Source organism: Onychomys torridus, chromosome 6 (assembly GCF_903995425.1).
Source record: "Onychomys torridus chromosome 6, mOncTor1.1, whole genome shotgun sequence".
In the NCBI taxonomy this organism is placed as follows: Eukaryota; Metazoa; Chordata; class Mammalia; order Rodentia; family Cricetidae; genus Onychomys; species Onychomys torridus.
Window position 1 is genome coordinate 68,904,102 of NC_050448.1, and position 72,089 is coordinate 68,976,190.

The 72,089-nt window shown below is 42.0% G+C and overlaps 3 protein-coding genes and 1 long non-coding RNA gene across 4 annotated transcripts; 3 read left to right on the plus strand and 1 right to left on the minus strand.

Annotated features, from left to right (window-relative positions):
• Window positions 1-9,114: 9,114 nt before the first annotated feature.
• Window positions 9,115-13,291, plus strand: Rptn (repetin). Its single transcript, XM_036189634.1, has 3 exons — window positions 9,115-9,252; window positions 10,058-10,934; window positions 10,998-13,291. Exons 1-3 carry the CDS (start codon window positions 9,115-9,117, stop codon window positions 13,289-13,291), a joined length of 3,309 nt encoding a protein of 1,102 aa, XP_036045527.1.
• An 18,498-nt stretch (window positions 13,292-31,789) lies between these two features.
• LOC118585965 lies at window positions 31,790-43,148 on the minus strand. Its single transcript, XR_004945257.1, has 3 exons — window positions 42,833-43,148; window positions 34,270-34,456; window positions 31,790-31,845 (listed from the first exon to the last, which is right to left on the minus strand). It is a non-coding gene; the product is annotated as an uncharacterized LOC118585965 (long non-coding RNA).
• Window positions 43,149-45,213: 2,065 nt separating this feature from the next.
• Tchh (trichohyalin) lies at window positions 45,214-51,651 on the plus strand. Its single transcript, XM_036191350.1, has 2 exons — window positions 45,214-45,351; window positions 46,077-51,651. Exons 1-2 carry the CDS (start codon window positions 45,214-45,216, stop codon window positions 50,544-50,546), a joined length of 4,608 nt encoding a protein of 1,535 aa, XP_036047243.1. The 3' UTR covers window positions 50,547-51,651.
• Window positions 51,652-67,953: 16,302 nt separating this feature from the next.
• Tchhl1 (trichohyalin like 1) lies at window positions 67,954-70,272 on the plus strand. Its single transcript, XM_036189712.1, has 2 exons — window positions 67,954-68,094; window positions 68,578-70,272. The coding sequence occupies exons 1-2, from the start codon at window positions 67,954-67,956 to the stop codon at window positions 70,270-70,272; spliced, it is 1,836 nt and encodes a 611-aa protein (XP_036045605.1).
• Window positions 70,273-72,089: the final 1,817 nt, after the last annotated feature.

Below are 72,089 nucleotides of genomic sequence, written 5' to 3' on the forward strand. Positions count from 1 at the left end.
AGCAAAATCAGAGAATCATTGTTAATTCAAGCCCAGCCTGGCCAATAAAGGAAGTTCTAAGCCAGTTTGTTTAACAGCAAGAACCTATCTGTAGAATCCACAAAAACTAAAACAGGAGAATTGCCATGAGTTTAAGGCTGCCCTTGTGACATATTGTATTTCCTCAGAGCCTGGGCTACAGAGTCAACAACAAGATAAATACATAATAAATAAATAAATAAATAAATAAATAAATAAATAAATAAACAAACAAACAAACAAACAAAAAACAAAACACCTCAGAACCTTTTTGATTAGAAAGATCCAAATGTTGCCATCTTAAAGACATCTGTTTGGGTCTGTAGCATTACTAGCCATATTTTAGGAAATAAAAATCCTCTGGGCCAAACTCAGCAATAGCTTCAGATACTTACTAGCACATTTCAATTGGGTGTATGATAGAGCATAAGGAATTGGGGAGGAGAGAGATGCTCTTAGAACAGAGTCCAGTGCTATAAGAGGCACAGAGATAAGCTGGGGTAAAGATCTCAGCTCCAGAAACACTGTATCCCAGAACTCCCAGGCTTCCTGCTTTGGGCTCAGAGTATACTCTCGGACAAGGCTAAAATATTGCTGAGGCCAACGTTGCCTTAAAAATCCCCTGACTCCTACAGATGTTATTTAGGGAAATGGCCTATAATTAGGAATGTAGTTCACTGAAAAGAAAGACTTAAAATGGCAATTTATTTATGTAATGATAATAAATGACCTTTGAATATCAAGAAATCTCAAAAGAGTCTATTAATTAGTCCTCTCTGGAGGGTGTTCATTTGCCCCATCTGTAGCTTTATGTTCTTGCTAAACGCCAAAGGGGTAGCAGGAATGAAGTGCCTACCTAACATTGCACCAGGAGCCTTCCCTTGTAATCCAAATAGTCATGTTTGGGATTCTGTGGGCTTTATCTGACTAAAGAGGCACCCAACATTTCATCAGAAGAAAGAGGTCTGAGAGTTGTGTGATAATCATCTCTGATGATTTGGCCAAAATACAGCCACGGATCTTCCTGAAAAATCCATTAACTCAAACTCATACCTGTCAGGTCCAACAGGCATATCTTTATTCAAGGTAAATGAACACCAAAGGCTTGCAGTAGGGTCAAGAGTCATACAGAGGGATGATGGGTGGCTTATCCGGTTAAGATCCTTGCACCTGACAGTGCAAATCTGATGACCTGAGTTCATCTGGAGAGCTCACATAAAGGAAGGAGAGGAGAGACTCCACACAGTTGTCTCTGATCTCCACATACATGTAAACACACCGTGGTACACTTGTGTGGGTGAGTGTGCATACACACAAATAATAATAATAATAATAATAATAATAATAATAACTCTTCTGAATTCTCCTTTTTAATTTTCTTAAAAGGAAAAACACTTAATGGGAAAGTAGAAATTTTACCTCATTTTACACCAGTCTTCAGGACTGTCAACAGTAAAAGCAAAAAGGTGCATTTTCTATGTAGATTTCTTTTTTAAAATTCATTTTACATACCAACCACAGTTTCCCCTCCCCTCTTCCCACTCCTCCCCCACTTCCCCCAATCCACCCCTATCCACTCCTCAGAACCACCCCCATCCATTCCTCAGAAGGGTAAGACCTCCCATGGGGAATCAACAATGCCTAGCAAGTTCAGTTGAGGCAGGATAAAGCCTGCTCCCCTCCCCCCATCAAGGCTGAGCAAAGCATCCCACCATATGGAATGGGCTTCAAAAAGCCAGCTCATGCACCAGGGATAGATCCTGGTCTCACTGCCTAGGGTCCCACAAACAGACCAGGCAACAACACTGTTGTTGCCCAAATTTGGTCCCAGTACAGGCTCCCCAGCTGTTGGTCTAGTGTCTATGTGCTCCCACAAATTCATCTGTCTCTGTGGGTTTCCCCATCATGATCTTGACTCCCTTTGCTTATGTAATCCCTCTTCCCTCTTGTTGACAGGACTCCTGTAGCTAGGCCTGGTGCTTGGATATGGATATCTGCATCTGCTCCCATCAGTTACTGACTGAAGGTTCTATGACTATAAACAAGGTATTCACCAATCTGATTACAAAGGAAGGCCAGTTCAGGCACTGTCTTCACTATTGCTAGGGGTCTTAGCTAGGATCAAATGACTCTGAGATATCATCTTACAAGAATCAGAATGGCTAAAATAAAGAACACTGACCACAGTCTATGTTGGAGAGGATGTAGAATAAAAAGAACACTCCTCCACTACTGGTGTGAGTGCAAACTTGTACAGCCACTTTGGAAATCAGTATGGTGACGTCTCAAAAAATTGGGAATCAATCTACCTCAATACCCAGCAATACCACTCTTGGGCATATACCCATAGAATGCTCAATCATATCACAAGGACACATGCTCAACTATGTTCATAGCAGCATTATTTGTAATAGCCAGAACCTGGAAACAACCTAGATGCCCCTCAAGAGAAGAATGGATGAAGAAAATGTGGTACATTTACACAATGAAGTATTACTCAGCTGTAAAAACAAACAAACAAACAAAAAAACAATGACATCAGGAAATTTGCAGGCAAAGGGATGGAACTAGAAAATACCATCCTAAGAGAGGTAACCCAGACTCAGAAAGACAAACATGATATACACTCACTCATAAGTGGATACTAGATGTAAAGCAAAGGACAACCAGAGTACAACCCAGAGCTCCAGAGAAGCTAGGAAATGAGGACCCTAAGAGGGACACATGGATTGCCCTACGAAAGGGAAAGAAATGAGATCTTCTGGGTCAACAGGGAGTGTGTGGGGTGGTAAACAGGAGGGGATGAGGGGTGAGAACATGAGGGAATGGGATGGTTGAGCTGGGGGAGGGATGGAGTGGAAAAGCAATGAAAGAGATGTCTTGATAGAGGGAGACCTTGTGGTATGAGGGAGAAACCTGATGCTAGGGAAATTCCCAGGAATTCTGTGTAGATTTCTACACCTAATCATCATCGGTCTTGTCTCTCTAAAGAGAATGCATGTGCTTTCAGTGTCCAAACTATTTCTAAGCACTGGAGGAACAATGGAAATCAAATAATAGGTGTTGGATTGGCTAAGGAAATTCTCTTTTCAATGCTAGATGCCTTCACATTAGTGAGTTATTTTGTTCTTTTTCGCTTTAGTCTGTGAGGGAAACTATTTCTCTCCTAGAGGAATGGGAAGCAAAACAGGTCTGTGAGCAAGGGCTTTGGAATGAGGAGGACATGGGTTTCGACCTTAGCTAAGAGAGCTGTGAGCAGCACAGCCCTGGACACATTATCCTTCTTTCACCCTTAGTTCCCTTGTTTAGAAAATGAAGATACTATTCCCTCCTCTGTGCCTTCTTTTGCAGTTTAGCAGAATAGCATATATAAAAAACCTATCTGAGGAGAGTAGAGAGACTTCAGTAGCTGGGGGCTTCAAACCTCCTACCTTCGAGCATCAAAATCCACTGAGAAACAATGAGCAAAATGGCATAAGTTTTCATAGAATTCATAGGTGCTAATAAGATGGCAGGGGAGCTTTCATCAGATTGTGAAAAAAACAAAGTTAACATTATATTAAAGTCCCTGGTGGACCTGCGATTAGAATCACCTAATCTTAGAATGCTTGCTTCCAAATGAAAGCTTCCCACTTCTATGAATTTCCATCTGCCCAATATTGCCCAGGACATCCCAGGATTCCATCAGTACAGGGCAAGCACAAGCAATATATATTATTCTCTTTTTCATTTGCTGTTTGAGATAAGAATCTTACTGTGAAGCCTAGGCTGACATCAAATTTGTGATATTTCTGCCACAGCTTCCTTAGTGCTAACATTATAGGCATGTAAATATAACTATTTCCAACTCCCCAAACTTACTATTCTTCCTACATAACCTACCACCTAGTGGGGTAAATGTTTTTTGGGTTTTTTTTTAATGATTTATTTATTTTTATTTTATGTGTATGAATGTTTTTGCCTGTATGTATGTCTGTGTACCACATGCACATCTGGTGCACACAGGGGTCCACAGAGGACATCAGATCCCCCGGGACTGTAGTTACAGACAGTTGTGAGCTACCATATGGGTGCTGGGAATTGAACTCAGCCCTCTTCAGGAACATCAAGTGCTCCTAACTGCTGAGCCATCTCTCCAGCACCAAACCAAAGGCCTGTAAGAATGAAAACCAGGGAGGCTGAGGAGATGGTTCTGTTGACCAAATGCTTACCACACAAGCATGAGGGTCTGACTTTGGATCCTTAGCATCCATGCAAAAATCCAGCACAGCAGCATGTGCTGAGAACCCCAGTGCTGGGGAGGCAGAGACAGGGGCAAACCCTGGGGTTTGCTGGTCAGCAAGTCCAGCAAAAATGATGAGTGCTTTGGATGCATTGGGTGTGGTGGCACACACCTTTAATCCTAACACTCAGGAGTTCTTCGTGAGTTCTCAGCCAGCCTGATCTACATGCTGAGTTCCAGGACAGTCAGAGCTATGTAAAGTGAGCTCTGGTTCAGCGAGAGACCTTGTCTTAAAAAGTAAGGTGAGGAGCAGCTGGAGAAGATAGTTGACTTTGAGCTCTGGCCTATAAGCATACCTGTTCATACACAGGCCCCCACACAGAGACACAGCTACCCACACATAAATAAAGAACAGAGATTATGTTTTAACTCTGGACCTACAAAATGGCCTTCTGTATGCTCACAAATATCCACTGAATAACTGACTAGGTGATTCTGACTGTGCTGGAGTGCTTAGGTGTTAAGTAAATTCATGGACTGAAGATCCTACTTACAAGAGCATGATAATCCTGTGACAAATGGACAATGCAGAGAGAGCAGTTGAAGCTGCAGGAAATCAAGACTTCAAAGGACAGAGACCCTGGGAATGCCAGCAGAATTTCTTCATCTTAGGTTCTACCAGCCTCATTCAGAAGTTACATTTCTTCATTATAGTGTGGTCCTTTTAGTCACCTAGATTAAATCCTTGGGACAATTCCTGATATCCTCACTTTCTTTTCCACTTCTTGAATCTGTCAAAAAAAAAAAAAAAAAAAAGGAAGGAAGAAAGAAAGAAAGAAAGAAAGAAAGAAAGAAAGAAAGAAAGAAAAAGGAAACATGTTTTCTTTCCCTATTTCATCCATCCTTCTTCCTACAGTTTAATTTGCCCTTAGCTTGCTTCTGACCAAAGCCACACCACTGATTCCTACCTGGCTTCCCTGTCCTGACATTCCTCCTTCAGGTCCATCCATTCACCACAAACTACAGTGATCCATGTGTCCCAGGCTGCCCAGAGTGCTTCCACTTTGAGCACTCATGTCTAATTGTGGGGAATTCCTCAGTTCTAGATTAATTGAGACAACTAGTCACATACTGCAATGAACTTAAAATCTTCCCCAAAACAATGCTGACAGCAAAACCAACAAACCCTCAATTAACATTTATCATTAAAATAAACCCTTAAATTGGGTGCTAGTTAGCTTTCATAGAATGCATAAAAATGCATATTAGTCAGGTGTGGAAACACACCTGTAATCCTAGAAGCCAAGTGGCTGAGACAGGGTGATTGCCATGAGTTTGAGGCTAGCCTGGTCTGCATAGTGAGATCATTCCTCATAAAAGAGAAATAGAAATAAAGAAATGAAGGAGAGGGAAGGGAAAGGAGAGGAGAGGAGAGGGGAGGAGAGGAGAGGAGAGCAGAGGAGAGGAGAGGAGAGGAGAGGAGAGGAGAGGAGAGGAGAGGAGAGGAGAGGAGAGGGGAGGGGAGGGGAGGAGAGCAGAGGAGAGGAGAGGAGAGGGGAGGAGAGGAGAGGAGAGGGGAGGAGAGGAGAGGAGAGGAGAGGAGAGGAGAGGAGAGGAGAGGAGAGGAAAGTGTTCTGTGCTAGGAAGGTAAATGTACATCAGGCCTTGTGAAAGTCCTTCACCAGGAAAACTAGAAACTTCAGTTTCCTCATCTATAAGTTAAGAAGCTAAAGCTAAACTTCCCTTTCAGCTCCCAAATTCTCTACCTCTACTCTTATCACTCTCTACTTTCCCAGACATAGGCACCCATGCTAATTCCAGCCACGTCAGAGTTCTCAACTATGCAACTTTGGTCTCTGCTTTCTCTCCTTCTCTTCCTAAGTGTTCCAAAGAACAAGAAAAATCTTGCTTACAAAACTGGAGCTGAAGGAATGCCAGGGCCAGAAAAATTCCACCTAGATTTTCTAATTATTGAACACTTAGCATGTCCTACACTGGTCTTTCAAGTCTTTTTGATGTGAAGCTTCTTTAGTCCAATTAGACTAAAATCTTTCTGACTTTTTATGACTCCCTTGAAAAATCCTAAAGACAGTAAATAATAGCAAGTGTCATCACAAGCAATTGACTGGGAGACTAATTAATTATATAATCAATTGATGTAACTAATTATATAATCATATACTCAATTATTTAATATGATTATGTATTCCACATGCAATTATTTATAACTGGCACTTGTGAGACAAAGCAGAAAGGCAGGTGGATCTCGAACTCTTTGTTCCTTACACAAGATTCGTTCTCCAATGTGTCCACAATTCAACAATTCACTTAATCCTGGAAGATTTATTAAGGATCTCTATGACAAGACACTGTGCTATGTGTCACAGGTGTTATTGAGATGGAAAATAAGTGGAGGCTCAGGTCACAAACAATATCTCTATCTCACAGACATCATAAGCTTCCAGCTTGTCCCCTAACTCTAACTTTTTAGTAAGACTTAAAGACTCAAGTATCATGCTGGGCAGTGGTGGCGCATACCTTTAATCCCACCCAGAATTTAAGAGGTAGAGGCAGGTGGATCTCTGAGTTCCAGTCCAGCCTGGTCTACAGAGTGAGTTCCAGGACAGCGATGGCTACACAGAGAAACCGGGTCTCAAAAAAAAAAAAAAGCAAAACAACAATAAAACTCTCTCCAATGTCAGCTCTAGCTTCACCACCTGCCACCCACTATGTCCCTAAAACTGATCGTACAACTACTTCTCCTACTCACCTGCAGAAAAGAATGGTCAGTAGGATATATGAATATCTACTTTTACAAGCAAAATATAAGTTTAAAACGTATGTTTTCTGGGTTGGGGATTTAGCTCAATGGTAGAGTGCTTGCCTAGTAAGGCCTGGGTTCCATCCTCAGCTGAAAAAAAATTATGTTTTCCAAGAAGTATATACTGACCAAATGTATAGACTCCCTAATTTCTACTTGAGTGGGATTTATTTATTTATTTATTAAAATTTTTTCCATTTTACATATGAACCCCAGTTCCCCCTCCCTTCCCTTCTCCCGCCTCCTCACATCCCTCCCACTCTACCCCCATCCACTCCTCAGAGTGGGTAAGGCCTCCTACGGTAGTCAACAAAGTCTGGCATACCAAGTTGAAGGACAGCCTAGCCCCTCCCCATTGTATCAAGGCTGAGCAAAGTATCCCACCACAGGGAATGGGCTCCAAAAAGCCAGTTCATGCATGTGGGATAAGTCCTGGTCTCACTGCCAGGGACCCAAGTGGGATTTTTTAATAGAACATATAAACATCTTTCTTTGGTAAGATTGAACTGTTATCTACCCCCATCAGCCTTGGTATGGAACCATTTCTAAGGATCGATTTGGACGGAACCTCTGTCTTTTCAACCCATGCAGCATGTAGCATCCACACTCCCTTAATTAAGTGGGGCTGAGGCTTGAAAAGTGTCATCTACTACAATGACAAACAGGTTCATGAGCAAATGGGGGAAGTAAATAAACCAAACGGTTTGCAGAGGGAGAGGTCAAGCTGGGTTGAACTGGGCTGAGCTGGGTTGAGCCCAGAATGATTCAGGCCCCACCACAGAAAGGGTGTCTCCTGGGATGACTTAGTAGGATAATTAAAAACCTTATAAATAGGATGGGTTTTCAGGTCTCTAACATCCTCCCTGGCTCCTGAATCTTCAGCTCACTCTTCCTCAAGCAGGTAAGACATGCACACTAGAGCAACAGCAGTATCTCCAAGTATGGCAGTATAGTCATCTTATAGTAAAAAGCTATGAGGTGGAGGGCAGAGACTGTTTCTTGTCAGTGAAACTCTTGGGCACCTTTCTGCTTCCTTTTCAGAGCTCTGTCTTAGAATATGATGAGTGCTAGAGCAGCCTACCTCTAAATATGTGGGCCCTACATATCCCAAAATGAAGATTCTAAATGACTGGTTGGTAACTGACTGTTCTAGAATGAATTGTTTACCTTTTGTACAAGTTAGGCAAGGCCTGGACCCTGGGGACTCAACAATACTCAATTTCACTATCATAAATGGTCACAAAAGACTCAGCTTGTCCAATGCAATCTATTATTTGTCGCTCACATGTACAGACATCACTGTATTCCTATGTTTTGCAGTTGGGATAGCATTTTCAGAAGCCTATGAGCATAGTTTTTTTTTGTACCGCAAGAAGGAGTATTGGCATACAGATTGCAGAAGACCCCAGCTCCCCAACACAGCCAATGTTGACCTGACTATGCATTGCCTGTCATATGTGCAGTGTGTCCACTTCCTATTTTTCTCTGTAACTTTTTTTCCTTTTACTGATTCTGTTTAATAAGCAGGTAAAAGAGTTTTCAAGAACTTAACCTCTCAGAAAGATTTCTTGGACCACTGAAAGAGATATTTTACCTTCTTCCTTGCTGAAAGAAGACTCCTTAGAATATAGATACTTCTTCAATGCATGCATTTACTGATCTCTGCAGTCACTGCTGGAAAACTACACACTTCTGTGCTTCTCTCTGGCCCATCTCCAATCTCAGTCAAGCAACTTCCACCCAAAGTAGAGAGGAAGGTCTGTGAAATATCTACTACACAGGTCTAATTTTTTAAGAATTTGCCTTTTTCTAGCAAAGAAAAACTGTTTTGAATCACTGCCATGATAATATTTGATATTTGGAGCCTGAGTATTGGTCACATGACTAGCCTAAAATTGTGGTTAAGAAGGGACTCTGTGGTTTCTTAAACCTTTTTCCCAAACCCAAGCAACCACTGTCTGGAAATGCCAACTCCAGGTCTTCATCCCACCCATAAACAAAATCTTCTTTCTTTCTTTTCTTCTTTTTAAAAGATTCACCTGTATTTGCCAGAATGCCTCAGCTTCTGAACAGCATACTCAATGTGAGTAAGGTATTCCAGAAATATGCTGAACACCATGGGGAATGCACTTCACTGAGCAAGATGGAGTTGAAGCAGTTGCTTCTCACTGAGTTTGGAGACATCCTTCGGGTAAGACACCCAGGCTCTTGATCCTGTGGCATGGAATGCATGATTCAAGATATCTTGTTAATATTTTGTTTTATTTGGTCATTTTCCACCTGTAATGTACTGGTAAGCTCCTTCTAGTTCAGACAGTTCCTCAATAGTTCTTACACACACACACACACACACACACACACACACACACACACACACCTCCTTCTTTGTACATAAACAAAACACAGAACAACTTCAAAGTAATGGGGAATAGCTTTTTCAAATTCTGTCATTCATATTTTCTATATGTAATCCTGTGCACACACCTTCTCAGGTATTTATTCATTAACTTACTAAAAATTCATTGAGTGCCTGTTCCATACTGGCATGATGCAAGTCATAGAGGATACAAACATGAAGGAAACTAACTTCCTTTCCTTTGATAATGTCACAGTGTAGTGAGAAAGAGGTATATAAACATGTAGGCTATACCATGTAAAAAGACATAATAACTTTCTCAAATGATTCAAATCCATTGTTAATACAGTTGCCTGTTCCCTGTGCTCTTACCCATTGGTTCATCAAAAGATGAGGTTCAGCAAACAAGCTGATCAAAAACTAGAACCAGAGCCAAGCCACTTCACATTAATGGTTTCTCAAAAAAGAAAGAAAGGAAGGAAGGAAGGAAGGAAGGAAGGAAGGAAGGAAGGAAGGAAGAATAAAAAGAAAGAAAGAGAGAAATCCTGTTTGGGAGCTGATTGGGGCATTAAAACTGATAAACAATCCAGCATCCATAGAAGGACATTTGGGTTTTTTTCCTTTTTTTTTTTTCTCACAGAGACCAAATGACCCAGAGACTGTGGAAACCATTCTGGAACACTTGGACCGAGACAGAAATGGATATGTTGATTTTCATGAATACCTCTTGTTGGTGTTCCAATTGGCCCAAGCCTGCCATCATAAGCTAGACAGTAAATTGTATGGAAGCAGAACCTCCTCCCAGAAAGAACAGGGTCATAAAGGAACACAGAGCCATAAGTTTTCAGAAAACACAGGCAGACAACATAGGCAGAATTCTCACAACAGTCAGTCTGAGGGACAAAGTCAGGATGTCCAACATGATCAGTCTCAGAAACAAGATAAGAACTCTCACTGCGGTCACTCTGAAAGACATGATACAGGCTCTCACCATGGTCAGTCAGAGAGACAAGATAGGGATTCCCACCATGGTCAGTCAGAGAGATTCCATGGGGACTCCCAGTATGATCATTCTGAGAGACAAGACACAGATTATAGCTCTGATCAGTCTGAGACAGATGATCAATACTCTAGCTCTGGTCAAAGATTGAGTTATAACTCTAGCAATGACCAGGCCAAAAGTCAAGGATATGTCTTTGCCTTAAATCAGTCTAAGAACCCAGCTCAGGTTTCTCATTATGGCCAGTCTAAGACATTTGGACGACAAAGCAGCCGTGGCCAGTCTGGAAGGCTCCAACAAGATTCTTATTCTAGTCAAACCAGTCAGCAAGAATCTGGTTCTTATGAACAATATGAGAGGCAGCCTCAGAAATCAGGCAACAGTCAGACAGACAGACAGGCCCAGAATTCTCACAATAGCCAACCAGATAAACAAAGGCATAGTTTCCAACATGGTCAGACAGATGGACAAAGACACAGTTTCCATTATGGACAGATGGATAAGCAAGGCCAGAAAGGTTTCCATCATGGTCAGATAGACGGACAAGGCCAGAGTTCTCAGGACCAGACAAAGAGCAAAGGCCAGAATTTTCATTATGGTCAGAAAGGTAGACAAGGTCACAATTCTCACCAGGGTCAGACAGGCAGACAAGGTCAGGGTTCTCTCCAGGGTCAATCAGACAGTGAAGACCAGAGTTCACAGTGGCATCAGACAGACAGAGAAGGCCACAGTTTTCATTTTGATCAGACAGGCAGACAAGGCCAGAGTTCTCACCAGGGTCAGAAAGGCAGACAAGAACAGAGTTCTCACCAGGGTCAATCAGACAGTGAAGACCAGAGTTCAAGATGGCATCAGACAGACAGAGAGGGCCACAGTTTTCATTTTGATCAGACAGGTAGACAAATCCAGAGTTCTCACCAGGGTCAGAAAGGTGGACAAGGCCAGAGTTCTTACCAGGGTCAGAAAGGTGGAAAAGGACAGACTTCTCACCAAGGTCAGAAAGGTGGACAAGGACAGACTTCTCACCAGGGTCAGAAAGGTGGACAAGGCCAGAGTTCTTACCAGGGTCAGAAAGGTGGACAAGGACAGACTTCTCACCAAGGTCAGAAAGGTGGACAAGGACAGACTTCTCACCAGAGTCAGAAAGGTGGACAAGGACACATTTCTCACCAGAGTCAGAAAGGTGGACAAGGACAGACTTCTCATCAGAGTCAGAAAGGTGGACAAGGACAGACTTCTCATCAGAGTCAGAAAGGTGGACAAGGACAGACTTCTCATCAGAGTCAGAAAGGTGGACAAGGACAGACTTCTCATCAGAGTCAGAAAGGTGGACAAGGACAGAAATTCTACCAGGGTCAATCAGACAATGAAGACCAGAGTTCACAGTGGCATCGGACAGACAGAGAAGGCCACAGTTTTCATTTTGATCAGACAGGCAGACAAGGCCAGAGTTCTCTCCAGGGTCAATCAGACAATGAAGACCAGAGTTCAAGATGGCATCAGACAGACAGAGAGGGCCACAGTTTTCATTTTGATCAGACAGGTAGACAAATCCAGAGTTCTCACCAGGGTCAGAAAGGTGGACAAGGCCAGAGTTCTTACCAGGGTCAGAAAGGTGGACAAAGCCAGAGTTCTTACCAGGGTCAGAAAGGTGGACAAGGACAGACTTCTCACCAAGGTCAGAAAGGTGGACAAGGACAGACTTCTCACCAGGGTCAGAAAGGTGGACAAGGACAGACTTCTCATCAGAGTCAGAAAGGTGGACAAGGACAGAAATCCTACCAGGGTCAATCAGACAATGAAGACCAGAGTTCACAGTGGCATCGGACAGACAGAGAAGGCCACAGTTTTCATTTTGATCAGACAGGCAGACAAGGCCAGAGTTCTCTCCAGGGTCAATCAGACAATGAAGACCAGAGTTCGAACTGGCATCGGACAGACAGACAAGGCCAGAGTTTTCATTTTGATCAGACAGGCAGACAAGGCCAGAGTTCTCACCAGGGTCAAATAGACAGACAAAACCAGAGTTCTCACTGTGGTCAGTCAGAGATTGGGAAAACTGAACTTCAAGGGCAAAACAGGTACTTCCAAGGAACTGATGAAACAGGGAGAGACTCATATGTTGAGCAATCTGGAAGATCAGGAAAACTAAGTCAACAGACTTCAAGAGAGGAAGTGAATCAAACCCAGAGACAGAGATTCCAGGATAGAAGGGAGCAGCAAACTCACCACCAGGCATGGAAACCTGCAGAAGATAATCAACACAAACTCTTAGCTCAGATACAGCAAGAAGAGCCATACACCCATAATGAGTATGACTGGCAATCCCAGAGTAGTGAGGAGGGCCACTGGGTAGAGGAAGAGCATCATCAAAGCTGGGATAGACACAGTCTTGAGGATCAGGAAAGTCTATATGAGATGCAGAACAGGCAAACCCATGAAGATGAAAAAAGCCATCAGACAAGGGATAGGCAAACCCATGCAGATGAGCAGAAACAGCAAAGACAACACAGGCAAACTCACGAAGAAAGTCACGATCATCAACATGGTAGACAAACCCATGAAGATGAGCAAAGCCATCAGAGACAAGACAAACATCAAAATTACCATCAACAGTGGGATGAACAAGCTCATGAAGAAAACGAAAGGTTTCCAGGATCCCAAGACCAATCCAGGAGTTTCCCCAACAAAGAAAAATTCCACATGCATGAAGATGACCAGTGGCAAGGACCCCAGGAAAGACATTTCCATCCAACCCATGGTGGTGAGAGGTCCCAAAGAAGAGAACAACACAGAAACCACCCTACCGAAACAGCTATTTCCCCCAATCCATTCTATGACTACGTACGAGAGCAAGCAGCTTATCAATACTAGGCTGCCTGAGCAGCAGAGGTAACAGTTTGAATCTAATGAAGAAACCTACCTGTCAATTCATCCTTGCTTCTGTTTAAAAGGTTGAGTTGTACGTCATCCTTCTCTTTTCCATCTATCTATGAGAATGCTTCTGAAGACTAGTCTAGCACCCACTTTTTGAAAGTTCAATTCCTTGAGTAGCAATTCTAGGGTTATTTGGTTGGGTAGAGTAAATTGGGTGAACTAACCAATCTTCATTTTGATCACTTTGTAGATTTAAATCATTCCTAGTTTGATTTCAGTTTATGTGATGCTTGGTTGAATCATTGAATGGCAGAAAATTCTCCCTAATGTTTAGAAACAGGAAAAGGTACAATGGAGACCTATACTACATTTGAAGAAAGGGATTTTGGACTTTGATGAGCTTTGGCTGCTGGAGAATGGGAGACAATTCTGAAAACCTTTCCAACAAAGACCATGTGTAAAACATTATATTAATTATATTAAAATACTCAATAAATGATTGGTGAGCAATGATGTTGATGGCTTTTTCCTTTCTTCAATATGGAAATATGACCTTCACATATGAACATTTTCTAAAAATAAATCTTCATTTCTTAGGGTTAGAGAGATAGTCCAGCATCTAAGAGCACTTGCTATTCTTGTAAAGTTTTAGGGTTTGGTTCCTACACCCATGTGTTGGCTCATAACCATCAATAACTCCATCTAATTGATAGCTTGGGCTACCAGAGATCTTCAAACAGATGAGATATAGTTTCTCTCTATGCGATGGATTAGTGGGGGTCTGGTAAGCTCTCATGACCCATCAACAGAGGAATAAGAGCCTAGACATCAGAGATGTCAGTGTCAGAGAAGCTCCCTGTGATCTGTAGCTCTCCTAGAGAAGAGGCTTCTCCCTGTGCTTCATCAAAGTCTAGACTATGAAGCTTGTGGTTCCTGATATTTCACCCACAGTTTCCCTAGCCCAGTCTATCTCTTTCTTTCTGATTTAGACCCTTCCAGATGCCTCTAAATATTTTTTCTGTCTTATTCACCACCACCACCACCAATGGAACAGTCGCATTTACTGGGCACCCTTGTATACAAAAATAACACTGAGAACAACTATTAAAAAGATATAAGGGCTGGAGACATGGTTCAGAAGCTAAAAGCACTGGCTGTTCTGGCAGAGGACCCTTTGGTTCTCAGCACCCACCTCAGGTAGCTCATAACTCTTTGTAATTCCAGCTCCACAGGATCTGATACCTTCTTCTGGCCTCATTGGGAACCCACAAACACACATGGCATACATTTACACAGACATATGCATAAATAAAAATAAAATATATTTCTCACAATGCTCACCAGATGAAATCAATGAATTAAAAGCTTTCAGACTGAACATGTAAGACATTGGGAAAGCTTTTTGGCAATGATCTGGACTATGACTCCACCAAGAGGACAAGCAAAAATAACTAAGTGGGACTACAGCAAACACAAAATCTTCTATGCAGCAAAGGAAGCAATCAACGAAATGAAAAGGCAGCCAGTAGAACTGGAGAAAGTTTTGTGAAACATATATCCAACAAGAGATTAAAATCCAAAACATATAATGAATTCAGGCAACAGAGATAAAACAATTCATTAAAAAATAGGCAAGAGGGTTAGGGATTTAGCTCAGTGGTAGAGTGCTTGCCTACAAGCGCAAGGCCCTGGGTTCGATCCTCAGCTCAAAAAAAAAAAAAGGCAAGAAACTGGATTAGACATTTTTTCAAAAGAATACACACCTACGGCCAACAGGTACATAGAAAGGTTCTCAGCATCAGGGACCACCAGGGAAATGAAAATTAAAACCACAGTGAGATGAGGCCTCACACCTGACAGAATGGCTACTCTAAGAAAGACAAGAGTGTGGAAGAGGTTTGGAGAGTCTGTGCTCTATGAGCAGAACTGTAAGGTAGAGCATACAGAGCCTCTGTGAAAACCAGGATAGCTTTTCCTCAAAAATTAGGCATAGACATATGATTCAGCAATCTTAGTAATGGTTATATCTTTTTTAAAGTACAAAATCAGTATTTTGAAGAAATGTCTGTACTCTCATATTCATCAAGCACTGTTCACACTAGCTAGAATACAGATTCAACCCAAGTGCTCAGCCATGGATGTAGAAAGGGTGAAATATATGTAAGTGTAAATGTTTGCCTATGTGTATGAAATATGCTATATATAGATATACATTATGTATAAAGATAATACCACTTAGCCACAATAAAAAAGGGAATCCTGCCATTCATGATAGCATGGATAAAACTTGAGGCTATGAAATTAAGTGAAGTGAGAGAAATACTAAGACTGTAATAATATCACTTCTCTTTTTTTATTTATTTTTTATTTATTATATTTGTGTTTTAATTTTACACATCAGCCATGGGTTCCCCTGTCCTCCCCCCTCCCACCCCCACCTTTCCCCCAGCCCCTCCCCATTTTTTTTAAAAGATCTATTTATTTATTATGTATACAGAAGGGGGCACCAGATCCCATTACAGATGGTTGTGAGCCACCATGTGGGTGCTGGGAATTGAACTCAGGACTTCTGGAAGGGCAGTCGGTGCTCTTAACCTCTGAGCCATCTCTCCAGCCCTAATATCACTTTTCAGTAGAATCTTTAAAAAGTGAACTCATAAGAGCAGAGACTAGAGAAAGTGTGGCTGCTCAGCACCGAGGGACCAGGAAAGGATCTGCAGTCAGAGGACACAGACTTCCAGCTGTAAAGATGAACAGTAAGTTCTGAGGGCTCCTATTAATACTGTATGGGGACTGTAGTGAACTTTACTATTATACACTAGGAACTTGTAAAGATGGGACATTTTAAATGTTTTAAATAACACAAAAATAAACATACAAGGTCATATACATATTAAATAACTTTGTAAAGATAATTATTTCATAATACATGTGTATATCATGCCATCACAGTGTATAACTTGGATCTTTATGATTTTATCTGTTCTACTTCAACATAGCTGGAAAAAATAAACTACATAAATAGCACCAGGAGGAGAAGGGGAGATGAAGGGAGAAATAACACATTAGGCATTGAACCTGGAGTCTGAAACCTTGGAAATCCAGTCCTGACACAGTTATTAACAACACAGCAAACTTGGAAGCAGTCATGGCCCTAGACTGTACTCCAGTTTCCTCAGTTTTTTTTTTTTTTTTAATTTTTTGGGGGGGTGTTTTTGGTTTTTTTTGTTTGTTTGTTTGTTGTTGTTGTTGTTGTTGTTGTTGTTTTGAGACAGGGTTTCTCTGTGTAGCTTTGCGCCTTTCCTGGAACTCACTTGTTAGCCCAGGTTGGCCTCGAACTCACAGAGATCTGCCTGCCTCTGCCTCCTGAGTGCTGGGATTAAAGGCGTGCGCTGCCGCCACAGCCGCCACTGGTTTTCTCAGAAGGTTGTTTGTATTTTGGCACAATACAATTTATAATAGTTCCATACTGAAGCATGATGGCTTTGTAACTAAATATCTAATCAATCAACTAACATGGTTATGATACAACAAATATAGTAGAGGCCTTTAAAAAAAAATCTGTGCTGCAGGATTGAGAAAACGTTCTGTGGGGTTCTAGCGCCACCTGTTGGTCACAGGATTCCTTGTGTCCAAACGTGATAGCTAGACAATGTTGTAGCCATGTTGTAGCCAATTTCTCCTGTGACAGCTGCTTATGGAAAAAAGGGCACAGCTGCTGCCTGATTGGATGTCCATGGCAACTGTTTCATGTTGGTTTTGCATTTGGAGGATTTTGTTCTGTTGTTAGAGGAGAGTTTTGCTTTGTGTCTCTGTCCCAAACCAATGCTGTTGGGCTTTGCTTGCCCCAGAACAAAGAAAGCACATATTCTTCTGGTTCATTCAAAAACTTAAATCACATCAACAGTTGTTAAATACTGTTAATCCACAACTGTTCAAAGGATGCTGTGGAGGGAAGAACAGCGTTTAGAGGCAAAGAGAAATAGGTTTCAGGTGTAGCCCAACAACTTAACTTTCTGGGTGACTCGAGCCTCGATTTCCTTACATTAAAATTCTTACCCCTCTGAGGAGTGAATGGGGGTGGGATGGTGGGAGGTGAAGGGGGCAGGAGAAAGGGAGGGAGGGGAACAGGGGTTGGTATGTAAAATGAAAAAGAAAATTTAAATTTAAAAAAAGAAATAAAATTTTGGCAATGTACAATACCTGTTTTGGGTGTCTCTAAGAGTTCATGAAATCTCTGCTATGGTGCCTTGCATGACCTAAGCACTAAAGAATTTTTAAGCTACAACTCATGGCCTAAAAGAGCACATAGCTCGGGGGCAGGGGCAGTGCTTACCCTTGAGAGGATGCTTGCTGTTTCCCTGGGTTTACCAAGAGCTGAGACAGAAGGTAATGTCGAAAGAAAGAACATGCACAGGGGCTCAAGGATGTTTGTTCCCTAGGGGTAAGGCAAAATAATTGTCCTCTCAGTAAAGGGGACAAGTGTCCTCTGGGCACTGCCAATCATCAGGAACTAAAAGGCAGGCGGGCTTTTTCAATCAGTATTATATTCACCCTTGAAATCCCATGCCAAGTTTTATCTTTGTGAAGTCATCCAATCCCAGTATCTTAGTTGTTAATTTTCCTACCCCACCTTTCTGCTTCTACCATTCTCTACTGTCTACTGTGTGACATCCTAGTTCATACTGTTGGTTAGCCACCTACACATATGTATATAGACTGAGCGGGTTATATTTAGGAATATGTATACATATATATTTAGGAATATGTATGCATGTAACAATAATTAATGGAAAACGAAGCCATGGATTTGGAAGAGAACAAGGAGGGCTATATGGAAGGATTTGGAGGGAGGAAAACGATAAGGGAAATTATATGATTGTGTTATGATCTCAAAAATAAATAAAACATTTTAAATTTATAATTGGCAAGTGTGCACTCCTCACTGGTCCTTGAGATCTTTATTTCTAGGGACTAACTGTGCAATGTCTCTAATTATAGATATACATTACATACATAACACACCAAGGCTACAATCCAAAGGTCTCAGGTTCGTTCATTTGTTCAACAAACACCGAGGGTAATTTTTCTGGAACTTTTGCTGGGCACTAGGGATATAGTTCCAGGGTCTCCACCACCAGAGAGTCATATTCTGTGAGGCAAGAAAACAACTATAATTCCCTGTGATTACCACCAAAGAACAAAACATTTATTTACAATTAGTAGTAAAGAAAAATAATAAGTACTAAGTTTTCCTAAGGCTCTGAGCATGAGCTGTGCATTAAGCCCCTTACTCTCAGATCTCCTGAATCCTGGTGAGTTGGGAACTTTTGTTGTCTACATTTTACAGATGACAGAATAGAGGTACAGACAGATTATGTATATATTATACATAATCTGACTTTGGGAGTCCATGTTTTCAAATACTCTACTGCCTCCCAAGCCAATGAAAGATCACTATAACCCGGAGAAGACTTGCATATAACTGAATCAAGCTATGTCTTCTAGAACAGCTTCATGCGACACGGCATACAAACGAATCTTATCACACCAGCCCTCAAAGAGTGCACAGAATACTGAGAGATGGTGGTACCGATAAATCAGAGCACATTTAGTTTAAAGAATACTGTACTGCAAGGCTGATGGCAGGGGTGGGGTGGGGTGGGGTGGGGGGTTGACATGGGGGAAGTAAGCCTCACATCTGAGCTGGGGAATTTTGGTGAGACTGGCTGGAAGAGGTGAGCACTTGACCTGGGCCTTTAAAGATGAGTTGGCTTTGAAGAAGCAAATGTGGGCGAGGAGGTGGAGTGAAGGTCACCAGGTTTAATAGGCCTGAAAGACCTGACTAAGGGTTTTCATTGATTCTTGTCGCAATAGAACAGCACCGTACTGCTTGCCTTCAGAAGGATAAAGCATGCAACAGAGATTTTAGGTTAAATTAACAGAAATAGTGACCAGGCAGGAAGGAAACAAAACTGTGCTTGACTGCTGCTCAGCTCAGACATTAGGTAGCTCTGCGGTAGCCTGGAGCTCTTCCAGAGGGGTATGTTCACAGCCCCATAATTCTGTGATTTAAATGAGCCATCATGTCATGTCCCAAACAACCCAGAAACCTCTGTTTTGGCAACTTTATGAAATGGCCAGCCTTTGCCAGAATTTGGTTTTAAATCAGGACTATGCTAATTCGCCTGTCTTTCCCCCACCTTAGGTTCAGGCAGGTGAGTTCACGGTGAGTAGGTGAGAAACAAAATCAATGCTTGATTCCAGTGTCTGAGTAGAGTGCTGAGGAGTGTGGGAATCACCCCACTGTTGCTTCCCCAAGAGCATCCATGCTCTGTCCAGCTGCTGCCCATGTGCTCACTTTGAAAACACAGAGGTTGAGAAGGGTATCCACACAGGAGGGTAGCTCTGGGATCTATCAGTTCAGCCAAGATCTTCTGGGAAATATCTACACATCCAACCTTATCAACCTCTTCAGAAAGTTTTTACCTCATGTTTGCAGACAAATATGTCCTAATTCTTCTCTCCATTTGTGTTAAAGGGTCCTTTATTTTTAGAAAATATCTTCTCACGTAATACATAAATTTCCAAATAACAAAATACCAGGATTTGAAGGAAGATTAAGCAAACTACCCAAGACCTCCTCCTTTCCCGAATGTATTCTTTCAAGGAAAAAAAAATCCAACTAGCTGAAGAGGTATCTACCCACAGGAACTCATAAGGATTGACTACAATTCAGTGAAATAAAAATCTTACCAAGAAACCAACAAGAGGTAAGAGGAAGAAGAAGAATCAGACTTCTTGAACTAGTGGCTCTCTGCCAGCTCAAAATACCACGGTTGTTAAATAAATATACATCACTCACTGTTTATGTATTCTCTTGACAAACACTGAGTGCCTACAATGTTCCAAAAACCATCAACATACCAAGAAAAGAAATATTTTAAAAATATAGTAACAAAAGGCATGGCTTTCTACAGTTTACATTTTCTAATTCCTAATTTCCTAACTAAGAAATGGCAAGAAATAAATGCATAAACTAGAAATAAATGATGGAAAAAAAGGGTAAGGGATGTTAGAGATCATGGTTTTAAATGAGATGGTAAAGAGAGATCTCCGAGGAAAGGGACACTGTAGCCAAGGGTTGAAACAGGCATGAGAAACAAACCAATGAGCATTTTTTAGAACATTCTAGGCAGAACTGCAGCAGCTACCAAGGTGCTAGGGCAGTGTCCTGCCAGGTTTGTTCAGGGAAGGGTGAGGAAGAAAGGAGATACCCTGAGAACTAGTGTGTGAGTCCTAGGATAAGAAATAAACGAAGAAATTCTGGCCAGGTGTAGTGGCACACACCCTTAATCCTAGCACTTGGGAGGCAGAGAGGCAGAAGGACCTTTCTGAGTTCGAGGCCAGGGGGTCTACATAACAAGATTCAGGCAAGCCAGATCTATATAATGAGACCCTGTGTGGAGGTTCCTCAGAAAGCTAGAAACAGATCTGCCACATGATGGAGCTACACCATGCTTGGGCATATTCCCAAAGGACTCTGTATCCTATTACAGATATACTTACCCATCTATGTTCATTGCTGCTTTATTCACAGTAGCCAGGAAATAGAATCAGCCTAGACATCCAACACCTGATGAATGGATAGTAAAAATGGGGTGTATTAATACGATGAGATAGTATTCAGCTGTTAAGCAAAATAAGATTATGGAATTTGCAAGGTAAAGGGATGAAGATGGATACAATCATTCTGAGTGAAGTGACCCAGACTCCTAAAGACAAACATTGCATATTTTCTCTCATTTGTGGGTACCAGCTTGAATATTTAGGTGTGTGTTTTATTTGGGATATCCATAGAAATCAAGGAAGTAGTAAATATGAGGGGGTGTCCTTTCAAGGAAGAAGAGATAGAATACAGTGGTGTAAAGGAGAAAGAGGGAATCATGAAACAGGAAGGATTAAATGGGCTTGGGGGTGGTAGAGCAGGATAGAGGATGGAATAGCAAGAAAGATAACATACTAAAGACATTTAGATAAAGTCATATGGAATCTTACTACTGCAGAAGCTTCCTAAAATATATACATACACAGATATAGACAGGCAACAATGTCCTTACTAAAAACCACAGACTAACATATTTAAAAGTCCAACACCAGGACCTCTTTTGGAGTTGTTGGGAAGAAAGGTACCATTAACCCCAAACAGTAGAGGCTACTGCCATCTATTCCTTTTGGTTAGCCTCCAGAATTTGACAGTAAGACCCTATAGCTGAAGATACCACATACTTAAGTCATACAACATAAAGAAGTCAAATTGTATTGAGTAGGTGCTGTCTCTGAATATTTTGCCTACTTTTGGGACCCTTTTCCTCCTACTGGGTTGCCTTGTCCAACCTTAATATGAGGGGATGTGCCTACTCTTAGTTTCTCTGTGTAGCTTTGGTGCCTGTCTTGGATCTCACTCTGTAGACCAGGCTGGTCTCGAACTCACAGAGATCTGCCTGGCTCTGCCTCCTGAGTGCTGAGATTAAAGGTGTGCACCACCACCTGGCCTCTTTCTTTCTTTCCTTCTTTCCTTCCTTCCTTCCTTCCTTCCTTCCTTCTTTCTCTCTCTCTTTCTTTTCCTTCCTTCCTTCCTTCCTTCCTTCCTTCTTTCTTTCTTTCTTTCTTTCTTTCTTTCTTTCTTTCTCTCTCCCTTCCTTCCTTCCTTCCTTCCTTCCTTCCTTTCTTTCTTTCTTTCTTTCTTTCTTTCTTTCTTTCTTTCTTTCTTTCTTTCTTTCTTTCAGGATATGACCTCTGATATGTCAACAATGCTCTAGAGGATAGTCTCATACAGCAGCACAAATAATTGTGGGCTGTATCGAAATACATTCTAAACATTTATCCTAAGAGCCACAGGAAACTTGTCTTTGCAACAGATGGAGACCATTGCAGAAAAACCACAACCAATCAAAATACAGAGTCGTGGAGCTCAGTCCCAACTCATACATCTACAACACAACTACACCTACAGCTCAGGGATCATTACAGAAGAGGGGGTGGAGAGACTGTAAGGGCCAGAGAAACAGGAAGTTTGCTGTGAGGATGTGTCTTCTGAACCTATGAAGTCTCATTAAATTGACTGCTCAGATAAGAAACGAACAAGGACAACAGCAGTATATACATTAATATGGATGGAGGAAAGCTCAAAGGGCCTCAGATGGAATAAAGAGCTACAGGCAACTAAGGAATCCTGAGAGCAGGAGAAATAGTCTTCCCCAGGGAAGAGCACTTGGTTGGTTATCCAATACCAAATTGTCAGCCCTGAAAACATACAAGTAACATTAAACAGAATGAGCCAGGTGTACTTATGTATTTAGGAATGCTCCGCCTCCTCTCTCTCTCTCTCTCTCTCTCTCTCTCTCTCTCTCTCTCTCTCACACACACACACACACACACACACACACACACACACACACACACACACACGTACAAATTAAAGAAAAAGAGACCATAAAAATCAGACTCTGTGGGTTTAAAAAGAAGGGGACATAAAGTTGTGTGGGCAGAGCAAGGGGGAGTGAGTGTGGGAGTTGTGGGAGGGGTAATATGATTAAAATTCTTGTAGAAAATTCTCAAAGAATTAATGAAAACTCTTTTTTGAACAGAGCAGTAACTCCATAGCCCCACTGCTCATGCAGGCTCTGATAGGCTTAAGGACTTTAGGTCCTTACAGCAAGCGAAGCCATTGTATGGTTTTGCGTCAATAGCTTTCCATTTCCTGCACACATCCTGAATATTTACATTCTGGTGCAGCCTACAGGTCTGGACTAGCAGTACTAAGTCAGGTGACATCCCATGCCTCTGTAAGTTGTCACCTGATTCTTAGTCCTGCTCAGAGATTCAGAAGTCTTGTCATCTGGCATCAACATCTTCAGGAACTCAGCATGTGATTAACCAGCACAGACCAGCTGATGCTGGCTAAGAACAGCAGCCCTCTCAGCTAAGTAGGGTCAGAGTAACAACACATGGTTTCTGTCTGCAATTAGTTTATAATATAAATACAAAACCAAGCACACATACTTTAGGATGATTTAGTAATGCACTCTATGTTATACCTACATACAACTGTTTTCCAGCTCTACTGAGATACTATTGACAAATATTTAAGACATGCATGATTATATATGTATGTATATAGAAAGTTAAATTATGTCACTATCAACTTTATATATACATACACACACACATATATATACATATATATTCTCATATAGTTACCCTTTCCTTATGTAGTGAGAACATGCAAGGCCTACTTTTTGTAATTACAATATAGTTAATATAGTCACCATGCTGTACATTAGATTTCCAAAACTGATTCATCTTGCATAATTGAAACTTCTGTACCCTCGAACCAATACCATCCTATTTCCCATATTTCATTGTTACTAGCTAAAAATGAAGTGATTGTTAAAATGTTGATTTTTGTGTCCTATGACTTTACTGTATTTTCAGGTTTTTTAATGGCATCTTAACAGAGACACATGGCGAGTCTGACAGCCTGAGTTCAAATCTCCTGGACTCACAAGATGGCATGAGAGAACTGTCTCTCATAAGTTGTCCTCTGCCTCCACACAGATGTGTCACATGTGCACACACACAACATAAATAGTTAGACCAACAGACACACTGATAGTCTTTTTCCTGATCTCATAGAAGTCTTCAGATTTTTGTCATTAGACATGATGAGATTGTCACATACAGTCTTTCCCATGCTGAGATGCATTCCTTCTATATCTAATTTGTTGACAGGTCTTTATTGTTGTTGTTTTGGTTTTCCAGACAGGGTTTCTTTGTGTAGTTCTGGTTGGCTAGCTTGAACTAGCTCTGTAGACCAGGCTGGCCTCAAACTCACAGCGATCCATCTGCCTCTGACTTCTGAGTGTTGGGATTAAAGGAGTGTACCACCACTGCTTGGCTTGTTGATAGTTTTAAATAAAATAAAAAAATGCTAGATCTTTTTTAGGTATTTTTTACATTTATTTTATTGAGATTATCATGTGACCTTTTTCTTTTATTCTGTTAATGTGGTATCAACCACATTTATTAACTTAAATATTCCTTGCAACCCAGAGATCTTACTTGATTATGAACCGTGATCTTTTTAATGCTCTGTCAAACTGGACTTGCTATTATTTTATTGAAAATTTTTACATCTCATCTCATCTCATCAGAGAAATTGAATTATAAGTTATTTTCCTACAGTGCCCTGATTTGACTTCAGTATCAGTATTAGTATAATGCTGACCTCATAAAGATGAGTTTGAGACTGTTCCCTTCTCTCTGACTTTTGGAAGACTTGGAATGAGAGAAGTGGTTCTCCTAAGTTGTCCTCAGACTTCCACATGTGTGTGGCGTGCCCACCCCCATACTAAATAAAAATATAAATTATTTAATTTATATGTTTTGTTTGATATAATTTACCTGGGAAAACATCAGCTATCTTTTTTGTGTGGAATGGGGAAGGATTTTATTCATTTTCCTTGTTCAGGTTCTTTATTTCTTTATTTCTTCATGATTGAGTGCTAATAAGTTTTACTTCTGGGAATTTATCCCTTTCTTCTTTCTGCACCAGGTACCTGTTGGCTTATGATTATTTGTAGCCATCTAGTGGTCTTTTGTACATCTGTAGAATGAGCTTTTGTATGTTCTTTTCTGGTTCCAGTTTTATTTATTTGATTCTTGGCTCTTTTAACTCAGCTTTACTAAATCTTTAGATTTTCGGTTTCATCTGTCTTTTCTAAAAAGCTCAAATCTTAATTTGTTGCTGACATTTCCTGTTTCTGTCTGTCGTCGTCATCGTTGTTGTTGTTGTTTGGCTTCGTTGCTGCTGTTTGGTTGTGTTCTGGTTTTGTTTCTCCTTCATCTCTGCTCTGATCTTTAGTCTTCTTTTTACTGTATACTCACTCGTTCTGATTTCCTGGTTCCTTGAGGTGGGGATTGGTTTTGTTTATAGACATCTTCCTTCCTTTCATCTAGGAGATAGATTATCACTATATACTTCTTTCCAAGAATGATTTCTACTGCACTGGTGAAGTTTTTGTTATGTTGCTTCCATTTTTATTTGTCACAGGTATTTTTTTTTTTATTTTTATTTTTGGTCCCCCTTTGACTCATTGTGTGGGATTATGATTCAATATTCACATATTTGTGAATTTTCAATTTTGCTTCTGCTATTGATTTCCAGTTTCATGGCATGTGGCAAGGGGAGAAAGATACTTGATATCATTTCAACTTTCTTAAATTGAAGGTTGTCTTGTGACTGGATATATGATCTATGGTGGAGAATGTTTCATGTATACTTAAGAAAAGTGAGCATATTCTGCTGCTGTTTGATGGAACGTTGTGTGTGTGTCTCTGTGTGTATTAGACCCATGTTGTTTAAGTTCACATTGTCCTTATTCTTTATTTTTTGTCTCAATCTTTTTGTTATTAAAAATGGCATACTACTTTACAGGTATGTAGATGCTTGATATTGAATATATACATAATTATTATTTCTTCTTAGTTTATTGATCTGTTATTCTTATAATAATGACCTACTTTGTCTCTTGTGGAAATTTTTTATGTAAAGCCTATTTTAGGTGATATAAGTATCTCTCTTTCGGTTACTATTTGCATGGAATATCTTTTTACATCCTTTGCTTTAGCCTGTGTGCATCCTCAAAACTAAAGAGGCTCTCTTCCTTGTAGATAGCTTATAGTTTTATCCATTCAGGTACTCCGCTGATTATAGAATTTAACACATTTACATTTAAAGCACTATGTTTACCAAGCAGGATTTACATTTGCTACTTGGTGTTTCTAGTCCTCTGCTTGGTAGCGCTCTTGTTATCTGTTTCTGTGATTTGATAATGTTTGTTTCTTTGATTGGCATTTGTAGTCTTACGTTTTGGTTCCTTTCATTGTATCTTTTAAAATCTGCTATGGATTCTTTTACATTAATGAGGTTCATTTAAAACATTTTCTAGGGGGGCTGAAGAGATGGCTCAGCAGTTAATCTTCCAGAGGGTTCTTTTCCCAGCACTCACATGATGGCTCACAGCCATCTCCGGTTCCACCCCCTCTTCTGGCCTTCACAGACATTGCATGCTCTGCTCCTGTGCACAGACATATATACAGACAAAACATCCATATACCTATGTATAAAAATGTATAAAAATAAATCAATAAGTTTTTTTTAAAACCAAATAAACATCAGTTAGACACTAACACCTTCAAAGTACATCATTTTGTACAAGAAAGGGTTTAGTACAAGTTGTGTTAGTAAAACTAAATGATGAGGTGCGTCTCTGCTTCCATTTCCTACGTCCTAGCACTAAATAAAGTTGCAGAATTCTTTGCCTAGTCCTTTGAAAAATTATGAAGACAATTTAACAACAAAGCAAGAATCTTCTCATGCAGAAATTTACAGCTGGCTTTGCTGCCATCTATACAAATAGTCACAGGAGATGTGAGGGCCCACATACATGGGTGCTTCTAGGTGATCGAAAAGAATGTCTGCATACTGTGGTCTCTCTAATGGGTAAAGTACTTGGCTGCACACTACACTGACACTTTCTTTTATCTCTGCCACTACTTCATTGACACCATATTCTTGTAATGTCTGCTTCCTGGCCATGTCTCGTAATTTGCATAAACCTTGCAGAATCCACACGTTCTTTGCAGGAAGATAAAAGGACTGTTTTTCCCTTGTAATTAAATCTTAGTCACCAACCAGCTATGGTTTTAATTATTCAGGAATCTTTCCTTAAACTTCAATTTCTGTTGCTAAATGTTTTCTCCCTTTCGACCTCAGCCTTCATTAGACTATTTTCTTCTGAAATCAAGGTATTTCAATGGTGTAACTGCCATTTCCACTCCTGGGCATTTGCTGGTCCTTCAGTTTGCTTCTTCAGCCTCTTTTCTATTACAGACCAATGCCTTCTTTCCTGTGCCAGCTGTGTTAGGTGATTGCTCCTGGTGGACCTTCTGTAATCCTCAGGGGTTCCTCAGTGTTCACATCTTCAAGTATGCTGCTCACTGCAATTTGTAAAGTAGAATAAAGTAAATAAATGTTAAAAATGTTAATTCCATGTAGAAAAAGTTCCAAGTGGTGAACTCCCTCAACTTTTGTGTCTCTGTGAGAGTCTTTATCACTTTCTCTTGTGATGTGAAAAACTGGCCAAGTATAATGTTCTTGTGTAGCCATTTGTTTCCTTCCTATGCTCCCCTGGGCTGCAAAGCACCTGCTGAGAAACCCGCTGGCCATTTGCCTGTTGACATTCAACTCAGCCACCGTGTTCTTTAGCTCAGGGGCTCATTTTGTTCCTGTATCACTTTCCTGGTGGGTTTGTATTCACTGCGCTTCTTTAGAATGATCTTTCCCCTCCCACAGGACAAAACCTTTGTTGCTGAACGTAAAACACCCACCACAGAGGTCTGGCCAGTGGCCTCTTCCATGGGTGAGAATCTTGGGTGGAGAGGTCCGGGGTCACCAGTCCCACAGCTACTGCCATACTGGTTATAGAAGACAGGTAGAGTGAACCTCAGGTAGCTCTGTGAGGAGAAGGTACCTGGAGACAAGTTCTTGTGTGGGGCTAAGTGCCTGGGAAGGATGAGGGATGGACAGGGGCCTGGCTTTCTCCACGTCAGCACAGTGTAGTCCTGGAAATCTAGGGCAACAAGGGAATGCAGAAAAGACACTGTGAGAACAAAGCAAGAGCCGCATTATTTGTTATTAAGTCTCCTTACCTTACAAGAATAAGTTTCCGTTTCCTAAGCCAAATGTATCCAGCCTCTCCTCTCCTCCCCTCCCCTCCCCTCCCCTCCCCTCCCCTCCCCTCTCCTCTCCTCGGGCTTGCTAGGTAAGCACTCTACCATTGAGCTAAATCCCCAACTTGGTTCTAGAGCTCCTATTTCTGGGACATCAACAAGATTTGCTTGGGAATGTGGGATCAAGTGTGCAACAGAATTTTCCTCAGCTCCATGAGCTTAAACTCAATGCAGGTTACCCAAGGGGACTTCATGGGGGGACACATTGCCCTGAACATCACCTGGACATTCTTGGCACTGAAGAGCAAATGTGACTGGGAAGATAGACGACTTTTCTGTCCCCAGAAAAGTCACCCTTTGCAGGAATGCAATTAAATGGGTGTTTGAGACTATCAATAAAAAAGCACGACTGGACTAATGTGCTATGGAACACTCTTTATTCATTTCAGAAAACACAGGTGTTAACAGCCAGGTCAGTGAAAGGCCCGTGGCTGGCCTTTCTGTACTTTCTAATCAGTACTTCCAGGTTAACATCCATGCCAGGGTCAGTAAGTGCAGACTGCTGCAAGCCACGCTGCTCTGGTATGCTGGAGAAATGGGAACAAGGACCCAGGGACTGAAGTGCTAGGGGAAAAACAGATCCATTCTAGCAAAGGTCAGTTTGTCTGGCTACTGAGTCCAGCTGCCAAATTCACTCCCATGACCTTAGCCAAAGTTCTCTAAGGTTCTGCCCAGTTGGCCTCTTCCTTGTCTTTGCCATCCAAGAACAGCATGGACAGCTGTGATTTAAAAAAAAAGAAAAGAAAAGAAAAAGAAAAAGAAAAGAAAAAGAAAAAAAGAGGGTGTGTCCCTAGCTGCGGGACTCAGACGCCGCACACCAGAATCCTTCTCTCCTTGTGGCATTTGGGGGTGAGAACCATGCCTCAGCTTTGCTCCCTGGGCAGGTGAGGGGTTGCATGAGGTTTGCAGAGCTTCTTGCTCCCCTTCCCAAGTGGCTTTACTTCCTTCTAGGGTAGAAATGGCACATTCTCCTTAGGGAGTCTTCAGACATTCCCAAATTGTCAGTGGGGTCTTCCTGTGGACTGAAGCTGTACTTGGGGGTGACCTCCACAAGGAACGGCACTCAAATAACTGTCAACTTCATGGAGAGTTGGCAGGCCTATCTTTTGAGAATCTTTGTGCTTAGGTTTGTACATGCACACACTGGAAAATATTTCTTCTCTGCTTTTTGCTTTAACCTAGTAGCCATTCACTCATTCACTTTTATATATATTTTTTCCGAGGGCCTCCTCTGCTCTAAGCACTGTCTGCATGGACAAGAGGCATGGTTGGTCACGTGACTTGTGAACCTGGCAGAAGCATTTTGGAGGAACCTCTGCTGACATAATTAATCTTAAAATAAAAACAAGCTATCTGCCAAGCAGGATGATATTTTAGGGACCTCCAGAGAGGAGTGGAGAGACTTTTCCAAAGTTCAGAACAAGCCTGTTCATTAGAAGATTGGGAATCAATGAACACAGTTTCTGTTTTCTTCAGAATGAAGGCATTTGAAAAGCAGCACAGACCACTCCGGAGCTTGCAGGTAGATACCAGTGCATTTTAAATGCTTTTCCGATAAAGAAGACCCTGTAAGGTCAAATGTGAACTGTCAATAACAGAGTTTAAAACTAACTTTCAATTCAGCTTTATGCCTTTTTACACTTGTCTAAGTAAATATGGGAGGTTAGCAATATGTTTGCTCCTGTATGTGTAATGGAAAATTATTCAACTGCCAAGAATACAGTGCGGTCATTTTCAGAAAAATGCGGAGAAGTGGACTCCTATCAAAGTAACCATTTATCTACTGGAGAGACACAAAACATGTCACTGTTAGCACAGAGAACAGGAAGACAATCTAGAGATGGTGACAGCGTTGTCACTTGAACAGGCCGGCAGTCACAGCCCTCTGCCCTGTGTGCTCGCTTTGGACACTGCACACGAGCGTTCACGGTTACTGCACACAAGCATTCACTGTTACTGCACACGAGCATTCACTGTTACTGCACACGAGCATTCACTGTTACTGCACATGAGCATTCACTATTACTGCACATGAGCATTCACTGTTACTGCACATGAGTGTTCACGGTTACTGCACATGAGTGTTCACTGACATTGCACATGAGCATTCACTGTTACTGCACATGAGCATTCACTGTTACTGCACACGATCATTCACTGTTACTGCACATGAGCATTCACTGTTACTGCACATGAGCATTCACTGTTACTGCACACGAGTGTTCACTGACACTGCACACGAGCATTCACTGTTACTGCACACAAGTGTTCACTGACACTGCACATGAGCATTCACTGTTACTGCACATGAGCATTCACTGTTACTGCACACGAGCATTCACTGTTACTGCACATGAGCATTCACTGTTACTGCACATGAGCATTCACTGTTACTGCACACGAGCATTCACTGACACTGAATACAAGCATTCACTCTTACTGCACACGAGCAGTCTCATCTGTATAGTTTCTGAGCTGCCTCCATTTGTAGTCTTGGCTTAGTGCAGCCAAAATCCACATCCTCACAGGGTCGAGATGAATGTGTGTGTGTACCCAGGGAATTAGGGCTCTGGTAACCCGAGAGAGAGTTGCCTCTCTCGATGACATGGATTTAAATAGAGTAAGCTATCCTGGGATCTCAGATCCTTGTTTGAAAAATTGGTTGAGTTGGTCTTCTAGTCTCAGCAAAAGTGGCCCTGTCCTTTCCTCCTGTCTTTCTCAAGACACTTAGAATCCTAGTGTAGAACTTGGAGTCCCACTCCTTATTGGTCACGTCACAAACAGGACATCCGCCTGCATTCATTCTTCGTGTAGTGTGCACACATTCACATGTCATTGCCTTCTCTTGGGTGCCGAATGAAGCATCCCTGAAGACCAACACAGTCACCCATCCGATCTAATGCTGCCTCTTTCTCTTATATCTACAGACACATCTTTATGGATCACTCCTGGCTTCCTCTTCAGACAGAAGTTCTGCTCTCGGGCTTTCCTGGTGATGTCAGAAAGTATTACCAGTAATTTAGAATCGGAACCAAAAGTCTGTTTCTGTGAATGGGAGAATTCTGTTCTAGTGATTGGGGATCTGGCTGCTGAAGGAAGCCTTCGGGTGGTACTGTTGGTGTGAGAAACTTGGCCATAGCCTCTGAAGCTGTTCTCCACCAGCCACTGAGAAGCTGCTGCCAAAGGGCTCCCATGTGAGGGTTTCCCGTGCCTAGTTTGCTAAGTCTCATGGCTCTAATGGAAATGATGACAAGCCTGCAAACTGAATAGTTTCCAAAATTAACCTGGATGTGGTGAGATATTATGTCCCCAATAAATTGTGAACCCTAATAAAACTTATCTGAGGGTCAGAGAACAGCACAGCCACTAGATTAGACATAGAGGCCAGAAAATGGTGGCACACACGCCTTTAATCTCTATCACTTGGGAGGCAGAGATCCATCTGGATCTCTGTCAGTTCAAGGCCGCACTGCAAACAGCCAGGCATGGTGACAAACGCCTTTAATCCGAGGAAGTGATGGTAGGAAGCAGAAAGGTAGATAAGGTGTGAGGACCAGGAACTAGGGACTTTTAAGCTTTTAGGCTTTTAGCAGCAGTTCAGCTGAAATCCATTCTGGTGAGGACTCAGAAGCTTTCAGTCTGAGGATTCGTGGAAACAGGATCCGATGAGGAGTTGACAAGGTGAGGTTTAATTCCTGGGACCCAAATGGTAAAAAGACAGAATCAACTCCAAAAGTTGTCCTCTGACCTATACACATATATACATACCATGGCACAAGGGTACACATGCATATAAATAATAAACAAGTAAATGAAAATGTAATGGTGAGGTTATAAAGAACTTTAGTAAAACCCCAGGCAGCACAGCCTTGTGAAAAAGAGCTTGCCAAATATCAGCTCCCCATTTCCCTGTCATGTGACCCTCAGAAAATCACCTAGCTTTTCTTATGCCAGAGCTAGGCCTCGTCAGCAAAACATACATAGGTTCATTATGCTAGTTTTATACCTTATACAGAGCATGACAAACAGAAGGCAACTAATAAATTATAGTCTCCCATCCTCCTGAGCAGTCACTCTACATTTAGCCTGTGAGATACTATCCTGGCCTGCTGATGAAGGTCCCAGAATCAGAATCCAGAGTAAGGAGAGGGATACAATTACTCAGGCTTCCTTTAAATGGGAGAAAGATGGGTGAGAAACTGCACACCAGGTGAGAACCACAAGGATGCAATATGCTAAACGGTGATCTAGATAAATGAATTATGTCAAAGATTAACAGTGGATGGGAGAGGACAACAAAAACAGCTATGAAACCTGAATTTTAAGCAGGTGGGTCCATGGCAGAAATGAGACTGGGTGGTGTAATGGTCTGGTAGTGAGGTCAGGGGCAAAGAATCTCTCCGTCATATCCCTCCTCCCTTGTGTTCATGAGTCATCCTATGGCCTTAGGCAAGCCTTCTAAAGGCTGCTTCCACCTCACCCTCCAAAAAATGGGCACCATAAGATTATAAGCACAGCAGCAAACTGAAGAGCTTTGGATTCCCACAGCACAAAGCTGCTGAGATGGCAGATTTCAATGGTGGTCTGATATAAAAAGTAGCTTGAGAACCTGAGCCTGGATTTCTTACACATCCAGTTAGAAAAGACCACTATCAGAGCAAGTGCTCATCAAATGAGTCTATCCCCCAAATTTTAACTCCTTGTAGGAAAAAGTATTTAAGCCAGAAATAATCACAGCAAATACCCCTAATGGCAGAAACTGTTGATAGATGAAGAAAGGAAAGAAAGGGCAGAACTCAGCACTCATAGAATGTCTAAAGCACAGGAGGTTTGTTGAGTTCCCCACACAGGAATCTCTTCCTAACCTCACCTTTCCCTTCATGGATCTCTTCCCAGGATTCTGAACTTAGATGTTAAGAGAAGAGAAGAAAAGGACATGCAGAACCTGGAATTCTCTTCCTCATTGTTTTCCTATAAACTCAAAATACTCCACAGTTTATGATCTTTTTTTTTTTGTTACAGCACATGTGTGCACACATACACAATCGTAAAAATGAAGGAGTCATTATTGTAATTTTATAGGTAGATACCTCATGCCCAGAGAGTTTAGTTGACTCACCCGAGATCACAGAGAATACCAATTCTGTGATGGATCTGTAACATGAAACCCCAGGCTCCTAATTTACCACATGGCCAGGCAGAATCTATTAAAAAATTAACTGTCTCTAAAGAAAACACATTCTTATATCCTCATACTACCTCACACAAAAGAGGTTCTCTATAGTACTGACATCCAAGCATGTACTCTATAATCAAGATCAGCTTAGCACGTTATAGATGGTACAATGAACCAAGGGCAAAAATTAAAGTTTAGTTCAGAAGATCTCTGGCTCATTTTCTGGTGTTTGTTACAGGCTCGTGCCTAAATGGTCCATACAGTAGGAAAGACATTTCACTTCTGCTTCCTGTGAGAATTTTTAAGGGAACAATTTCTTCTGTGGTTAAGTTCAGGGAGCAAGATGACGCTCAGTGAGTAGCGACAGAAATAAGGAGGGAGACGGCATGGTGCCAATTTGAACGGGGCATTCCTGCCCAGTCTTTCTCAGGAACATTCTGTAGAATGCCAACCATCAGAAGATAAATGGAGAAGGAAAACAGTCAGCAAAGCCCAAATTTCATAAATGATTTCTGGTAGAGTCCTTATTGGAAAGTCACAAAGCATGAAAAGCCTCCGGCACAAGAATACTGAGTTAAGTACAAGAGTAAATGACCTGTCTCCACTTAATCCTGAGTTCCCAAATTCTCTAACAGTGGAGTCAGTGTACCCGAATCTCTAGGATGATCCTGTGAGACTAGAGCTAGAACAGCTAAGGCTGCCCCCAAGAAGCTCCTCCTTCAGCAAAAGCTCAGACTGCTCACCATTTGTGCCCACCTCTAAATGCCTGGAAGTTGGAATCATTTGTTCGGATTAATTTCATCTTTTGGAGAATAAAGGCAAGGATGGTACTTTTTTAAAAAGGAGAACCCAGAAGAGGGAGAGGAATAACATCTGGTTTTGATACATCAAATTTTGATACCACATGTGAAATTCACAATGCGGGAGAAAATAGATCCTTTACCTTGTTCTAAATCCCTAAGGTTCCTACATCAGCAGATTGGCTCAAAGAAGAAAGCCCTTTCTAGACAACCCAACAAGAGGCAAGCCCAGTTCAGCCGCTGGATGACCTAGGGCAGGCAACTTCACCTCTCAGTGGCCCTGTTTCCACACCTGAAGAGTGGAGGCGGCAGCACTTCCGTCGGGCTGGGCTGGAGGGAGAACAACCAATAAAAAGAGTGTTGTAAAAACCCTGTGCAATGCAGTCGGTGTCCTGTAAAAGCTTAATGATTATAATCAAGCTGTTGTTACAAGTCTGCAAGCTCCCCTCATGACACTCATCAGTCACTGCTGGTATCTGATAACAGGGACACTCTAGCCTATGCCTCCACCATCTATACAAACTGGTCCCAACCAATGCTGGTTTCTTCACACAGTGTTTTCAGGGGAGGGAGAATGTTCCAATTTCTAACTGCCAGCTCTCATCACCACCATGTTTTATTGGTTATAAGTTCCTCCCAGACTCCTAACAGAACCTTGAACTTGTGTTATCTAGGTTGAGGGAGTCTCCTTCATGAAGTTGACACTGCTGCAGAAAGCCACCCTACTTATAGACCGAGATCCTTCTAACCTCCAGGAATCTCTTGGTAAAGGTTAAATCTGGTCCTTCTCATAATAAAGGGACTAATATTGAATGACAGTAAAGAATATGGGTTTTAGAAGATGCTAGATTTGCATTCAGATTCCAGTTTTGCCACTTTCCAGTTTCTTTGATCTCAGGTTCATCAATTAACATTTCCAAGTCTCTATTTCCAGGTCGGCAAAGTGAGAATAACCATGTCTACCAGCCAGAATTGATGGGAGACCTAAATGAGACACCTACTTTTCCTCCCTGTGCTGGAATAATCCGAGGCCTCACACCTACTGGGCAGGCACTCTGCCTTTGAGCTACATCTTCAGTCCTAACAACATTTACTGTTGACGAGACTGAATTGCTCAAATGACCAGGATGAATGAGGCAGATGATTGAACTGGAACAAGAGGCTCCTTTAGAGTTACCTTCTAGTATGGGCAAAACCAGTCCACCTAACCTCATCTATGCTGGTGCCTCAGGCAGTTTCCTTACTGGGGCAAAATCTACTCGCTCAAGTCCTCATTTGAATAATAATAGCAGAGGAAGCCTAGACTAGCCAGGTGATGTGCTCTTTGAATTGTTTTTGAGATGCAGATAGGAAGCCAACCCCAAGGCAAAATAATTTATTTTCCCATATTTTTGCTAATCTCCAAAAGGAAGCATGGACCAGACCATTGAAGGAGGAAGTATTGGCTTGTCACTGTCTTTGCCCACCCCATCTTCATTCCCATCAGCTGTACCATGTTCCAGCCACCCATTCTGTTCTCCTATCAAGATTTAGAAAGATCAAATTCCTCACCCTCTTCACTAGACTTTTTTCAAGTATTTCTCTTTTACCTTTCTTCCTAATCTTCCTATGGAAAAGGGACTTCTGAACTCTAATAGGATATTTTCTGGTCATGCTATTGAATGTGATCTTGTATGCAACACATAATGCAATTCATTCATACTTTCAATCAACAATTATTTCCTGAGTGATGGCTGGCAGGCACTGGGAACAGAGCATCAAGCAGGCATAGAATCTGCTTTCAAGGAACCTGCAATTTATTGTACTCAATAACTTCCTAAGTTAATGTAAATAGATAGTTGAAACTATCATTCTCTTCTGTAAAGTCAAATGTTAAAAAGGTCCATAGAGACACAACCCTTTGTTAAAATGCAGTCAAGTCTAGGCAGCTCTCTTTATCTCAAGACACATTTTACTTGATCCCACACCCTTTCCTCACTCTGCCTGGAATGTCTCTATACCTTTTGCTCTGCCTAAAATCCATTCATAAGTTTCACCTCTTTACTGAAGCTCTCCCAAAGGACTTCTTCATCCAGCACTACTTCCTTCCTCCTTTTTTAACCTGTAGAGTATGTGCGTGCTGGAATTGGTCTTCACAACTCTAGTAGTCTCTGAAGGCACAGGATAATACCTTTTCCAGGGATACTCTCTCTTTCCAATTTTTTGGTAAGCTGGGTAGCAAACTTTTGTGGAATTCATGGAATGGGGGTGGTGGTGTACAGAATCAATCTTCTAGAACTTATATTCAAAGACTTCTGAGTGTGACATCTTGAAAAGTCTAACAGGCAAACTCTAAAAACTAAATTTGAAGAATGCTGACCCCGAAAGAAAAGATGATGTTTTCCTAAGCAAAATATTCTAATTATTCCTCCATTTTCTTTATACATACATGTTATAATTCACTTCAAAGATCCAATCTGCACTGCTAAAAGCATGGTTTTAATTTTGCAATTTGGAAGATACTCTCAGAAGATGCCTTTATAGATGAACCTTTAATGATTCACCCTCCACCCAGAACTGACAGGGAGCCAGAATGAGGCGGGGCTTGGTCAGATACTCAGTGATCAGCATCCACACCATTCTTCATCTGCAGATAAGGAAAAGCCTCCAGTCATACACCTGATAGAATAGCTGACTGGCTAATGTGAATTGGATAGCCACTCCAGTGAGTTTTAATTTTTTAAATATTTTAATTAAAAATACTGCTCTGAATTGCTTAGGGAATAATAATGGGGGAGTCATTGGGTCTCTTGCAGTTCATAAGCATTTATTAGGCCCTTTATTCAATTCAAAGTAAGGCATAAGTCACTGGACCGTGTTACACTACACGTTATGGAATATAAGAACTGTTTGCACAGCATTTGCATTTATTAGGTATTAAAGATAATCTAGAGAAAAAGCACATGGGAAGATATGCAGTACATATGCAAATTCTATTATGCCATCTTCTATGAAGGACTGAGTGAGCATTCTTGGATTTGGGTATCACCAAAATCCTAGAACAAATCCCCACAGACACAGGAGACAGCTGAACAGACTCATCAACAAACATAATCTTCTTTTTGGAATTAAAACTTTCTTAAGGCAACCTATCCTCTCCAAATCATCAAGATATGGAGTGTAGTATCATATGGTAAGTGTTCTAGGCTCGTGCTATGCCTGAAATGGAACAGAGGACTCAATAAATGGTATGGACCTAAAGAGACTTACTGTGGGAAGAACCAAGAAATGTGTAGCCTGTCTTTGACCTTCACTAAAGCTCTGTCAAGTCATATCCTCATTTGAGGCAAATGGACAAAGGCATAAGACTGGTCCTCTCAAAGTCCCTTTATTCTAATTCTATTTTCTGACCTAACTTTAGAACGGTCTTAAGGATGAAGTAGGAAAGGGAAATCTAAAAGTAGGCAACAAGAATGTGAAAGCAGGATACTGAGTCTGGTGGGTAACTCCAAGAACCACACACTCCTTTGTAGGGGTCACAGTGAGCCAGCAAACACTGAAAATTCACTCAGATCCTAGCCTCCTGCTTTCTTCTACTTCCATCCTCACTTGGATCCAGAACCTAGCAGAAGATTAGAATTCAGTAACCAAGGACATCAAGTTACAAAGTCTGGGTCTAGAAGAAACCCTACCAAGCCAAACTAGCCATGTCTGCCTGTGCTCTTTTCCATATCAGGGATTCCACAGCCCAAAGCTCTATTTAGTGTTAAACCTTAGCATTCACCTCCTTTGTGGTATGCCTTTTTATTATTAACAATCTTCTCCCAAACTATATAAGTTCTCCTGTCTCACACCCCCAGAAGGATCATCATTCTATTAGAAACATAGCTTAGTCTAAAGAGAACAGAGTATCACACAGTACCTCAAGGAGCTATAGCCCTTTCTCAAACAGCAGCTAGGACTCTTTATAGAATAGATCACATGTAGTCTCTATGGCCTACTCAGACACCTGCTTCCTTCATTCAAAGTATTCATTAAATTATAAAAATTAAATCTATCTGTCTCATTGGGGTGAGATTTTTGTTTATTTTGTTTTTTGACAAATCCCAATGCTCTGTGAGTTGGAGGAGTCACTCAATGGGCTAAAGATATGATTATAGAACAGGGAAAACAAAATGGTCTAAAATCTCTGACCAGTTTACTGAGAAAGCCAGCTCACTCTGCTCCTCTGACGGGAAGGCAGTTGTGTTATCCTTGGGCACCCATGCCAGTCACCCTGCATGGCATGACGTGAGATGAAAGCGTCTGCTGACTCTTGGAGGTATAATTACCTAAAGGGTGGGGGTGTAATTAAAGTAGGGATAATTTACCTTGAAGAAGATAAAAATTAAGAATATTAATGATCATAATAATTAGCTCTTTTATATCTAAAAATCACACAATGCTTTACAAGCTGTAATTATCACAGCTCCCCTCTGAGGAAGGGATTCATATCTTCTAGCTCCTCACTTAACAGAGGGGTGAAGCGATGGACGTGGAAGAAAGGAGAGAGGGTGGAGCACAGCTTCCTCCCTCACCTGCCCTGTAAGCAGCAAAACTCAAAGGAGGCCCCAGAAGGGCTGATTCCCATTATGGTGAGAAGCCTCATCCTCATGCCATCACTCGAACAGGTGATCCATCCTACTGTAAGCAACTCATCTCTTTCAGACCTGCTGGCCACTGCCAGGACACAATAAAATACATCAGTGAGGATTAGGCACATAGTAAAAATAAAGGTACAGCGCTAATTTCAAGGAAACTAAAACCTAATGGAGGAGACAAAACAAGCATCCATTAAATTAGAGATGAATACGAAAATACAAACCAGTTCAAGGTTATGTGATGCTGATGATAATTGCTGTGGGGAGAAACTGTCTCTGCATGGAAAATCATTCCATCTGAAGGCTGAACACAGTTTGGGAGAGGAGATGGAACTTAGTGAAGCTTCAAGTCAACTATATTATGTTTTTGCCTGGCAGAGGAGAGGGCCAGTCACTGAATAATAGGAAATGAAATCGGGAAACTTGAAAGACTTAACATATAATTATTAAAGAAAAGGTCTCCTGGAAGTGGGTATTAAGAAAGCTTACCAAAGAATCTCACTGCTTTCAAAGCAATCTAAACCACACTATTTTGGATGTCTTCCCAGACTGTCAACAGCATTGTTCATATGAAGATCTTGAGAAGTCTCTTGGGTGATGAGGGCACAGAAACCTCCTTTTCATCTAACTTTTTACCTTGTAAATTATCCAATTGGTCTCAAGCAAAGTTCGGGCCTGGTTAAATGTCACAAAATGTCAAGTCTATTAATTTCTTTTCCTGGATTCTAGCAAGGATCTAGTAGGAAAGAGACCTCGAGTGAGATAAAAACCAGGAAAAGCTAATTATTTCCTCCCTGTTGCTAGAAACAAGAACTTCATCCTCCAGGGATGGGCTTCATGATTGAATGACATTAATGTAAATGAATGACAGAAGCTTTATTTCTGGTCTAGGCCAGCAAACTGGATCAGCTGGTAAAGATCGTTGCCACCAAACCTAATGACATGACTATGATCTCCAGGGACCACATGGTAGAAGGAGAGAACCATTCTCAGAAGTTGTCCTTTAACTTACACACCTGCGCCATGTCATGAGTTCACACACACACACACACACACACACACACACACACACACACAAAGACATAATTGTGGTAAAAATTTCCTCATAAATACATTTAATTACTTCCTTTTAATTCTTCTATAATAAAGGATCCAAGTACCAAATGTCAGTTAAAACTATAGATATGTTCTTGGGATAAAGAATATTCATGGAGAAATAAAGTAGGATACTCAAACTCATTCCCATATTAGTTGGTAATGTTCTTTGACCTCTCAGTGCCTCAGTTTCCAGTCTTTAAAAACCAAAGACAATGAGAGCCAGTGAGATGGTTCAGTGGGTAAAGGTACTTCCTAACAAGCTAGAAGCCTGAGTTCAATCCCATGAACCCACACGGTGGAAGAAGAGAACCTATTCCCATAAGATCTCCTCTTGGCTTCACACTCAAGCCCTACACACAAGTAAATAAATGTAATTTTAAATATTTTTAAACAATGAGATCTTTTGTCTATAAAAATATGAAGATTCGGTGGTACTCGTCTTGAATTCCAGCACTCGGGCCACACAGGCAGGTGGATCTCTGAGTTCCAGGCCAGCCTGGTCTACAGAGCAAGTTCTAAGACATCCAGAGTTATACAGAGAAACCCTGTCTTGAAAAAAACAAAAACAAAAACAAAAAAATGAAGATTTCCACATTATAAAAACATTATCTTTGATGATACATGAGTGGATACTACCATTCTCATAGATTTCTAGTTATCTTTAAACAAAAATAGACTGAACCAATTTATTAGAAGTTACTTTTCTACATTTGCTAACATTCTACATCTTTTGCTGAAACTATAAAACAATTAAAATTGTTTTGTCCAAAAATAAAATTAGAGACTGAAACTGAAATTTGCTTTTTTCATTATTATTATTGTTAGAAAGTGTCATACTATATAACTCTGGCTGTCCTGGAACTCACTCTGTAAACCAGGCTGGCCTTGAACTCACAGACATCTACTTGCCTCTCCCTTCCTAGTGCTGGTGTTAAAGGGAGTTTTGTTTTGTTAGTTTCTGTATTCTTTTAAGAATCATGAGTATTTGCCTGCACATTTTTATATGCATAGTCTACATGCCTGTAGCTGCAGAGGCTAGAAGAGGCCATCAAATTCCCTGTAACTGAAATAACAGAAGATTGTAAGCAGTCCTCTGCAGAAGCAGCAAGTGCTCTTAACTTGTGAGCCATCGATCTAGCCCCCTGAAATGATATTCTTATTCTGTTTTAGTTTAGCCTTTGTCTAAAATAAAAGAACATAATGTAGCAATGTAGCACTCTTAACAGACTGAAGTTACTTAGAAATGGACCAAGAGACCAGAGTGGGGGTTTTAAAATATTTTCCTTTATGTTGTACTTGGTTTTAGAGAGGACTGGGTAAGAAAGGTACCCCGGCCAGTGGGGTTTCAAGGGGGGTGGCCCACCTGTGGGAGCAAATGAAAGGGATGGGAGACACAAAGGAGGACAACAAGACAAGATTCTGATCAAGCTGCCAATTTTATTTTTCTCTGCAAGGCTTATATAGCATAGGAGGGGAAGGGGCAGGAAGGAGGGGAGGGGAAAAGGGGTGTGCAGAACATGAAAGGGGTGCAAGACGTGTGAGGCAGATTGTGCAACTTCGAGATGTTGGCTAAGGTTACTGGTCAGGGGCCTTTTATTCTGTTGCTAGGCTACCTGACCATGGGATGCTCTTTACATTTGGTTGTCATGGCACCTGACTGTGGGATGTTCTCTTATCTTTGGGGGCCTCTGGTTAGTGCTCTGGGAAGGGGCAGTGGGCTTATGACTTGTTCTCTGGCCTAGCTAGTACTTTCCATGGTTCATGTTTGGTTCCTGACATCTTGGTCCCTAACAGAAAGGCATTACTAAATTTAAAACTTTTTTCAGGATGAAAGACCTGGACTGAGATTTTGTAACAGATTACACCTGGATGGATAAAAACAGAAGCAGACTCCTGAGGTGGCAAAGAGGGGTCAAAAGTTAGAGACCATTTTGGACTATCTAGCAAAATCCTGAGAGAGAGAGAGAGAGAGAGAGAGAGAGAGAGAAGTATTTGACAGCTTGTAGCTAGTTATGTGTGCACATTGCTCAAGGTGGTCAAAAGACTAAGAGAACTGTATAAAACATTAGTTAGAACTGAGTAAGAGAAGACTTACTCTTAAAGGATTTGCCATATCAAATGAATTCGCTGACCCCAACAGATAATGACAGTCCTCACAATTCTAGAGAAACTTGGAAATCACAGACTTCCGTACTGAGGGTCTTGAAGAAGCAGAACTAAAACTAGGTTTACAACTGCCTTTTCCTCTCCTGTCACTTCATCCTTCTACTTTATCCATGTCTGGGATAGCAGTGAGCGAAGTAAGAGACAGACAGCAAGATCCAGGCTCCTGATTTTCACATACTACTGAAAACCATAAAAACTTTGTTTTATTGTTACATTTACATAAAAAATGTAATTTTAACAATTACATTCTCCTCAAAATTCCAAAAACCAATACTTGCCTTTGGTGGAGACAGAATTTCAGAGAAGCCACTGAATCATTTAATAGTCTCCATAAACCTATTATGAACCAAAGTTTCATGTAGTATGAAATGGAAGGGTGGGAGTCACTGGCAACCAGGAGCAAATCCAGTTCCTTACAATAAAATAGCACAAAGATTCACAAATGATCACCAGGGTTGAGAAAGCTCTGACAGCTATAATGGGCTAGAATGACCTTAATGCGCTTCCAGGAGAAGCCAACTCAAGTGTTTAGATGTCATAACCATTAGTAACTTAGGCTGGATGAGATGATGATATCTACAATCATGCATTACAGTAGCTCTTTTTCTCCAGGGGCTTCAGTGCGCTAGCAAGAAAAACAAATGAGCAAATTTCATTTAGATTTAATATCTCTAAGAACGAAATTTCACAATATGCTTTCTCATCAACAGTTTGATAAACACATAATTTAAGATACTCTCCAAAAGCATTTACTTAGGAAGCAACCCCTAACCTGTAGGAAAATCTGAGGATAATAATAATAAATGTAAAATAAATTTCCCACCTCAATTTTTTGAAAAGAAGCTTGATCCCTCTCATGATCTTCAAGGTTCCAGGCAGGGCTGATGGTCATCTCTTCATGATCTGCTACATGCCATACAGAAGTTAGTTGGTTCTTTTCAGTTTATAACAGTTTCTGTTTAATGTCAAACTAGAATTTGTATTTTGCACAAAATAAATAATTTAAGGGGTTAGAAATATGCTCAGCAATTAAGAGCACTTCCTGCTCTTGCAAAGTAGCTGAAGTTGGTTCCTTGTGTCCATATTGTGTGGTCAGTCCCTGGGGAATCCCACACCTCTGGCCTCCATAGGCACCAGTACTCATATGTGCACATGCACACACACACTTAAAATTAAATCTTAAAAAATAATAAATGACTAGAGGTTGTTTTTTATGAAGTCATAATAAATCAAGTTTCAGAACATTCATCATCTTTGTTTTAATTTTAATTTAATTTAACAATGAAAGAAAATTAGAAAAATCTGCCAAATATTCTCCCTTTTTGTGTTAGGTGGGGCCAGTATCCAGTCAGGAGGCAAGTCCTGTGAACCCTGTCCAAATAGCTACGTGAGCAAATAGTGAGATAAACAAGCATTCCTGGAGACAGAGGTGGAGCCAGGGATTTGAATGAATCAGGTCATCCCACAGTGTGGGTGTCTCCTTCCTAAGTTGTTCCCCAGGGCACAATTAAAACCCCTATAAAAGGCCCGACTCCCAGGTACCTAGCACACTTGGCAGCAGTGTCAGGGAGCACTTGACTTCTTCCTCTGGTGAAGTGGGTAAGTCCCATTCTGTGGGATGGTGTTCTTCTGTTCGACTCTTCATTTTCTAGCCATGGTACATGTTGGGGGAATGAAGGTAGGCCCTATGTTCCAGAAGGGATCTCCACCTTCCAGTGTTGATGAAATCTTACTTATTCCATTTCCTCCTTCCCCTTCTCTTTTTCGATGAGGTCTCACTGTTTAGCCCTGTCGAGCCTAGACTTCACTATGTAGACTAGGCTGGTCTCAAACTCATAGAAACTGACCTGTCTCTGCCTCTGAGGAGCTAAGATTAAAGGAACGAGCCACCATGCTTGGCTCGTCTCATCTTTTTATGGTTGGAGCCTCCACTTGAATAGCAGTAGTTCTCTCAAGGCTCTGAACTCAATACTTACGCACATCAAAAAATACCGTGTGTGCCTCTTAGGATGAGGCTCATCTTTCTGAAAAATTATCAACCCCAAAATGTGCAAAAATCTCTGAACTCTTTTTTATGTGTTCAGTATGACATAGGCACTTTCATACAGTTCACATCTGAGTTGGTATTCGAGGTTTTGGAGTTCAAATGAAAATATAGAATTCAACTAAGTGACCCACTATGCAGTCAGCCAGCAAAGCCATTCAAGTACTCTTTTAATACGGTTTTGTTGTGGCCATGTGTTCGCTTTGTCCTGGCAATACTAGAAATTGAATACATTATTTTGCATATACTAACAGTCACTCTACCACTGAGCTACATTCCCAGAGGGCCCCCCCCACACACACACACTTTTTATAACACCAACATTCAAATGATTTACTTGCACTTAACAAAGGCTAATCTTAAGACCAATATCATTCAAAGTTCTCTAGGCTCGTTTGACCTATTGACTCTGATTCACCAATCAGGATCTCTCAAATAATTCCAATAATAGAAGATATGAACAGCCATAGTATATTGGAGTTAAGGCAGATAACATGCATTCTGTTTTTCTGCCTTGCTGTATCTAAATGTTACAATGTTTTATTTTGATGAGGAAGCACTCTTTAATCTTAAAAAGTGGTGATGTGAATTAGTCCCTTATGGACTATACATACATTTAAGGACTGATTTACATTTCCTTTTCACTGTTTTGTTTGTTGCTATGTTTTGGCAGACACAATTGTCTACACATAGTTCTATTTACTTTTAAAAATGCTCAAGTCTTCTTTCACATCTTGGCTTTTTTTTTTTTTTTTTTTTTTAGCCTATCCTTTTTGCTCAACTTTAGGGGTTGTTTTGAGTAGCAATATGTATAATTTAAATTATTATTCTCATCTCATTATCTATTCTGAAATATGCTGAAACAAAAAAAAGAGAGGAGGGTATGGATAGTCCACACTGATGGGTAAGAAAAGCTGACTTTTCAGTTTGAAGGTGGTTTTCTTTGCTTTGAATTTTTCAATATTTCTCTTCCTCTTTCAGAATAAAGTAGTCAGGGATAAAACGCTCTGAAAATGCAAGTTGCAGTAACTACTAATAGAAAGTCTAAAGAGCTGTCTGAATCACTGTAAGTAAAGTTTCCCTAAAATCGGAAGCAGAGATTTGCTTCTGAATCCTATCTTATTGTTCTAGGTTTACTTGAATTTGAAGGAAAGAAAAAAATGTCTCCACTTATCAGAAGCGTTATTGATATTGCTGAAGTTTTCAATCATTATGCCTCACATAGTTGTGATGGAGCATCACTAAGCAAGAAAGACCTGAAGAACCTCCTTGAAAGGGAACTCGGAACTGTCCTTCAGGTAATATCTGACAAATAAAAGAAATCTATGGGTGTGGAGCTATCATTTTTCCTCCCAAGAAAGACCGGAGTAAAGAATATTGATTAAAATGGATATTTCAGCATAACAGGTCTACATCACATCCTCATTCATTTTTGAGCCTGAGGTATTTAAATTGGTGTTGTAATCTGAGTACTAAAGAAGTTAATAGTATGTATTTAATGGACTTGATGGTACTGTTAATGGGAATGTTAATTAATAGAACATTACCACTAATGATGCCTAATCAAGTTAATAGACTTGAAGGGACTTTTTTTGCTCCCAACTTTCAGCAACTGAAAGCTTCCCATTTCTCAACTAAAATAGTGTTGCTGTAAATATCTTAGTTCTTCTTCAAACAAGGAATAGAAATTAAATCAGGTATTGGCTTTTTCAATGGAAATGCCTGTCGGAAAACTTCATAAAATTTCATTTTATCAATCACAAGGAGAAATTCATTCTCATTCGCCATCTAGAAAGAATCTGTTGTTTTGATCAGCACACAATTACAAAAATTTCCAAGAAGGGTATGCTTTGAAATGAGTCATTCACATATCATATGGGAAAACAAGACAACATACATACACTATGCATTTTCTAATTGCTCAAAATATCTCCTAATCTCAACACAACATAAAATAGGTGTGAGAGTAAAAGCTTACTACTTGTAAATAATTAATTATAAAACGTTTGTTTTAATCTTTCAGAGACCACATGACCCCGAGACGGTAGACCTGACCCTAGAACTTCTGGATCGCGACTCCAATGGGCGTGTTGATTTCAATGAATTCCTCCTGTTCCTTTTCAAGATTGCTCAAGCTTGCTATTATGCTCTCGACCAGGCTGCAGGGCAGGATGAGAAGACAGCCCTGTCTAGGGAAAAAAGGAACCTGTCACAAGACCTCAGGCAAGAAGACCAAAGGAGATTCCAGCCCCAGGATGAAGAACCAGGGCGCCTAAGCCGGCAGAAGAGACATGAGCAGGAGGAGCGCGCTGGGGAGCAGAGGAAGAGGCAGGAGAGACTGGAGCAGCGCTTCGACGAAGAGCAAAGACGAGAACTGCAAGAACTGGAGGAGCGCCTTGCAGAGAAAGAGCCGCTGAGCTGGAGCCAGGGTCCTGATGCTGAGGAGTTTTCTGAGGAAGAGGAGCAGCAGAGGCGAGAGAGGAAAGACCTCAGGAGCGAGGACTACACCGTAGAGAGACGGCTGCAGGAGCGCGGGCGAGGAGAGCTTAGCGAACCCCAGCGGAGGCGCGAACCCCAGTTGAGGCGCACGCAGGAGTTGGTGCCAGAGGAGGACGAGCAGACGCAGCTCCAGGAGCCCGACGAGAGCTTCACTCAGAGGTGGCAGCGGCAGCTAGAAAGCGAGGCAGAAGCCCGTCAGAACAAAGTCTACTCCAGGCCTCGCAGACAGGAGCCGGAAAAGCGTCAGCTCGGGGAGCAGGAGCAGCGCCGCGACCTCCGACCGCAGCGTCCCGCTGAGGAGGAGCGCCGGGAGCAAGAGCAGCGGTTCCGCAAGCGCGAGGTGCAGCGCTTCCGGGAGGAGGAGCTGCAGCGAGCCCAGCTCCAGGACAGACCCCTAGAGGATCGCCAGAGGCGTCGCCAGGTGGAGCGTCAGGACCAAAACAGGAGCGGGCAACTGCGGGAAGAAAGCCAGAGGCGCCACACGCAGTACGCCAAACCCAGCCAGAGGCAGCAGAGGGAGGAAGAGCTACGTGAGGAGCGGCTGCTGCAAGAGGAGCAGCAGCGCCAGCAGAGGGGCAGGAGATACCGCCAGGAGGAAGAACGGCTGCAGCTGGAGGAAGAACGGCTGCAGAAGGAAAGGAGACGCCTGCAGCTGGAGCGGCAATATCAAGAGGAGGACCTGCAGCGGGAGGAAGAGCTGCTGCAGCAGCGGGAAGAGCGGCTGCGGAGTGAAAGGAGACACTTGCAGCAGGAGAGGCAGTGTCACGAGGAGGACGAGGCGCAGCGGGAGGAAGAGCGGTTGCAGCAGCAGGAAGAGCAGCTGCGGAGAGAAAGGAGGGACCTGCTGCAGGAGAGGCAGTATCGCAAGGGAACCGAGGCGCAGCGGGAGGAAGAACGACTGCAGCAGGCGGAAGAGCATCTGCAGCGGGAGGAAGAGCGGCTGCGGAAAGAAAGGAGACGCCTGCAGCAGGATAGGCAGTATCAAGAGGAAGCACTGCAGCAGGAGGAAGAGCATCTGCAGCGGGAGGAAGAGCGGCTGCGGAAGGAAAGGAGGCGCCTGCAGCAGGATAGGCAGTATCAAGAGGAGGACCTGCAGGAGCTGCGGGCTGAAGATCAGCGCAGGGATCTGAAATGGCAGTGGCAACCAGAGAAAGAAAATCAAGTTCGCAGTCACAGGCTCTTCTCCAAGCGCAGGGAGGATGAAGAAAAGATCCGGCGGCTGGAAGATTCTCTGGAGCAAGAGAGACGGCTACGTCAGGATCGGCGGTCCCTGCAAGACCAAGTGGAAGAGAAGAGAGAGCTGGAGCAGGAGAGGAGGCGCCGACAGCAGCGCGACCGGCAGTTCCTAGCAGAAGAGGAGCTGCAGCTCGAGCACCCAAGGGAAGCCAAAAGACGAGATGAGACGTTCCAGGAGGAAGAGCAGCTCCCGAGAGACTCGAGAAGACGGCCACAGCAGACGGACAGGAAGTTCCTTGAGGAGGAAACGCAGCTGCGTAAGGAACGGGAAGACCTGAGGCGGCGGCAAGAACAATTCCAGGAGGAAGAGGAGCTGCGTCTCCAAGAACGCGAGGAAGAACTTCGGCAGGAGCGCAACAGAAAATCCTGTGAGGAACAAAAGCGCCGCCAGCAGCGTGAAGAAGAACATCGCCAGGAGCGGCGGCGTGAGGAAGCGCAGCACCGCCAGGAGCGTGACAGAGGTTTCCGCCAGGAACAAGAGCGCCGTCAGGAACTCGAGGAAGAGCAGCTGAGACGCCAGGAACGTAACAGAAAATTCCAAGAGGAAGCAGAGCGCCGCCAGGAACTCGAGGAAGAGCAGCTGAGACGCCAGGAACGTAACAGAAAATTCCAAGAGGAAGAAGAGCTCCGCCAGGAACTCGAAGAAGAGCAGCTGAGACGTCAGGAACGTAACAGAAAATTCCAAGAGGAAGAAGAACTCCGCCAGGAACTCGAGGAAGAGCAGCTGAGACGTCAGGAACGTAACAGAAAATTCCAAGAGGAAGAAGAACTCCGCCAGGAACTTGAGGAAGAGCAGCTGAGACGTCAGGAACGTAACAGAAAATTCCAAGAGGAAGAAGAGCGCCGCCAGGAGCGCAAGGAAGAGCAGCTGCGAGACCGAAAGTTGAGGGTGGAGGAGCAACTTCGCAGGGAGCGTGAGGGAGAGCTGCGGCGCAGACAGGAGTGTGACAGAAAATTCCGCCGAGAACAAGACTTCCGCCAGGAACTGGAGGAAGAACAGCGGAGGGATAGAAAGTTCCGCCGGGAACAAGAGCTGAGGCGCGACAGAAAATTCCGTGAGGAAGAGCGCCTCCAGGAACTCGAGGAAGAGCAGCAGAGACGTCAGGAACGTAACAGAAAATTCCAAGAGGAAGCAGAGCGCCGCCAGGAGCGTGACAGAGGTTTCCGCCAGGAACAAGAGCGCCGCCAGGAACTCGAGGAAGAGCAGCTGAGACGCCAGGAACGTAACAGAAAATTCCAAGAGGAAGCAGAGCGCCGCCAGGAGCGTGACAGAGGTTTCCGCCAGGAACAAGAGCGCCGCCAGGAGCGTGACAGAGGTTTCCGCCAGGAACAAGAGCGCCGCCAGGAACTCGAGGAAGAGCAGCTGAGACGCCAGGAACGTAACAGAAAATTCCAAGAGGAAGCAGAGCGCCGCCAGGAGCGTGACAGAAGTTTCCGCCAGGAACAAGAGCGCCGCCAGGAGCGTGACAGGGGTTTCCGCCAGGAACAAGAGCGCCGCCAGGAGCGTGACAGAGGTTTCCGCCAGGAACAAGAGCGCCGCCAGGAACTCGAGGAAGAGCAGCTGAGACGCCAGGAACGTAACAGAAAATTCCAAGAGGAAGAACTCCGCCAGGAACTCGAGGAAGAGCAGCTGAGACGTCAGGAACGTAACAGAAGATTCCAAGAGGAAGAAGAGCGCCTCCAGGAACTTGAGGAAGAGCAGCTGAGACGCCAGGAACGTAACAGAAAATTCCAAGAGGAAGAAGAGCGCCGCCAGGAGCGCAAGGAAGAGCAGCTGCGAGACCGAAAGTTGAGGGTGGAGGAGCAACTTCGCAGGGAGCGCGAGGGAGAGCTGCGGCGCAGACAGGAGTGTGACAGAAAATTCCGCCGAGAACCAGAGCTCAGGCGCGACAGAAAATTCCAAGAGGAAGAAGAGCGCCTCCAGGAACTCGAGGAAGAGCAGCTGAGACGCCAGGAACGTGGCAGAAGATTTCACGAGGAAGAAGAACGCCTCCAGGAACTCGAGGAAGAGCAGCCGAGACGCCAGGAACGTGGCAGGAAATTCCACGAGGAAGAAGAGCGCCGCCAGGAACTCAAAGAGCAGCTGAGACGCCAGGAACGTGGCACAAGATTCCACGAGGAAGTAGAGAGCCGCCAGGAACTGGAGGAAGAGCAGCTGAGACGCCAGGAACGTGGCAGAAAATTCCAGGAGAAACAAGAGCGCCGCCAGGAACTCGAAGAGCAGCTGAGACGCCAGGAACGCGCCAGGAAATTCCACGAGGAAGAAGAGCGCCGCCAGGAGCGAGACCGAAGATTCCGCGGGGAACCAGAGCTCCGCAAAGAAAGGGAGGAGCAGCTGCGGCGCCAACAGGAACTCGAGGAAGAACAACTTCGCTTTGAGGAACAGCGTCACCACCAGGAACGGGAGCAACAGCTTCGCCAGGAGCGTGACAGGAAATTCCAAGAGGAGAAGCAGCTGCGCCAGGAACGTGAGGAACTGCAGTCGCGGAGGCAGAAACAAGATGGTCAGTACCTGGCTGAGGATCAGTTTGCCAGGGATAAGATTCGTCGTCAGGAACAGGAACAGGATCAAAAGGAGGAACTAAAACGTCGCCAAGAGCGGGAGAGAAAATTCAAAGAAGAGCAGATCCGTCGGCAGGCAGAGCAGAGGCGCCGCCAAATCCTGGAGAGTGGCACGCGCCAGTTTGCCAATGTCCCAGTGCGTTCCAGCCCTCTCTACGAGTACATCCAAGAGCAGAGGTCTCAATACCGCCCTTAAAGGATGCTGCCAACGTCCTGGCAGCAGCCAAATCTTTTTTTCTTTTTCAAGCAAAAGAAAATGAGAAACACTGGGTATCAAATGATAACTCATGTGTTTCTGGTTGTGGGAAAACTCTCTAATCTTAGAATGTCTTTTTCAGAATCTTAAACTATACCCATTTCATTTCTTTCTATTCCTGTCTTTCATTCTGACTTGGATCTTTATTGCAAGATGTCTTTGTTCTTTAGTGCAGATACGGTGTGCACTCTTTAAAAAAGTCATTTAATTTTTTTAAAGGAATTTTGTTTGAGGAGTACATTGATTTGTTGCCTTCATAAATAAGAATAATGTAGCAATTTGATATTCAAAATAATTGAGCCACTATTTTTAGTGGTGGATCATCTTGTTGGGAGCTCTCATTTTATAAGTTTAAGTTGACTTTTTCTTTGGCCTAAATTTCATTTGTCTTCTCCTCCAAACAGTTTTCTTGATTTTTGTTGCATAATTTTGCCAGCCCTCAAATAATGCAGGGGAATGATTTATGCAGAAAAAAAAATACCATGTGAAATGTTCATAACTGAAGGAAATATCTGTTAAGAGAAAGACTTGGACAGGAAATTAGAATTTGGCATTGTATTTTTGTACTTAGCACCACTTAAAATTTCATGAAGCAAAAGCAAGGTGTTTCTCAAACAACTCAAATTTAAAACTGCTGTAATTTGTAGAGCTCTGTTCTATTTCCCCAAGTTTTGTTGGGTTTTAGAATACTACTTTTGTACATTTTGGTTTAGAGGGAACCTATTCAAGGCCCTGTACACATCTGTCTTGTTTGGGTCCAACAAGAGTTCACAGTGATGGAAGATTTCGGGGAAAATGTATGAACAGAGGACAAATTTCTAGAGGTCTCTAGACTTATCAGCCCACAATGATTTGAGGCTTTATACTACCTTAAAGACATTCTTGTTGAAAAAAAAATCATACTGTAAGAAATCAATAAATGTTTGGCAAATAATTATCCTTGTCTGTTTTAATTATGTGTCTATCATAACTCATATCTAATCTGGAAATGCATATATTTCCAATCACATAGTATTTTTACTATCAGCTATGTCCAAACATGAAAGGAGAGAACCTTCAATTTTCCCTACATTTTTTTCCCAATTAAGGTGACTCCTATATTATTTAAGAGTAAAACTTGGGCAGAAAATTAGAATTAGGCATTACATTTTTATACTTAGCACCACTTAAAGTCTCCTGAAACAAAAGCAAGGTGTTTCTCAAATAACTCAAATTTAAAACGGCTGTAATTTGTAGAGCTCTGTTCCATTTCTCCAAGTTTCATTGAGTTTGAAAATATTACTATTTTTGTACATGTTGGTTTACAGGGAACCTACTCAAAATCCTGTAAACACTTGTCTTGTTGGGTGTGTGTGTGTAAATAAGTGTTCAATAAGTGTTGGATGAAGTTAAGGTGACCTTTATATTATTTCCAATACTACATAGAATCCCTTTCCAAATGTTTTGTTCTTGATACTACCCCTTTCTGTATGCTTTCTTACAGTGACTCACACTGGTCATGACAAATACATTGCATGTACAGAGTTTGTTACTTTCCTTCTAAAATGGAGAATCTACTTTGTGTCTAAGCCAGTGATGGAACAGGGCCTAAAATTTTGGAGGAGCTCTATAGATAACAATTAGTGATGCAGAGATTTAAGCAACATAGTCCAGGAGGTGCCTGAGTCAGAAAATGCTGAATAGCAGTTCATCTAAACCACACATTGACATCCCATAAAGCAGATACCCCTGTGACACCTGCTAAACTGCATTATTTACTTGAGTTACTGGGGAGAAAATTCAAAAAGACCTTATAAAGAATATTGCTGCCAAGCATTGGTGGTGCACGCCTTTAATCCCAGCACTCAGGAGGCAGAGGCAGGTGGATCTCTGAGTTCGAGGCCAGCCTGGTCTACTGAGTGAGTTCCAAGACAGCCAGAGATACACAAAGATAGAAAACAATCAGAAAGAAAGGAAAATAATACCACTATTTTTTATTGTGAGAATCTTGGAAAATGCTCTAAAGCTATAGTCAACACATTAGTCAATGGTAAAAGCTAAGGAAGCTAAGCCTGTAGCTCCTGAGTATCATTCTGGTTGAATAAGGAGACCAGGTTGAATAAGGAGTATCATTCTGGTTGAACAAGGAGTACAGACTCTCTTACACTTTAACACAACTGGAAGATATTCCTAAAAATGGGTGAGGAGTAAGTAAATAGGAGCAGAGATGACTCAAAAGCAGCCACATCATTGAAAATCCTTTCCCCACCATGGGTAAAGACTCACAAAAGCTGCACCTCCAGAGCTCTCAACACAACTTGCAGACAGCTTTGTGGTCCAATGTCTTTCTCTGTAACTCTGCTGCTCGGTCTCTTCCCCCAAAAAGTGTTCACTTCTTTTCATACTGGTGGGAAGAATATACATACTTCCTTTTATAGTACTGGCCCTCAAGAGTCTTCCAAGTTTACTGTTCTCCAAGACAGGTGGAGAACATTTTTTTTTAACCTTCTGAGGCTCATAAGACTCTTGTTCGTTCCTGGAGGAAATGTTTCAATTCAGAGGAAAATGCCATGCAAGAGTTTAATATGATGTGATAAAAAGTGGCTCTCCACTTAGGGTAATTGTATATTCTCTCTCTCTCTCTCTCTCTCTCTCTCTCTCTCTCTCTCTCTCTCTCTCTCTCTCACACACACACACACACACACACACACACACACACATACAAACACACACTGGTTTATGTGTCGAAGTCTTAACATTCAGTAATTTGAGATGTGCCCTTATTTGGAGAAGTAATTAAAAGGTAATTAAAATGAGGTTATTAGTTTGTGTCCTAATCTGATATGGCTGCCGTCCTTACAATACAAAAATTTGAACACACACAAACAGAAGTAGGGAGACACGAAAACACAAAGAGAAGATTGTCACCTACAAGTCAAGGATAAAGGTATGGAATAGATCCTTTCCTTATAACCTTCAGTAGTCAATCTAGCTGACACCTGGATCTTGGACTTCAAACCTTGTGGACTCTGAGAAAATAAATTTATTCAAGCCAGCAGTTTGTGGCACTTTGTTATGACATCCCTGCCGCAGACCACCCAGAGGGAGACCACCACTGCAGGAAAACCAGGGAGAAGGCTCAAGGAGAAGTCAGGAATCGGCGAGGAGAATGACAGACAGACACATGTGTTGATGTGCTGCTGCAATTTTACTTCTGTATAGGCAATGCTTATATACTTTTACAATCAAGGAACTTGGCAGGGGGTTACATCAGGTCATTATTTTTTACAATTACTCAGAGTCAGCAAGAAACAATAACAAGAGACATCCATATCTATTTTTGTGTATCACTTCGGCAGCGCGAGTTCACCGTGGCTATTGTCTGAGGGCATGATCTCAGAATTTTGTGAAATCTGTCTCGCGCCAGTGACCACATCTGTGGGGAGCCAAACTCTTGCCAGTCTGGGTTATATTTTACTATCATATACCCATTTGCTTTCCAAGCCGTTCTTTATAATTTACCCATCTGTTCCCAACTTTATCATAACTTCCTGTATATGGGAGCGGCTCTAGGTAACTTCCACCTTCGGGGGTCCACCTAGGGGCTGTCCTCCAGCTCCCTCCTAAGAAGTACTGTGTATACCCCCCGGGAAGTGTGTGTTGGGGAATTTTCTCTAACTCTTTCTCTCTAGAAGGGTCTGGCATGCTATGTTTATTCCCTCGTAACATTTTTATTTTTACTTTCATTTTTGGGCTCTCTGGCTGTTTCTGACAAGAGCTCGCGCTGCTCTACTCTAAACAGGAACGACCCCAGAGATGTATTTGAGGAAGTCTTTTGAGCTTCCTTATACACTGGTCTGATAAATGGAGGTGCTCCGGGTACAGGTGACCTGGGTCAGTCATGTTGGTGCTGACCTGTACTGGTTGTGCTGTTAACTGGAGAAGACACAGATAAGACATACAGAGAAAGATCATGATTAGTGCCAACAAGGACTGTTGTCAAGGCCATTTCGTTCTCCAGGGCTTCCTGGGATCCTCAGGCTGCATGACGATTGCTGATTGTGGGGGAACCGCTTGAGGCCACGCTCCGGGAAGCTCCAACCTCAACCCTTCAGCTGCTGGGCCCCAGCACAGCGGCATACTTGCTACAGCTACACAGGTGTCACAGCTGTGGGCGTAGCACATCCCCACCTAATCCATCACATAAGGTAGAGCTGTGCTCTTGCTAGGTAAGTCCCTGCATTGCCATCTTTACCCTTAACATTGTGCAAACAGGTCTTGCTTGGTTGCTTTATTTTTTATTTTTTTTCTTGAATAATCATCACAGATTCCACCAGCAGGCTGAAGTTTTACAGCCTTCGAATAATACAGGGGAGCAACATCTACAGGAAAAACAAAAAACTCCTAATGATGTAAGTCCAGAATTGGAAGAAATATCTGTTAAGAGTAAGATTTAGCTGGAAAATTGGAATTTGGCATTATATTTTTATACTTTTTTTTTTTTTTTTTTTTGGTTTTTCGAGACCGGGTTTCTCTGTGTAGCTTTGCACCTTTCCTGGAACGCGCTTTGGAGACCAGGCTGGCCTCGAACTCACAGAGATCCGCCTGCCTCTGCTTCCCAAGTGCTGGGATTAAAGGCGTGCACCACCACTGCTCGGCTGTATTTTTATACTTTGCACCACTTAAAATATCATGAAGCAAAACAAAGTGTTTCTCAAACTTCAGAATTCAGACCAGTTTTATGATATCATGAAAATAATCCTGTAAGGAAACAAGAAGCTAGGGTTCATTCATTCACCATCAGTCAATAATTGTTTATTAAGCTCATGATCTGTGGAAAACATTGTTCCAGGCAATACACATGCACGGTGAAATAGCAATTCTAGGCTCTTCTTTCACTTTCCTGTCTTGAGACCTTGTGTAAACCTCATGGGCTTTCTAGGTTTCCATTGATTTATATTCCATCTATAGGCTCAAACAGCCATCCACAACATAATTCCCAGGGCTGAGGAAAATTACACTCTATTTCGAGGCAGGGCCAGAGGATCATGAGCATGAGGCCAACTAAGCTACAGAATGAGATCCAAGTTAAACTAGTCTACAGAAAGAGATCCTGACTCAAAAAAAAAAAAAAAAAAGATTATTTTTAGCTGGAGTACTCAATGTGTTCCACTGGGTCTCTCAAAGTGACTTAATTACTCCCACCCCCAACTCCTAGGGCTAGCTAACAGAAAACAAGAGAAAGACTTAATTGACTATAGTGGTCAATGAGAACATATTTCAGCTTCAAAGACCTTATTTCCCCAGCCAAACATTCCTGAATTCCACTTTATTTGTCTCCCCAGATCCGCTCCAGAGCTCCTTATCACCCAGGTTTATTCATTAGGAGAGAACATTTTAAACAGACCTCATTTTCTTTAATCCTCTTACTACCAAAGATGATGACCCTTCTGCTTTACAACCTTACTATGTGCATTTGATTATTCTCATTCTTTTCTAAGGAGAGAACTTAGTCCTAGAGTTTACTCCCATTCAAACAAAACTTCAATAGCTGTCAGTATTCAACAGGAGGCCTGTGTCAGCTTTATCTTCTACACTAATTACACATGGCTATTATGTGCATTCAGACTCGACAATTGTGAGGTATTTTTTCAGCAGGTGTGCTGGATCTATAATCTTCTGAAGATTATAATCTATGGAATACGTAACACACAATGAGCACATTCCTTTGTTAGTAATGAGCTGAGAGTCATGTAATAATATAAAGCAAGTCCGAAAGATTCTCAGCATTTATCGTTTTTGGAACCCTCAGGCTGTTATAAAACCTTATAGAATTTAATTTTTATTACTTCCTTTAAAGAAATGTGTCACATATTCAGGAAGATACAATATAGGGCTTGAGTCTTTAACTTAATGCCTGTCTGCCACAACCTAGTACCCATCACCTTCTCAACCTTGGATCTCACGGTATCTTTGGGGCCAGCTATGGGCTCAGACTTAATCTTTAGGACAGCATAGATGGCCCTTGTTTCACAGACTTATGGTAGAATTGTACCTGCATGGTATGCTTCACCCCCTCCCGTATCCAAAGGAAATTTCAACTCAAGTTATAAGGCCTAGATAATTTCCACCTCCTCTCTAAAACCTTATCACCTGGACACACAATATTTCTCTCCATTGAGACTCTAAGATATGTTACCTTCAGCAGGGCAAGGTGGCACATGCCTTCAATTGCAGCACTTGGGAGGCAGAGGCAGATGGATCGCTGTGAGTCTGAGGCCAGCCTGGTCTACGGAGGGAGTTCCAGGACAGGCAGAACTACACAATGAGACCCTGTTTCAACAAAACAAACACACTAAAAGGTATGTTATCTTTACCAACCATTAATTGATTGCAATATTCTGCCTCAGTCGGCTTTACATTTGTTTCTCTTCCTAATTAGATTGATATAAGACAATAATTTGTACATTTTTTATTTTGTATGTTTTTTTTCCATGATGAATAATAAGCAACATGGCTCTATGAAGTTCCGAGGAAATGTATGGACTTTATCACTAGAAAGAAAATCATATTTAAACTTTAGACTGAGCTTTGAGTTTTTGAACAGTCAGACGGCTCCTGAATGATGACACAGAGACATTATTAATTACAAAAGCTTGGCCTTGAGCTTAGGCTTGTTAGGCTCTTATAGCTTAATTAATCCATGTTTTTTAATCTACATGCAGCATGGCTCATTATCTCCTCTTTCTCTCCCCTGGAAATCTCGCCTATCCTCTCCTGCCTAGCTATTGGCCATTCAGCTCTCTATTGAACCAATCACAATAATCCATCTTCACACAGTGTACAAATACCCCACAACAGGAAGACAGGTTTCACAAGAATGTGAACTATGAAGGAGGAGAGGTTTGGTGTGGTTGAGATATATGATGGGACTTGAATTTGTTTTAATCCTTTGATGAGAAAGAGGATGAAGTAGAAAAGAGAGGAAATGATCAAATTTTTATTAAATAATCTTAAATATTCCCATCAAGTCTGATGACCTGAGTTTGATCCTTGGAACTTACATGGTAAAATGAAAGAATAGACTCCACAACTTGTTCTCTGATGCAAATGCTGTGACATTGGTGTGCAGGCAAGTTCACACACACACACACACACACACACATACACACACACACACACAATTAAAAAGATTTTAAAATAAGCCGGGCTCTCACAAGCTCTACACAGCCTTCTCTCTCCATACCACCTCTGCTGCTCCCTCACAGTCAAACTCTGGATAATTATAAATTACATTTTCAGGCCCCTACCCATTCTCAAAACACAAGATAAGTCACGCAGTTTCTCTTAGGCTAGTAATGTCACATTGACCCATGCATGTAGCTCTAAGTTGGTGAGGGGTCCCAGACATTAATAATTGGCTGAACCTTGAGCTGTCAGGGTACGTGCAGAAAGAGAGCAATTGCCAGGACATGTCTTGATATAAACAGCCTGGCTTTGATTTAGGAATAAACAAAGCTTTGTCTTGGACTAGTTCTAAGGTCTTTGCAAAATGTGTAAAAGGCTGTCTTTGAGACTAAGAATACTGTTACTCTCCTGTATCAGTAGAAAAGAATATTCTGGTAATATTTTTGTTCACCAGAATTATACATCTTAAATAGAAATCATAACCTGATCATCCACAACTGTAAGTGCCCAAAGATGGAAAACACACTACCAATGGGCTGTGGAAGGAATCCCACAGCTGTTCTTATTAGGGCAGCACAGCAGTGGCACCTGAGAAAGGTACAGACAGAAAGCAACTGGTTTCCACACCAGTGACCCCATGGCTTTGCCAGGTCGGACTACCATCAGGGAGTTATATGTTTGGTGGGTTGACTTGTCAACCACTAATTGTCACTTGCTGTATACTGCCATGGCCCTCAGCAGTAATCAAACTTAAGACGCTGTAGAAATTTACTGAAGGTCAGATGATAAATTAAGTACAAAGTCCACCCCCTTATTTGTCTATTCAAAGTTATTCCTTAGTCACCTGATAAGTTTATGGAATGTGAGCATAAACTAACTACACTGTATGCACTGATTATACATACATACAAATATGCATATATATAATAGTATACATACTATTAAATGCTTGCACAACCTACTCAAACATTTTTCTATTCAAATATAAAATGATGTGTTAGCTATAACAAACATCAACCATTTCATTTACATTATTGTTCTTGATAAGAATGGCTTGTTAAGGGGTAATTTGGAGGAGCCAATGATTTTAAAAGTTTGAACATGATGTGCACAAAGACCTACCCACCAGATATGCATTATGTGATGGTTTATAATAATAAAAACATGGAAACCATCAAAATAGCCCCAATTAGGTAATTATGTAAACTATCATAACCCATTCATATGACAGACAATGATACATATTGAAGCATTTTTTAAAGTGGAAAATTTAGAAAGGAAACAAGATGAAAAAACAAACATGTAGAATAAAATGTAAACACTGGTGGTGAGTGAACTGTAGTGATAGTGGCTGCCTTTAATCCAGTCTGTCTACTTCTAACTGAAGTGGCCTTTCTTTTCCAACCTTCTAGAAGAGCTAATTGCCATAAGAGTCTGTAACTAAGCTCTTCTTCCAGGCATTTCAAATGCAACTGGGAAGATGCAGTTATTGTACACAAAACGCTTGTGAAAGGCAGAGCCAGGTGGATATCTGTGAGTTCAAGGACAGCCCGGTCTACAGAGCAAGATCCAGAACAGGCACCAAAACTACACAGAGAAACCCTGTCTTGAAAAAAAAATACTTGCTAAGAAGGATAGCTGATAAATGTCAATTTACCTGTGTTCAGTAATTAAACATTGGAAGTCACTTTAAGTTAGTTCAGAATGTAAATGACAACATATTACACAGTAGTGAAAATCTTATTAAACAGAAAATAAAGTAAATATTCTGCCCCACTCCAGGCCCACTCTTCAGAGAAATACTGAGTGTGTGTGTGTGTGTGTGTGTGTGTGTGTGTGTGTGTGTGTGTGTGTCGGGAACAGCACCTGAATAGGGGAGTGATGATTAAGTGATGACAAGACACAGAATAGAATTGGGAGGACTGTCAGTGAATACTGCAGCCCTGAATTTACTTCTTATGGCCTTTATATACAGAAAGCAAGGAGGCAAAAAGACTTCTTTATCTTAAGGACACCATGGTTCAAGGAACAGAGAAGTATAAACACCTCTTTAATTCTCAGGACATCTGGTGACCATGGTCTTTGGCAAAACATTCTTTTATTCATCCCTGAGGAGCAAAAACAAGCTTGAACTCTCCAATCTCTCAAGATGGAATCAAGCCACAAGATGGAGTTACTGTGGGCTTCCATATATGTAGAAGCAAGAGGTGGACATAAGCATGTCTTCATCAGTCATGTCTCCACTTTTTTGTTTGATTTATTGATTGACTGAGAATGGCCTCTCACTGAACCTATAGCTCACCATGTTAAGACCAACCTCCACCCCTACTCCAGTGCCAGCTCTGAGTTTATTGATGTGTTCTACCATACCTAGCTCTTTTTTACATGGATAAAAAGACAAAAAAAAAAAAAAAAAGCCAGTGTGGAGGAGTAAGAGAAGAAAGGGGAGCCCTGATACGTTAGTGTGAACCTGAAAGGGGAAAATCAGTAGCCATCTTGAGAGATGCTTCCCCCTCCCCTCCTCCAAAGGTATTTGCTCACCAGCAGTTTTAGAAGTGACCAGAAGTTGAACTTACAAGGCTGGGACAATAAATCTATGTATCCTGGACTTGGCAAAACAAGGTATGGGGAGTAATGGGCTCAACTGGCCTCAGAGGAGAGTAGGACTAGAACAATAAATCTGAATGTATATATCATGGATTCAACAAAAGCAGGACATAGGGAGTAAAAATTTATGTCTCTGTAGATACCCTGAATCCTGTTAGCTAACAGTAACCTCATGCTTACAGTTCAGCCAGTAACTACCTCACCCCTAGCCCCTTCGTCCAATCCCAAGCTGCATGTAAACCTTTCCTATATAAACCCCTTAAAGTGGGTGCTTGGGGATGTTCTCCTCTGCTGTGGATATCGCTCTGTAAAAATAAAATGCTGTTTGGCCAGTGACCAGGCAGGAAATATAGGCGGGACAAGAGAGAAGAGAATTCTGGGAAGTAGAAGGCTGGGGGGAGACACCGCCAGCCGCCGCCATGAAAAGCAACATGTAAAGACACTGGTAAGCCACAAGCCATGTGACAAAGTATAGACTAACAAAAATGGGTTAATTTAAGATAAAAAAGGTAGATAACAAGCAGCCTGCCACGGCCATACAGTTTGTAAGCAATATAAGTTTTTGTGTGCTTTCTTGGTTGGGTCTGAGCGACTGTGGGACTGGCGGGTAAGAGAGATTTGTCCTAATTGGGCCAGGCAGGAAAACTCTAACTACACTCCTCCACTCGCTGTGCCGGATGTTGGGCACGGGCCAAGCTTGCTTGTTTTGTTATTAAAAACCTCTGTGTGCTTGCTTTAGATATTGACTCTGTGGTGGTCTTGCTTGGGGGTCTTGCGACCTGGACACAACAAACCAATAGAGGAGGTTCCTCAAAAATGAATACTATTGGGTCTGGGGAGATGGCTCAGCCGTGAAGAGCTCTTGCTGCTCTTGTAGAGGACCTCTTGGAGACTACTCATATGGGAAAACTTACAACTGCCTGTAACTCCAGTTCCCTAGGATCCAGTGCCCTCTTTTGGTCTCTGTAGGCACCTGAACACATGTGGTGCACATACATACACTCAGTCTTAGTTTGGGTCTCTATTGCTGTCAAGAGACATCATAACCATGGCAACTCCTATAAAGGAAAACATTTAATTGGCTTATAGTTTCAGAGGTTTAATTCATTATCATCATGGCAGGGCATGGTGGTGTGATGACAAACATGGTGCTAGAGAAGGAGCTGAGAGTTCTTGAATGCAGGCAGCAGGAGAGACTGCCTCACTAGGTGTAGCTTGAGCATATATAAGACCTCAAAGCTCACCCCTACTGTGACACACTTCCTCCAACAAGGCCACACCTCCTAACAGCACCACTGCCTATGGGCCAAGCATTCAAACACATGAGTCTATGGGGACCATACATATTCACTACCACAGTGACATACCCATATGCATAAAAATTTTTTAAATGGTTTGAAAATATTAAGTAGCAGATATTTTCCTTCATTTACTTATTTATTGGAGGAGGGGCAAGCTCATTCTGAGTGCCTACATGGAGGTCAGAGGACAACTTGTAGTCATCAATTCTCTCCCTCCACCATGTGGGGTCCATGAAGTGAATCTGTTAGCCAAGCATGGTGTCTTTATCCACTGAGCCAGTCTGTAACTTGAGTTTTTAAACTTCCTTCATGTTTTCTGGATTATATCTGTTTTCTCTGGGATCAGTTTTTCTATCCTGTTCTTTATCATTCATGGTGACATTTGTATATGCAAATATTCTTACTTACCCATTTAATACCAATAAAAGGATAACGGGTTTCTTTTAATATGCATCAGTAGGCTTGTTTCCACAAAATTTGTGACAGGGTTGGATAAAGTCTGACATGTTGAAGCATTAAGTGGCTAGCTGGCTGCAGAGTCCCTCAGCACAACCAAATGTCATAATGGAGCATGTTTTCCTAGAGTGCTCATGTCTATATTAGGTATTTTACTTCCCAGTCAGTCTCTGGGTTGGTCAACAAATACTAATAGAGCACTATATTTCTGGTTATCTCCTAGCTAGGTAGAGTCCCATCTCCAGGAATCTCACATTTAACATTTTTAGAAGATGTTTAATTCCTTCTGGGAGGATCCAGTTAATAATTTACCAAGGAGGTTCGATAGTAAATACCCACGTCTGTGATATGTGCTTAAAAATGAAGGAGGGAGAGTAATGATGTCATTTCAGTACTCATATAAGAAATTCTAAAAAAAACCCAAAATATCACTTCTTGGTAAAACTAAAAAATGTGCATTTAATATATACCACACCCTTCCACAATAAAATAAAAAGGACGAGAAAGATGGAGAATGACCACTTGTCTCTTAGACAAGGCTGTTTTTACAGTGATGATTCTCATTTGCATACACCTTGTCTCCCAGTTCTGAACTCTGCACATCTTCATATTCTAATGGCGAGATCTGTCTTCACTTCTGTAGCATCACCAAAACACATTCCTATGAGGTCTTCTCCACCATTGCAGTTATGAACAGCTGCTACTCCTTCGCTTTCCATTTTCTACCTCTATATGAACATCTCTCACTCAGTTATGATTCTCCCCTAACACTGTCATCATTCAGGTTTATTTTTGTTTAATTTGATTATTTTATAAATTATATATATATATATATATATATATATATATATATATATATATTTAAACATTTATTTAATAAAAGGGTTATTTTTAATTAATACTTTTATTTTAGAGACTTCTAGGCAGGACATTAAAAACATATGTCGTTGAGATGGTCAGGTGGCTCAGTGAGTAAAGATTCTTGCTGCCAAGACTGACGACGTGAGTTTGAGCCCCAGAATCCACATGATGGAAGAAGAGAACCCTGACTACTACAAGCATGCTGTAGCTGCTCCCTGCCACCACCACACACAAACACATACACACACGAGATGGAGGAGGGAGAGGACAGCAGAAAGAATAAATGTCATTGTTAAAAAACATTTTAAGAACATATATTAGTTCAGTCTACCATAATCTTAAATAAACTTCCACTACATTTAGAGTAAGTAAAATAAGATTGTGAAAATATAAACATAAGCTAAAACCTTTACTTCGTGCCAAACTTTCCATTATATAATCAATAAAAATTATAAATTATTTTTTGGTCATTCTCTCTAAAGTAGCTATCATATATGTTTTACTTGATGTTTTTATTCAAGACTTTAGTGGTGACCTTTCAGGAAAAATAGTTCTCAGGCTTCCTCCCACTTCCTCTCCCTGCCCTTCCTCCTCTCCATTCCCTCACCCCTTCTCATTTCTATGTCATACTCAGATAAAATTAGAGGTAAAATCATTACCTAGTAACGATTGCAGAGATCTGCTTAAGGCAAGAATGGGTCACCTGGCTCTTCTTTTTTTGGCCATTGAAGAGGTATCCGAAGCTTACTGTACTAGAGTCTGAAGACTTTTAAACACAAGATACAGGGCAGCCACCTTCCTGCTCTGCCAGCACTCTCTAAGTCACCTCTTACTCAGAGTGTATTAATTAAGAACATGATTTTCAGTAAACACTGGGACAACAGAGTGTCTGTAAAAGGGATTATGAGTCCTCTCTGTGTTCAGAGATAAGGCAAAAGGCAGCCTTGCCTTTCTTTTCTTTCTTTTCTTTTTTTTTTTTTTTAAGATTTATTTATTTATTATGTATACAGTGTTCTGCCTGCATATATGCCTGTAGGCCAGAAGAGGGCACTAGATCTCATTACAGATGGTTGTGAGCCACCAAGTGGTTGCTGGGAATTGAACTCAGGACCTTTGGAAGAACAGCCAGTGCTGTTAACCTCTGAACCATCTCTCCAAAAAAATGCAGCCTTGCCTTTCTTAATAGGAAGGAGCATATAAAACCATAGACATTCAAAGGTGAAAGAGCTGGAAAGCTATCCCAGGGGTTAAAAGAGCTGGCAGCTCTGGCAGAGAACCACAGCTCAGTTCCACCACCCACCACCCACATCAGGCAGTTCATAGCTGCAGCTCCAGGGGACCCAATGCCCTTTTTTGGCTTGTGCATACAAAGACATATAAACATTAGTAAGTGTTAGAATACATAAAATAAAAGGTATCTGGCCAGCGCACAATGTCATGCAATAGTAAATTATGAGGATACAGTTTGGTCTTTGGAATCTGACACCTCATCAGCAGGAGGTTCTTGTTGGTATTGTCCCCAAGCTAACTAAATTTTCTGAAAGCTGAACATGGTGTCTTGTGTTTCTTTGCGCACTACTTACTCTTCCCATGGCAGGGCTGCCCATAACCTAATAATTCCACCTTTCTGTGAACAGATCCAGAAACAGAGAACTCTGGCTTTAGGAGAGGCACTTCTCAGTGTAGACAACTCTACCCATTAGAAAATTCTTAAGAAGAACTGGAGTCTGGCTTCTAGAAAGTCCCAAACATGTAATCTGCAATCTTTCAGCTGCAATCTGTCCCTGTATTACACAGCATTGGGAGATAGAGTTAATAGGAAGACTATAGTCTCAGAGACATATGTGTTGCCTTTATCTAATTATTCTTTATCAATAAAAAATTGGGAGTCAGATATTGGGGTAAGAACCTGAATGATCAAAGAAGCGGTGAAGTAACCAGTGACCCCGTTTCTTCCCTCCCTCCATCCAAAACGTCTGAGAGTCTCTCTAAGCCCTGTCTTACTACTTCCTGTCTCTCTATCTGTCCTCAGTCCTCCAAAACTTCTATGGTTAATTTTGGTCAGCCAGTAGCTCTGCCCTCTGATTCAAAGCAATCTTTATTGTCAGAATTCAATTAAAATATCACACAACACATGTTCTGGAGACATTTAAATTCTGAATCTTGACAATTCCACTTACTAGCTATAAATGTCTACACACAAGTTGCTCAACAATTAAGAGCCTTAACTTCTCCGTCTATTAAGAGGATAATAACTATGTACAAGTATTATGAGGCTTAAGATAGCCCGTGCAAAGCACCTGATATGTCATGAGCATTCCTTTCTCTTCCACACCCATGGAAATGGCTGCTATTTAGAAGACAGTTATTTATGTGTCCCCTGAGTGTTTCCTTCAACCACTTCTCACAAGACTGACCATTGCACTCCAAGGGAAGGACACACAACACATTCAATGCTAAATAAACCGGTGCATGACAGAGTTAGAAAATTAGTTTGTACAGACAGAGTGTTAACTAATCAAACCAAACTGACCTCATGCTGACCCTAACTTTTAGGAGCAGGACTTCTTTGTGGGGATGGGTGTGCTGAAACCGTTTAAAGGTACAAGCTGTCAGAGTAGAATTTCCCTCACCCTCAGTTAACTTGTACTTACCTTGTCATGAAACCCAGAACCAAGGATTTGCTGAATGACAATTCCCCCTTTAGCCTGGTCTCTCATTTACTTTCCCATCTTCATCTTTTCATGCACTTCATCTTAGTTTTTTACTCTGTTTCTGTAGGTCGATCCACTCCTTATGTCCTTTGAAAGAAAAAATAGGGATGTCTTAAAATACTCTTTCCTTGTCTAAAACATTGAAGAAGATAACAGAATAATTTTCTTCTGAATTAAATAGTTCTAAAAGGGACCCAAATCTGTATGGCAATAAAAACATTCTTCTTCATGAGCATCTTAGACTAATTTCCATCCCTACCTCAGCTTCCATAGCTACCTCTCCCCATTCCAGAGAGAAAGCAGTCATCTGGATGCTCATGTCTGAGTTCCATAAATTATAAAAATGCCCTCTAAAGGTAGCTGTCAATCATATTTTAAAAATAGCATCCTCTTAGGTAAGCAACATTTTGCATATCTAACAAGAGATTGTTTTTTTCTATCTTGGCCTTTGGGCATGGAGAGCAGAACATGAAAACAGCTGAATCAACCAATATCTCCAACCTTGTCCCATGATTAAGCAGGGCTTTATTTTGAATGCATGATTGACATCCCTTTCTCAAAGTCAGGTCAAACAGAGGCCAGACTGCAGGCAGAGGGAGGAATCAGATGACTTCAGAGGTCCCTGCCAGCCCCGTGATTTGTCAGCCAGAAATACAATTATGTCCTCAGGTTAAGAACAGAAAGACTGAAAGAAAATAAGAAATATGCCACGCCCTAAAAATACTTCAAAATTATAACCTACAAAAATCAGTAAGTGGGAAAAAGATCTTTCCACTTCTTTTTGGTGAATCTGATAAGACTTAACTGAAGCTACCTGAGGAAGGAAACAACATCAGGGAGAGCTGAAGGCAGAGAGGAGGAGAGACTGGATTTGGTGGTGATGAATCAGGTCATTAGACCCAGAGGGTGTCTCCTTCTAACTAAGCAATTAGAGACTCAATAAAAAGGTCCCAGTGCCTGCTGTGGCTCACAGCCCGCTGCCCCACATTCCGCTTGCTCTCACTCCTGAACGAGGTAAGTCTCATAGACTCCAGTGTGCCCAGGACCTCTGTAGCTGCTTTGCTTCTATGTGAGACCGTCAGTGGCTCAGAGGAAAGTCAGCCTTTGTTCAGGATGTTAAGCTGGGAGTCCTGCCACCCAAGACACGGTCTGCAAATAGAAAAAAATAAATAAATAAAGCCCACACCATAGGTTCTATTTAATTAGACATGGGACCTAGATCCCTACAGGAGGAAAAAGGTAGATTGGATTCGATAATAGCCAATGAGGGAGGGTCAGGACTGGGTTTTATCACTGAGTTCTCATGGAGCAGTGTTACTTGTTAAAAACGTGTTACACAAGGGTTGGGTTTTTGTTGTTGTTGTTTTGTTTTGTTTAACATAGCCTCTCTTCCTTCTAAAAGTTTTATTAACTTGACAGTTATGTGTTCTTTCCTAGCAGACTAGGAGAGACTGAGCCAAAGATAGGGAAAGCAGATGGACACTCTCAAATGGGGTTTAGAGGCTTAATCTCCCGGTCGGTTTCATTTGTGTGTTAATACTTAGGTCTGAGGTTTCTTTCTTTCTTTCTTTCTTTCTTTCTTTCTTTCTTTCTTTCTTTCTTTCTTTCTTTCCTTTCTTTCTTTCTTTCTTTCTTTCTTTCTTTCTTTCTTTCTTTCTTTCTTTCTTTCTTTCTTTCTTTCTTTCTTTTTTTCCTCTCTTCTTGAAATAGTGTTCTCTCAGCACATGAGTGTTACTGTTTAAGCAGCATGAAGTGTGCATTCCAATGCCCACCTATATTGTATCTAACCCAACAATTGTGGTATCCCTTGTAAAACTAAATCACTCTTCCAATGCAAATACAAGATTTAAATTACAGAATACAGTAGGCATTGTGGGCAGAGTTAGGAAGATGAAGGATGCAGGAAGGATGACCTTGGCTTGCTTTTCCTAGAGAGCCTATCCTGGCAGATGAGCCTTGTTTTTTTTTTTTTGTTTGTTTGTTTGTTTTTTTTTTTGGTTGTTTGTTTGTTTTGTTTTTAAAGATTTTTTTTTTTTGATTTTTATTTTCTGTGCACCAGTGCTTTGTCTGCATGTATGCCTGTGTGAGGGTGTCAGATCTGGGAGTTACAGATGGTTGTGAGCTGCCATATGGGTGCTGGGAACAGAACCCACCTACTCGCTAGAGCAAGAGCTTCTAACCACTGAGCTGTCTCTCCAGCCCTGACCTTGTGTTCTTGCAGCTTCTTCCAGGTTTGTAAAGATGCTGAGACTCCTGAGAGGTGTCTTCTGTGTCATGGAGACATTCCATAAGTATGCCAGTAAGGATGGTGACCACAAGGCAAAGCTGACCCGAAGAGAGCTGAGACAGCTCCTTGAGGGAGAAATCAGGAACTTCCTTCAGGTGAGGAGGAGCTTGCTAGTCCCCCTTTGCCACTTTGTAACCCAAGCAGGAAGCGCTGTTTGTCTGCTTGCTGTCACTTGGCTAGCTGGCTCTCCGCTTGCACTAACCTTTCAATAATTTTGTTGTTGTTGTTGCTATTTTTTTTCAGTCTCAGCCGCCTTTTCTATGCAACTACTTAGTCAGTCATGCAGAGGAAAGGTTTCCATTGTGTAACTGTTGCTTCATCCAGGCAGACCTCTGCACAGGGTCATAACCCCATTATGCTTCTAACTCAGCTCACATGTGATGCAATTGCTAGTGCTAGGCTTAGTGCTAAGATGAAAAAATGGATCAGAATTGATGGGTTCTCACTGTTTAAGGCAATTTCACTGTTAAGAGGGGTAAGGTTAAAAAATTTTTTTTTAAGTTTTTCAGGAGACCTGAAGATACTTGGAACACATGACCACATGTAAATAAACAGATTTTCTTTGTGTTTACATGCAGCCACATGTCTTTCATGCCGTGGAGAGAAAGCTGAACCTTCTGGATACTGACAGAGATGGTGCCATCAGTTTTGAGGAATTTCTTCTTGCAATCTTCAGCTTATTGGACCTCTTTTATTTTGATATGTCATCACTAAATCCAGAACTAAGACTGATGTCGAAGTCAGAGAAGATGGATGATGTGGACCTTTGGGCAACCACTAGAAGGAGTCAGCAGGTAGTAGGGGTGGGACCAAGTCAAGAAAGGCTGGTGTTTGCATCATCAGCTCAGTCCAGCCTTGAAGAAGGTCAGGCAGGTGAACACAGTAAGATGAACCCACAGGAAGACATTAAGATTCACAACCTGCCACGAAAGGTGTCTGAGCCCAGAGACCCTGAGAGCCAACACCCAGAAGAAGATGGTCAGGAAGTCGCACAAGATGTACCAGCAACAGAATATGATGGAGTCCAATTTAAGAGAAATATGCCAGAAGTATCCAAACAGAGCAGCAATCCAACACAGGTGATCCCCAAAGAAAGTGGTAAGGCAGTCAGGAGTCAACATGACACCAAATTAAGTGACCATATGGCACAAAGGCCATCTGAAGATGAGGAACATGCTACAGAAAAGAGTATTAAGAAGCATTCCACAACACAGGATCCATTCCCACAAAAAGAAGACAGAGCCATGTCGGAGCACACTGATTTGCCAATAGGAGTTGCTGCTGGGAAACCATCTCAGACACAGAAAGTTATTGAGCTTATAGATGATACTAGAATACCTGAACCTCAAGAACCAGAAAAAGATGCTGACAGAACACCATCTGAAACCACAAACTCAAAGGACCCCAAGGCAGAAAGAACATCTGAGACATACGAATTGCCAGCCCAAGAAAGAAAACATGGAACACGGAACCAGTCTGCCCAAAGTGGGAGCAGAAATGATTCGGAAACATCTAGTAGAGGCAAATGGGAGGAGGGGAGGAAAGACCACAAAAGAAAAACTGGACCCCCAGCACCAGAAGCCCAAACACAGGGTGAGAAGTGTCAAGAGTTCTCAGGATTGTGGAGGGGAAACAGTGCAGAAAAGTGTTCTGGTACGCAAGGGCTAAGCTCAGAAGAAGGAAATCAGAATCTCCCTGAAATTAAGGAAGAACCCACCTCAGGAAAAGAGGCAAGACACAGTGAGGGAGACACAGCAGACACATTTTTGATCAACGAAAACAGCCCCGCAGCTGAAGAGACACTGGGATCAAGAGAAAGTTCACAGGAGCTGGCCCCACTTGAGAAGCAATCTCAAGGGAAAAATCAGAGAGCCACCAGGACTCCTGACAAGCCAGTCAGGAAGCAGGACCACAGTGAGGGGGAAGATCCCGAGTTAGCAGTTACACACAGTGGTGAGCGCTCTTGTGAAACTCCCAACAGCCTGACTCCAGAGGCAGACAACAGCAGCTCAGATTCAGGGGAACTACAGATGCCAGGGGATTTGCAGAGTCAGGTAGACACCCATGGAGATGCTAAGCAAGGAAGTGACAATAACTACCCAGATCCCCAGAAGCAGGGAGCTCCAGGTGAGAGCAGCAGAGTGCAGGAGGCTGTTGTGGTGTCCATCCAAGGAGACAGACAGCTCCCAGAGGAACAGGAACAGCCTGCCAGAGGGAAGCAGGATGGGCCAGGGGCAGCTGTGGAGCCCAGTGAAGGAGGGGAGGTACAGTAGTCCACAGCAGGAGGTGAAAACAGAAATTCCCCAGAGGCAGAGAGCTGGGGGGCCAAGTGAGTCTACTAAATGTTTATCTATGTGGCTTGCTGGGAACACTGAATTAAAGTGGATAATTAAATAAGCTGATGATCAGTGTCTTTTGTTGGTTCACTTCTTCCTTCATTCTTTATTTTGGGAGAAACTGAACAGAAACAAGTACAATCAGTTACTTGTGGGTTTTTTTTCTCTTTCCCTGAATACCATAACTAGAGAACCATGTTCTCAACTTTAGCAATGACCCAAGAATAGTTATCATATATTCCCCGAAGCCAAAGCACCAACACTATTCTCTTAGCATTCTGTTCTGGTTTAATATTTTCCCAGTTAACTTATACCTCTTAGAAGAGGTACATTGTCTTGGGTACTATACCAAGGAATATATCAGATATGTGTATGTTATGTGTATTTATGTATAGATTATCTAGGTACTCTCCACTTGACACATCTAAAGACCTGTAACCTTCATGGCTTTGGACATCCCAGCACTAGGCACTGACAATCGCCTGTCCAGAAATGCTCTCTTCATGATCTACCCCCACCTCCCTTGTGAATCTATCACCTCCAGTTTCCAAGACTGTGGGGCCTTCTAGACTTTCTCCTTAGACCTCCATTGTGTATGTTATTAGCTTCTCTTCTACACTGATGCCCTCAGTCTGCTTGTTCAGACCTGACTCCACATGCTAAGCCCACCCTACAAATAAATTGTCACTTCTGAGATTATCAGCCCTTGCCCCATAGACTACAGTTGTTCTCTTCTCTTCTTTTCTTCTGCCGTTCCCTCAATCCCCTTTCCATCAGATTTCAAAGACACAAATACCAAAATCATTTGCCTTGTTTCTTTTTTTATCTTTGTATCTAATCCATGATAGTATCTTTTGAAAGGGTTTTCCTGTAAATACATCTTCCAGATCGCTCTTTCATCTCCACCCCATATAAATCCATCTTTTGGATAGATCGTCTTTTCACCATTACATACAAGACTTCATATATCTAAACTAGTGTCTCCCTCCCATCTTACCAAATGTCTCAATGTTTTCTGTTCTATGGGGTCCAACCCCAATGACACTTCATTCATTATAAAGTATTTATTTTAAAAAGTGTATGGTACAGGGTTGGAGAAATCCCTCAATGGTTAAGAGCACTTGCTGTCTTCTGGAGGACCTGAGTCCAGTTCCCAGCACCCACATCAGGCAGCTCATAATTGTCTGTAACTCCAGCTCTGGGGAATCCAATGCCTTTGGTCTCCTCAGACCTGGCACTCATGTGCATATTTACATGCAGATAACACACCTACACATGACTGAAAAGAAACTTTTTTTTTTTTTTTTAATCTATGGTAGTGCCAGACACTAGGTGTGGCATTAAGGGTATAACTGAAAACAGGACAAATAAGAACTCTTCACCTTGGAGCTTACATGCTAGTAAGGGAAGGGAGTGTCAAACAGTAGAATAAGAAGTAAACAAGGGAGCTCCAGGCAGTATGGCAATGAAGAGGACAGACTGTGGGAGTGGTGATGGGGAGGTGAATGTCAGAAACACAGCTTTAACCCTGTGACTCCTCTACGTTCCTCCTGCCCAGCAGATCTAAGCTCCCTACAGTCCAGAGTCCTCACTTGTGCTTCTGCTCTTAACTTTCTCCTGAGTTTTAATCACAGGTGTGCTAGCCGAAACATCCTTCTCAGTGCATACACTCTTTGGTGTCAAGATGTACAAAGTGAACATCCTACTGTTGCTCCTGAGCCTGGAGTTTGACCTCAGATATCTATTATGGTTTC

Coding starts and splice junctions, on each gene's coding strand:
- Rptn (XM_036189634.1), top strand. CDS start 9,115: ATGCCTCAGCTTCTGAACAGCATACTCAATGTGAGTAAGGTATTCCAG. Junction 9,253..10,057: donor AGTTTGGAGACATCCTTCGG/GTAAGACACCCA, acceptor TTTTTCTCACAG/AGACCAAATGACCCAGAGAC. Junction 10,935..10,997: donor GGATAAGCAAGGCCAGAAAG/GTTTCCATCATG, acceptor CAAAGAGCAAAG/GCCAGAATTTTCATTATGGT.
- Tchh (XM_036191350.1), top strand. CDS start 45,214: ATGTCTCCACTTATCAGAAGCGTTATTGATATTGCTGAAGTTTTCAAT. Junction 45,352..46,076: donor AACTCGGAACTGTCCTTCAG/GTAATATCTGAC, acceptor TTAATCTTTCAG/AGACCACATGACCCCGAGAC.
- Tchhl1 (XM_036189712.1), top strand. CDS start 67,954: ATGCTGAGACTCCTGAGAGGTGTCTTCTGTGTCATGGAGACATTCCAT. Junction 68,095..68,577: donor AAATCAGGAACTTCCTTCAG/GTGAGGAGGAGC, acceptor GTTTACATGCAG/CCACATGTCTTTCATGCCGT.